This window comes from Electrona antarctica (genome assembly GCF_951216825.1).
Source record: "Electrona antarctica genome assembly, chromosome: 4".
Taxonomy (NCBI): domain Eukaryota; kingdom Metazoa; phylum Chordata; class Actinopteri; order Myctophiformes; family Myctophidae; genus Electrona; species Electrona antarctica.
This window is the reverse complement of record NC_136809.1, coordinates 21314598-21386686: the sequence shown is the minus strand read 5'-3', so window position 1 is coordinate 21386686 and position 72089 is coordinate 21314598. Positions and strand designations below refer to the sequence as shown.

At 41.9% G+C, this 72089-nt stretch overlaps 3 protein-coding genes across 5 annotated transcripts in view; all 3 read right to left on the bottom strand.

Annotated features, from left to right (window-relative positions):
• Positions 1-11246, bottom strand: part of card14 (caspase recruitment domain family, member 14) — a gene marked incomplete at its 5' end in the record, with an annotated part of 21109 nt that extends 9863 nt beyond the window's left edge. Inside the window, 9 exons of the mRNA XM_079498816.1 lie at positions 1697-1806; positions 2371-2472; positions 2840-2992; positions 3929-4054; positions 4747-4866; positions 5972-6130; positions 6520-6845; positions 6951-7088; positions 11024-11246. Coding sequence (XP_079354942.1) covers positions 1697-1806; positions 2371-2472; positions 2840-2992; positions 3929-4054; positions 4747-4866; positions 5972-6130; positions 6520-6845; positions 6951-7088; positions 11024-11246 — 1457 coding nt within the window. The remainder of the gene's footprint in view (positions 1-1696; positions 1807-2370; positions 2473-2839; positions 2993-3928; positions 4055-4746; positions 4867-5971; positions 6131-6519; positions 6846-6950; positions 7089-11023) is intronic.
• Positions 11247-15594: 4348 nt separating this feature from the next.
• Positions 15595-59157, bottom strand: LOC306922296 (testis-expressed protein 2-like). Of its 3 annotated transcripts, none has more exons than XM_079499783.1 (14): positions 59008-59157; positions 58517-58592; positions 34291-35860; positions 32088-32288; positions 30501-30834; positions 29495-29754; positions 29188-29238; positions 28799-28960; positions 28175-28274; positions 22521-22647; positions 20017-20130; positions 18965-19174; positions 18301-18421; positions 15595-18149 (listed from the first exon to the last, which is right to left on the bottom strand). In XM_079499783.1, the coding sequence occupies exons 3-14, from the start codon at positions 35833-35835 to the stop codon at positions 17997-17999; spliced, it is 3378 nt and encodes a 1125-aa protein (XP_079355909.1). In that variant the 5' UTR covers positions 35836-35860; positions 58517-58592; positions 59008-59157; the 3' UTR covers positions 15595-17996. The 3 variants fall into 3 exon arrangements, with proteins under 3 accessions (XP_079355909.1, XP_079355910.1, XP_079355911.1); XM_079499784.1 differs by having other exon boundaries at positions 20017-20124; XM_079499785.1 differs by lacking the exon at positions 29188-29238.
• A 3182-nt stretch (positions 59158-62339) lies between these two features.
• On the bottom strand, positions 62340-63290 carry LOC306921562 (myeloid-associated differentiation marker homolog; the record flags this gene model as incomplete). Its single annotated transcript, XM_079498740.1, has 1 exon — positions 62340-63290. One exon carries the CDS (start codon positions 63288-63290, stop codon positions 62340-62342), a length of 951 nt encoding a protein of 316 aa, XP_079354866.1.
• Positions 63291-72089: the final 8799 nt, after the last annotated feature.

Sequence of the window (72089 nt, the reverse complement as noted above, 5' to 3'; positions counted from 1 at the left end):
CGAACAAGAACGGTGCTCTTACTTTTGACCTCTGACCTCTAGATGACCCGCCATTTTGAATTATATGAAAATCTATTAAAATGCATCTCCTCCCAGGATCTTTGATCAAAATGCACGAAAACTTCTATACATGAACTTTGGACCTATACGGACATGGGAAAGTATAGTACGTTTTTTTAAGTGAAAGAATGAAGGTTTTATGAGCCAATGAAAATTGCCGTTTTGTGAAATTTTGTCTTTACTTTGTTCTGTTTTAGTGCCTGTGGCTTTGCTGACCTCTGTTGGTCTAAAGTGCCTCACCTGTCAATCACCTGAGAGTTCTGGCTGCCACACCCTGTGTCAGCTGTTCTTGATTAGTTGCAGGCTATATAAGAGGACTTGTGGCCAGCAGCTCATTGTCTCCCAAACACCCAAACTGAACAGTTGTGTTCCCTTTTTGTTGCTGTTATTAGTTAAGTTTCCGATGGGCTGGTCGTAAGTATTCTTGTCCATCAGTCCCTGTTTTGCAATGCAGGATTTTAAATAAATGTCTAATATCTTTGTAAACTTTTGATCTGACTTTGTGTCCTTTTATGTTAGCCCTTGGTTGAGCCAAGTTTAAAGGGCCGTAACAATGCTAGAAACTGATTTGTTTAGTGGGAAACATGTATAAAGAACTTGATCCTGATCAGATCAGGTTCTTTACTCATGAATTGATAGATTATTTGATGTTGTACAACAGTGATTTTGAGACAAAGACTGATTTGGACACCTGGCCTTTCAGTTCAGGTTTTTTTGTGTACTGAAAGGATTCCCTTGCATGGATGGTTCTGGTACCGGATTGTATGCAGACCTGGCGAGCCGACCCGGAACTCTGAACCCCCCTTCACCCACAAATGTGGTAATCTGGTTCTCCAAATTGGAGAAAGAGACTGCTTTCCCTGAACTGAATAGGAACTGAACTGGGACTTTTCAAGTCAACAACTTAAAGTGTTTGTTTTTCATGAATGTTCAAAGCTGTTTATTTTCTCTGAAGTTTAATAATAATTTTTCAGTTAACCTTTAATCCCTGTTTCAGACTCATTTCATTGGTTTTCACTCATTGAGCTCCTCATCCGAATCTGGTATATTTTCTGGTTTATATGCAGTCAATTCATAAATCTTTATACCCACCTTATCATTAGTTATCCTTGTGCAACTTGCTACAAAAACACTGAATGATTTTGCTTGTTAGCTCGGTAGGTAGAGCTCTTGCCTTTGCAACACAAGGTCATGGGTTCAAATCTGGGCACCGCCACCTCTGTGTATGAGTCTTCAAGAACCCGGGCCGTACCTGCCCCCCACTATAAAAAACCGACCCTGTCACAATTCCATGGTCTTTTTCTCAAGTTTAGTCTTCCATGTTTCTTGTGCATATTATTCTTATTGCCTTCCTGCTTGGTCCTGCCTTATCGCTGCTTGCAGCGATTTGTTTCTAGTTTTTTACTTATTTTCGTTGTATTAATTGCATTGTATTCAAATGTCCTTGTGTTTATTTTGCCCTTTGTGGTCTTAATGTTTTGTGTAAATCACTTTGAAATGTCTTGTCTTTGAAATGTGCTATACAAATAAACTTGTCTTGATTAAGTAATTGCTGAAAGCACGCAATAACATGCACACCTGCAATAACAACATGCACACCTGCTATCTTCATATAGTGTTTCAATAACATGCACACCTGCTATCTTCATATAGTGTTTCGTCTCGTCTGCGTAGCGACTCTGAACATGGAGGGTCTGCAGTGTATGAACGGAACGAATCAATTCTCTCTGGTGCAGCATCATCACACTGGAAAGACACACATACCCATGCACGCGCGCACACACACACACACACACACACACACCATGGCTTTAGCAAATGACAACAAGAAAGGAAGGTGTCAATCAGGTTCAGTTAAATAATATTATGTGTGGCGACATGAAATATTGTCAAATTAAAGTGCCTTACAACAAAAACATAGGGTACCAAAAAAATCCCACTTGTGTGAAGTGAGCGGCGCTCTTATCATCATACATGAACATGAATCGCATTCCGTGCTCAGCACATTCTGTGCTCATACAGACACACATACACACAAAGCTGTGCATAGGAGCGGCTAGCGCCACTCAAAAATCACTAACACACTCGAGGGAGTGCGGTGTGTGCCGTCGAGTAGATCGGATAACCAGTTGTCAATATGTCCAATTGTCCATAGATGGGCATTCTAATATATGGGCATATACTGATGACATCGGGGATCTCCATATATGGGCATAAAAGTGACACAGACAGATGTCAGCAATGGGTACCCTGACAAATCCCCATATTGGTTGGATGGACATTGCTATTGCTCTAGTTGTAGAAACGTACAGATGCAGGGTTGATTGCCGGCATGCGGCGCAGTCTGAGTCGAGGTGCAGTTGTACAGGGCGAGTCCTCACTGCTGGAGCTCTCCCAGCTGACTTCTCTCCCCTATATGCACGCACACACAGACAGAAGCACGCACGCACGCACGCACGCACGCACGCACGCACGCACGCACGCACGCACGCACGCACGCACACACACACACACACACACACACACACACAGATCCAGGGATAATGAAGAGTGAGGCATTATTGAGACACTGACAGGTTGATTCAGGTGGTCTTGGATTTCATCTCTGCCGGTAAAAAAATCTGTTAAGATTATGTAAATGAGGCCCGTCCAGCACTATACAGTCTGTGTGTGTGTGTTTGTGTGTTTGTGTTTGTGTGTGTGTGTGTGTGTGTGTGTGTGTGTGTGTGTGTGTGTGTGTGTGTGTGTGTGTGTGTGTGTTTGTGTCTGGGGGGATTACCCCAGAGGTGTCTCTGCGGTCCCTGCGGGTTCCCTGCTGGGATCGCAGGGTGAATATCCTCTCCTGGAGTTCTACCAGATGAGCCCTCAGCGTGTCCTTCTCAGCCAGGCTCCGGGCTATCTGGGCCTGGGCTTCATCTCTGGACACGTACGCCTGGACGCAACAACACAGGAACACACGCTCAGGCCTATCACCAGTTTTACAGAATCGCCTAATCATAATTATATGAGATAATCGCAATTCCTTTTTGCATAATCGTTGTTATGAATTTATCATAACCCAATGCATAAAGTGACTTCTCATAGTTACGTGACTAGGAACATGTTCTCGTTGTGCAGGGACTGACATGTGCATCTGCTAAACCTTAACCTTTCTGACCAACACCTACTGCTGATTAGAGGCTGACTCAGACTCTAGAGGGCAGTATTATGCGTGTCTTAAGTACCAGGTCTTATTACTTAACTTAAGACCTGGAGGCGTGATCAATGCCATTTGGCCACTCAGAATAGCCAAATGGCATTGACCACGCCTCCAGGTCTTAAGTTAAGTCATAAGACCTGGTACTTAAGACACGCATAATACTGCCTGAGTGTACAAACCACGTTGCAAATATCTGCAAATATACATGCTTATTTGTCTGCCTGTTAGGTGTCCTTGCACTGTTGTGTTTCTCTGGTACTGCAGGGCACTACAGGAAGCATCCATAGGAAACATCTTACCACGAAGAGGCCCCAGAAGACATGGTCCCTCCCCTCCTTCATCTCACACACAGCCAACGATCTCTAATAATCTAATCTTGATGAACTTGTAACCTTATGTATCTCATAATAATAATAATAATATTTTCATGCTCTCACAAATAGCCTCGCGTGACTAACACGTAGCTCCACATGTTCACACGAAGGGACGTGTTATGAGCTTGTAGATCTGCTTATTTGAATAGCCAAAGTAATTTTTTACTTTGGCTATTCAAATTAGCAGATCTACAAGCTCATGGTTAAAGTGGTTGATACAGATGCTTTCCGGTTTTAACGGGTTAATGGTTTAATGGTAACAGATCTAGCGATGACACTGTCATTAGTTCCTCACATGGTCTCTCTCTGCTTGCAACTCTCTCATCTGGCCCTGGATCACGGTACTCTTCTGCTTGTACATGGTACAGTCCAACGTCAGCTGCTCCACCTGTAGACTCACACGCTCCTTCTGCTCCAGGATCTAACAGAAAACCAAACAAAAAATGCCATTACAGCCTGATTTTTACTTTGTGACTTTGTAGATCGGCTATTTCAAGCATGCGGCAACGGTGTAAGACTAGGTAAACCTTGTCATCCAACAGGGAAATTCGGGCGGCCATGATGGCACACAGCCCGGATAAAAACACATGAAAAAGGATAAACAAACACAAAGAGCAGAACATCAGAACACACACACACACACACACACACACACACACACACACACACACACACACACACACACACACACACACACACACACACACACACACACACACACACACACACACACACACACACACACACACACACACACACACACACACACACACACACACACACACACACACACATGAAGGCGCAGATCAAAGCGACAAGCATTCGAGTATAGTCTCCTACTGTCCTGATAATTCCCCCTACGTTTTGTGAAAATCCGCTCAACCATTCTCTGATTAAAAAAATAAAATAAAGTTACACCTTGACCTTGATTGTGACTGACATTTGAACTTTGGGATGCAACATATTATAATCTTTTCCGACTTTCATGGAAACTCCACCCAGTCATTCTCGAGTGATCTAGCGATTCTAGCTAACAAACAGGACTGATTGTGACACCATGCACTGTAGCGTGTGTTTAATTCATATTACTAACTGATGTGTAAATACACACACCTCCTCTTTCTCTCTGAGCAGCTGTTCGCTCTCTTCCCTATAACACTTCAGCTGCTCTGCGAGCTCCATCCGGCCATCCAATGCCTCAGCAAGGTCCTGGACCAGGATGTCCTCACGAGCCTGAGGACAAACAGAGACGAGGAGATATATTAATATTATTAGTATTGATTTCGTTGACTAAAACTATGACGAAAAATATTCGTCGACTACCTTATTTCACTGACGAAAACTAAATAAAAACTAAGCTAAGATGACTAAAACTATGACTACATAGAGCACCGAAGTTTGGCGTCAATATCGGTAGAGGGCACAAGTACTGTGTATGTACATGTACTAAGTATGTTTTATTTGCATAAAATCCCCATAGGGGGATTTTAGATCGCCTCATATAAGAACTGTGTTTGAAAAATATACATGTCATCCAGGCCATTTCACTCATTATATGGATATGAAGAATCAACTGACTGAGAGAAAACGCTAATGTTACTGCTACTGAATTAGTTAAATTCATCTACAGCATGCAGCTGAAGTTAAAATCAGCCATTTCAATGGCATCAAGCCCTGTCAAAAATGTATGTTAGTAGAAACATAGTATATTTAGTCAACTAAAATCTTATGATATTTAGTCAACTAAAACTAGACAAAAAGTTAAACTTTTTCAGGTGACTAAAATATGACAAAAATGTGCTCTCAAATCAACACTGCAGTTATATATTGCTGTTTTTCTGCCTTTGCCCCCCCCTGATAAATTGATTCACTTTGGAAGCCACTTATAGCCAATCCCATATGGAATATCAAAAATACCTGTTCATCAACTGACTCCAGTGATAACTATTTGTGCGAGTTTTGGACAGAATCTGTAGGGGTAGTAGCAAAAACTGTGTTTTGAAGAAAATACAGGCAGAGAACTATTCATTGTTCCTGTTGAAAGAAGATATCCACTCAACGCCCCTTCACTGTCCCTGGCTTAAGTGGTGAGTCGTGATTGCATACAGTTCTTTTGTTTGACGTCAATGGGTATTGAATCTAGGCCAAAATGTTTGTGATGAACAGGGCCAAAGTATTATGATCTTTTTACTTTATACTGTCTGTATAAAGTAAAAAATGAAAGAGAAGACAATAGCTTTACACCCCCCACTTCCACGCCCACCAACACCACCCCACCCCACCCCTCTCTCCCCCCTCTCTCTCTCTCTCTCTCTCTCTCTCTCTCTCTCTCTCTCACCGGGGAGAATTTCTCAGCTTCCAGCAACTGGCGACGAAGTGCGCTGACTTCCTCCCGTAACTGTTGAGTCTCAGCAGGAGAGGCACATCTCAGTGAGCGTCGCTTCTGGAAGTTGCTTTCTGATTCGGCCTTTTGCAGCTCAGTTTGGAGCTGATACACCTGCCATCACATACAAAACAACTTGTCCATCTCAAAATGTCTCATATAGTATCTCAGTCACACAACCAAACATGCTATGTTGCATGACATAAACTTATCACAGAAACAAAATGGCTATTGTCACGAATATCACCATCATTCCTGCAACAAAGCCCTGCATGGCTGTATCACAAACAGAAGGCAACATCCTCGCTGCCTGATGTGATTAGCCACTATCCTTCCACTACAGGGTTTCTACTTTCTAGTGACGTAAGTGGAAATGAATGTGATGGAACTTCAACATTTGCTGCCTTCAGAATGGGAAAGACCTTGATGCCTTCCTTCTTTTCCTTCATATGCCACCTTCCACTTGGGACAAAGTCATAGTGAGCAACATCGTGAACTCTCACCTGCAGGCTGAGGTCACGGTTGCGGATGTTCACCGCCGACTTCTCCTCGATGGCAGACGTGTAGCGCACGTACACGTCACACTTCTCGTCTTTCAGCTTGGTGACCTCGCGGTGTGCAGCGGCCAGGTGTTTCCTCATGCGCTCATAGTCGGACTGGAGGTCTCTGCAATCCTTCTCCTGCTCCACCAGCTGGCTGAGCTCAGACTCGAGTGAGGCAGAGCGGGCGCCGAGTTGACCGGCCTCATTCCGAGCCTCCTGGAGCTCCTTCTGCATCCCTGTTACTGCCCTAATCAGATACTCTGTCAACTCAGAGTATTTTATTAGGCCTGGAACCACAATGTCACAGTTAAGACGTTAGTAAAAAAAATCATATCCAGCATAGACCAATTGCCAATAAAATTGGGGTATGGCGTTGATTTTAAGCCACCAACCACTGAATTGAGAGGGCTCTGTGTTGGGTGTACGTCCTGTGACCTGGGTGTAGATGGTTGGGTAGTGGATCATCAGGCCCTCCAATAGGGCCACAGCGCCATTCCTTCCCTGGGTACCAAGGAGGTCCAGCATGTAGCCTGGCAAAGAGAAGTGCAAAGTTGAACAAAGGTACATTGACTTACATAATGCATTCACTCATGCAGTAAGAAAAGTGGGCAAAGCATGAATCACACTATCATCATCTTCAAGCAGACTGTAGTAATATTCTTTAGAAATAGAATAGAATAGAATCACAACAGTGTCACCATTCAAAACCGCTACCGTGGATTAGACACAAAAAGGCCGAAGCTTGTTTCCATTTCCGTGATACAGAAACAACACGCAACATACTTTGCTGAGTAATGGCTGCGTAGAGGCTGTTGTGTTTTTAAATGCTTTTACACTACAGACTACACTCACACCTAACCTGCAGCGGTTGTGTCGCTGTACAGCATGTCGCCAAGTCACCGTATAGCGGTGACCTCAGTGGGCATTGCTTTCCATCCATTACGATTCAAACCAGAGGATCTGCATCCTTGGCTTGACTTTCAAATACCATATTAACGCCTATACCCTAACTGTTGAAATATGCATGAGGCTTGACCCACATCCCAGTATCATATTATTATAACTGTACTTAATCTCTCTTAATCTGTGTAATCATAGATATGGGTTTCTTTTTTCTCACATATCTGTGTGCCCAGCATACAATTTATAGCCTACCACTTCTCCGATTCATATCCTGTCTTATCTACTTCTGCATCTGTCATGACTCCAGTGACAGTCACATACCAATTGTGGTTCGTGCAAAATATTATCTGTGTTTGGCTAATGACGTAGGAAATGTTGTGAGAACAAGATGAACATGGTAGTGTCAGTGTAACTCATCTCTATAAACTCACACTTGTTTACAGATGACTAATTCAACTGAATTAAGTCACCACTTCTAATTTGTTTAGGATCACACAACAGATGATTCCATATCACAACACTTAATCAGAGATTGTATAACACATTTTTGATACCTCCATAAAAGTCACTTTACATTAGGGGATGTTAAGATGTAAACATTTGCTAAAGATAGATAGATAGATTTCTTTATTATTGTGTCATGAACCAAGGCGCCCAGCCCACATGGACTTATAGGACACACCACAAATCATTGCGTCAGTATTGCATTGTGTACAGGAAACAGTTCTTTCTTTTTTTGAGTGGTGTAAACCACTCCTACAACTGGCTTTTGTGTGCATAAAAAAATGAGCATGGTTGCTATGTTCAAAATAATTTCTGACGTAATTAAATCACACCCGGGTGAACTGGATGACCGTAGCAACCGTGGTCATTTTCTCTGCGCAAAAACAGCCAGTTGTGAAATCACATCCGGGTGTGATACATACATTTATCAAAAATGATAGCTTTTTTTACTTAACATATTTTGTGTGATTTCATTACGTCAGACATTACGTCAGACCACAGCTGATCATGCTATATAAAACCTTACACCACTCAGTTCACACGGGTGTGATTTTTTTTTTACACAAGCAAAACATTCTGCCTTTTTTCCCACGCTTTGCATAAAAAGTCTGCTAAAGCAAAAATACCTTTCCTAAAACAGAATTCCAACTTTTCGTAGTCCTCTAACCAGAAAAAGTTAACAAAGATGGTTGTCATTTTACAAAATAATACATGTCTTAGTTCTTCATATAATGGGCAGTAAAACAAAAAATGAATTTCATTTTCAATTTCTTTCAAATCACACAGTAAACATACTCTGTCCTCCTAAAGACACCCTATTGCATTAAAACAAATGTAGGCTCTCTAATCCAGACCTAGAATCTTAATCAATATCCACATTAGCTTTAGATGTCAGTGAACAAATATTTGGCATTTGACATGATGATAAACCCTCATGTTGACAAAGATATATATCATTTTTTATATAATAATAAAAAAAACGGAGGGCTTGTTTTCCATTGTCCTCCTGTAGAAAGAAGGTTGAAGAGGCACTGTTCCTCTTAGTTGTTGATTATGGAATTTCCAAGCATGCTTCGCCCTAAATTACTTCTGATATTTCCTCTTTATTACTATGGAAATCAAATTCCTGAGCAATGCAGTCACTTTCTAACCTGTGTAAGTCTGCTTTCAGATATAGTAGTTTATGCTTGGATTATCTGGAAACTGTTAATAATGTGGAACATTTTTAATATTTGGGCCCGACTGCATGTTTGCCTAAAGCTATTTTTTATAGTTTATAATGGTTTTCATGTAGGCCTATTCTATAAAGGTGGTGTACTGCAGTGATAGTTTATTTATGTAAAAACAAGAAAACAAATGCTATTATTAGTAGGCCTATTATAATCATTCATTGTTGCTATATGCCTAGTCATTTCTGAAAATACATTTTCAGGATGGGATACCAATTTCATTAACCAGGAGAGAGAACTCACACAGCATAAACTGCTGAAATTGGAAGTGATAAGGGAAATAATTGGAACTGGTCTGGAACAGTTTAGGCTATAGCATGGTTTCTCTCCCCTGAATAATAATAATAATAATAATAATAATAATAATAATAATAATAATAATAATAATAATAATAATAATAATAATAATAATAATAATAATAATGTAACGTTTTGTTTAAGAAAAAACATAATATAATATTTCTACCGTTTTCAGGCTGTTTTCTTTTTATTACCAGCTGAGTCATTCCACGAAACCGGTACGATTTGGCCTGGAAAATTTGACCGAAAGGTTTAACTTTTCTGAACACCCCACAATATTAAGGACATCTTTAGCTATCAGAAAAACATAATTTTCCATCTCAGGCATTCAATTAATATTTTGATATAGAATAATATAGTACCGGGGTTGAAAATGATAACAGGGTTGTGTCAACCCTGTTATTCACGGGGTTGTGATTTTTTTACTCAAGATGGCCACTACTCTACCTGTGATGATTAAGAGGAGACCACATGGCATGCATGAGATTAAGAAATCAGATATATTGTTGAAATAACAAACATAATTTTCACAAATAATTGTTTTCTATCTTTATTCCATGTAACGGAGTTGAGCTGTTATGCTTTACGACCACATGTGAGAGTATAAATTACTCTAAAACATTGTAAAATAAGGTGTGAGATTGCCTCTTTCTGTAGCATGTTGTTCAGAAGACTTGTAGAATGCCACTTCCTGTTGGTGATGACACTAAAGGCCAAGGGCCAGTTAATTATTGTTATGGAGGGGAGAATTACTTGTGTGACGGGGTTGAGTGCGATTGGGGGACAGAGCTATATAATGCTATTTTAATGATTAATCATCTATTTATTCAAAAACTAAACATGACCAGCAATAAAGCACTGATAGATTTATATGTGAATGGCAAATCGTACCGTTTTCGTGCAATGACTCACCTATAGTATAAATCAGAACCTACAAATGAGGGAGGCTGATATATATTGAGGATATTGAGGAAACTTCTTGTCAACACTACCATGAAAAGTCAATGTATAACAATCTGTGGGGTCAATTTGTGGAATGCTCTGGCTTTGGAACTCAAACAAAGCACCAATATTGTACAGTTTAAGATGATGTATAAAAATTACATACTTAACTATTACAGAGTGGAGGATGAGGCACATTGATTGTCTCTGGCTATGTATTACTTGCTTACTTAATTCGTTGCTTAATTCTTGTTCTCGCATGTATATATGTATGTATGTAGGTGTATATAGTATATGTATATTGAGTATATTGATGCAGTAACACTTGGATTATATGATTATTGTAATTACTTATAGAGATGGTGAATATTTAAGAAGGGGGTAGGAGTAAATAAGTCTTTACTTCTTCCTACTCCTTTTTGAACTTCAGGTGGAAGATCAATGATCACATTGTTGTCATAATTTTCTTATTTCATTCAAAAAATAAATATACATGCATTGTGGTTCTTTTTTATTATTATTTTATTTTACTGTTTTACCTGAAGGTTCAAAATAAAGATAATAAAACAAATAAAAATCATCCTTACTGGTTCTCATGGTGCGGTTGGTGAGGTTATGGCTGGAGAGAATCTCGTCCTCGTCCACCTCGGTCAGCACCCTGGCTTGCCTCAGGTAGGGCATCAGCCTGCACGGCCGCACGCTCAGCGAGATCCGGTGGCGGTTGTCGTTGATCAGCTGCCATAAGTCCTCCTCGGAGTAGTCGGACATCTCTTTCAGATCAGGACCATCTGGAACACACTCCCCTGACATTCTGTGTGTGTGTGTGTGTGTGTGTGTTGTTGGCCTCTCAGAGAATGTATCCTGTTGAAACTGCTATATAGTCGGAGGAAATGCTCAAATTCACCTGCGCGCTTTCCTGTCCTGTCTGAAGTTGAACATCATTGCTATGCTGTCCCGAGTCCGAGTCGACACAGCAACTCCCAGAGTCCCGACTGAACGTGATCAAGCTTCAGCAGCCCTGGCTGGGTCAAATTAATGTGCACAGGTATCATGGACACATAGATCTCCACGCCCTTCTGCGACAGCCGCGTCAAAAGCAAGCATGTGTGTCGAAACCTGAAATACAAGTGCAGTGCACGCAGGTCGCAGCAATGAATGTGACTAAACAAACAGGTCGTATTATTAGCCATACACTGTGTAATTACAATGATTATGCACTTTCTGTGTTTTCTCTCACTTCCACTACCTCCGCAGTCCGCAGACAGTCCGCACCCAAAAAGTAACCTGTTTATTTTGTTTAACTTTGGAAAAGCTGAATCAATGACAGTGACACTGACAGTAAACAAACCTCCGCTTCGCATTTCTGTTACCGCCTATAGTAGTGTCACTGTATGGCCACCATGCATACAAAGTGAACTAATAGTTTGCTAAGTGGGAGTCTGTCAAACCACAGCACAGCAAATGTATTTGGTAGCCTACTAATTATTATACACTTTTAAAGCTTATATAGCCGAGATAGTTCTCTCCCCTGGCTGTACCGGTCCGGCAGGTGATACGCGTGCATTTTAATCATGCAAGCAAACAGGGAGCAGCTATGGCAGCTATATTGAGCTTTGAAGTTCAAAGTCCACCGAACGAGCAGGAATTAATCACGCAGTCTAGGTCGGAGACTCGGAGTTGTCAGCTTGTTCAAGCAGCAATTGTGTGTAGCTAACATGATTTGTAGGAGTAGGACCTTAGAATATATTATATATACTCATATATACTCTAGAGTAGGACTCATAAAGACCATCAAAATGTCTGGCACACACATGCACACACACACACACACACACACACACACACACACACAACACACACACACACACACACACACACACACACACACACACACACACACACACACACACACACACACACACACACGCGCGCGCGCGCACGCGCACACGCACACACGTACAGTAATAATAGTAGGCTAGATGGGTGGTTATCTTTTTATTATTTGTAGAGGATGATCAGACATAGCCTTTCTTAGGCATTTTCCTGTTTATTACATGCAGTAGGCCTAAATATGATGGCAAATAATTTGCATAATGGAATGTTCTGGCATAATTTATTCTAAAACAATGGACTTAACAGCAAATGGTAGCACCACATGGCTATAATAATTGTTAAATGCAAGCATAATGTCATGCTCAACTGCTCAACTGCATGACTAACAAAATGGGACATAAAGGAGAATAAGAAGAAACAGAAGATCAGAAAGATAATAATAAATTGCAACAATGATCAGTGAAAGATGTAGGAACCATTGGTGTATAGATGGTGAAATTATTGAGGGTGTATAGGGGTATGAGTTGTTTTCTTTCTTTGTGATATAATTAATATCTGATGTATTCCTTGTATGATATTGATTGCATTAACCATGTGACTTAAGATACTCCTGGGCTTTTGTTTAAAACTGACAGTGTCTGGCCCAGGGCCCACAACTAATGTGTAGACATGCCTATATGATAGGATACGCGCATGCATGCTTGTGAAGTCAATACCGCAGGAATTAGGGGAATTTATCACATAGCTGTGAGTTCAGTGGTGGTTGAAAGGGTGTGTATTGAGGGCTCTGTCGTCTGTCCTTTTTTGGACATGTGGCTATAACCACACTGAGCTATAGGGTAGATATTAGGTATAAATAGAGGCTGCAGAAACAATAATGGAAAAACTAGTACAAGAGAGAAATGCTATAGAGCCTAGAGAGAATACATTGCTGAACACACATGAGCTTAGCAGAGTTTTGTAGCCTAATTTGGCAAGATAAAATATATAATGTATATTGAGATCCTGCAAAGGAATGAAAATCTGACCATATTGTACTCAACCCATTACTGTATTATTATTATTATTATTATTATTATTATTATTATTATTATTAGTCTCTCTGGCTGGTTGACCACTCTCTTTAGTTTCTGATTTCTTTTTTACAGGGTAAAACCTCCATTAGGCACCTGCAGAAATACTGTAAAAGTCTGTCCCGTTTCTCCCCTGTTCAGGTTTAAGGTTGTACTTTATTGTTACATATTGTGTGTACAGGTACATTTCTTCAGACAATGCAGCAGCATAGATAATAACAACAGCAGAATAATGATAAAAACCTAAAAGATATTTTATAAGAAAAGAAAGAGAGCGTAAAAAGTGCAAAGAGAGAATAAAATAGAGCATATAATGTTGGTATATATTGTTATAGTATAGTAGTATATATTATATACATACATATATATGTTATAGTGGGAGATATAGTCCAGATCTAAGACGACGTTATGTCATTATTAACAACTTTGCCTTAAACAGTCATTTATCACGGTTTTAAGGGACAATGCACCTGCTGAACCATACCTTGACAGGTGAGCACACCATAAATCATAAAGATATTCAGTTAGGCATATTGTCCAATGTCTTCAGTGTCTTAAACTTTAGCCCTGCTAAAAACTACAGTAGCCTAATACTGCAATAAAGGATGCAGGTTATATCAAATAGGATTGAGATCTAAGAAACATGATCCCTTCCTGCCTGCACGGTGCAGTGCTGCACACTGCGTGATAAAGGATTACAATATGCTGCTGGTAATCCATCAATGTGTAAACAGCATTAACTCTCCAGTTAATGCTATTTACACATTGATGTATTAACAGCATCATGGTTTGCCATTACTGTAATTGTTCTGTCCCCTGTACCATGTATATTTGTCTTTGTATTGAATTGTATTGTATATGTTTTTGTATGGAGTGTTATCACCACTCTTAAGAGCCTTCTCAGTGACTACAGATGGAAAAATTGATTCAGGCTAACTCTGGCTCATTTACATGGATTTGGAAAAATGATGTGTTGATTAATGTGCATTGTCCCTGTTAAAAGAACCTAACAAAAACAAAAAACATTGAAGTATCAAAGACGTCCTCCAAAAAGATGAGACATTTACAACCTTGTAGCATTTAATTTTAAAGGCAAATAATGGGACGGTCGGATGTCCGGAACATTCTTATTGCGTAGTGGATTATGCAAATCATTGTGGAATGAGGAAACTAAGGGTAAAAGTAGAATAACAGGCACCAGATTCCAGTCTATAGCGTGCCCGTAGGTGCAAGAGATTTAGTACAGGCAATCTATGGAGAAAAAGGAGTCAACCTCAAACTAATTGTAAAAAAAACCAAACTCAGCTGATTTTAGATATTAGACATATAGCCAGTTTACGTACTGTAGGTAAAACTACATTAATAAGACACAATATCAGGTTCAGCAGGAATCAACGCATGCTTTATTTCAACTTGGGGTCAAGAAATTCCCCCATAAAATGGAGTCCTGGTTTACAAAAAGTTGTTGACTAGGATCACTCTGCGGGGGCTTTCCTCTCCTTTTTGAGGGGCGCTAGGCGCTAGCCCCATCCTATATACAGCTTTTGTCCTCACACGTCTCAATATTTGCCATTGACAATGAAAGGAGAATGTCTGCCAAATATGACGTAAATCTGTGCCAACACAAACATTAAATGCCATTGACAATGAAGGGAAAATGTACGTCATACAGTATGTAGACGAGCAAATCGGCTAACCAATCACATAAATTCAGTTCAATGAAAGGGGAAATTACACGTCCACACACGTCTCATATTTGTCATTGACAATGAAAGGAGATATTAGGTCAAATGTCCGCCAAAATTGATGTAAATGGTGTCCCCATGCACGTTTCATATTTGCTATTGACAATGAAGGGAGAAATTAGGTCAAATGTCCGCCAAATATGACATAGATTTGTGGCAACACATTAAATGCCATTGACAATGAATGGAAAAATTACGTCATATGTAGACGAGCAAATCGGCTAACCAATCACATAAATTCAGTTGTTCATGAGATGATGTATGATGATAAGAGCGCCCCCTCACTTCACACGGGTGTGATTTCTTCCACTACACCTATCGCGAGACATGGCCAAAGCATTTCCAGGCAAAATCGTTGAGAACCCCTGCCCTAAAGCATGATATTTTCACGTATAAAAACACACATAAGGAGTGAGATGAAGATAATAAACAAGTAAATGAATGATTCAGATGCTATTGTTGAAGTGGCTGCTCATTCTCCTGGGTATGAACATCTGCACAAGAAAGTCTCATTAAAAAAATCTTTATTTAATTCCAGAGCAAATAATTACAAAGCAAGCCGTTTTTTCCCATTTGTACCACATATTTGCATTACAATTCACAATACAAAATTCAGAATTCAAAACAGAATTTTACCCCCGAATGAGAAAAAAATGGCCTGAAAATAAACATCTGTAATAGTATAAAGGGTTTAATTTACATAATTTTACTTTTCCATATTGACAAGAGGCAGATACCCACAATCACTCAATTTGGCCTTATACGTACATGCCAATATAACAAAACAGACACTTCAGAAAACACACATGATGGCATGGGTTTTATACATGAACTTCTTATTCCCGTTTACACTAGAGAAACAGACAAAAACAAAAACCTTACCCAACTCTGACATAGTTGAACACAACTAATACTTCGAACAGAAAAGAAAAGTTTGCATGGAAATAAATCAAGAGTTTGTTACAGTGCCTTTTAAGAAAACATGGATGAATCAACAAAAGGTAGGAATTCATGAAAACAAAACAAATCAAATATCACAAATGTAAGTAAAGTAAATGTAAGAGATAGATGTACTTTTTAGGCAAAAATAAATCCAGCCTGTGGTTAGGAATAGGATAACAAGTAACAATACAGTTATAAAGCTATTCTGAGAAACAACAAGGCTATGTTTTTGGCAATGAACATACTATACATTACTAAGTACTCTGTACTGTACCATATAGGGGGCGGGGCGGTTAAGTTTCATTAACGTATCATTCAGCTTAGTGGTGAATTTGGTCATTTAACTTCACGTTGTACATTATTCATAAGCAATGACACCAAGGCTCATAAATTAATGCACCACCACTCCATAAAGATACATTGCCCGCAGGCTTAAAGTGAATCACAAAACAAATCAATCAATCAATGACTGAACGGCACATCGGCATTTGATAGTGTTTTTCAAGGCCATGAACCTAATATGAAGCAAAAATAAATTCTCAAATTGCATTTGCATATCACAATGAAAAAATCTTATTGGTTAACAAAACGTTTTCATATTGTCTTTACACCCAGTTAGTGCACTGACCACATGCTCCTTTCTCTGCCATGTCTCCTCTCTCTGCCCTTGCCTTCTCGTCTCTGCACTTTCCTTTCTAAATAAAGCAATAAATCTTCCACACAAAAAAGGATTTCATAAAAAGATGAACCCCCACCCCCAAAAAATATACATCCATCCATATACATTCGATATACGTGTTAAGATTCCTTATACATATTTATTTTCAAACATAACTTTTGTCTTTACAAGATCAAACTGTATCATTGCACTTATTATGTCCATGTACTTATAATGGACCTTAATTATCATGGCATTTTTATACAGGCATCTGTGAATTCAAGAAGCTTTTAGCATTGGCTTTCTGAGATTTGGAGAGAGAAAAAGTGGACATTCTCTTGGAACTATTGTACAGATTCATGTAGAAACGGAGTCATATAAAATGGGGTCTTATTGGCTTGTCAGGGACTTGAGAGCATGTGGTCACAGCACAAATGAATACTTCTCTAGCTCACATCCCATCAAAGGCTGCACATACCAACATAAACACAAATTGTACTTGCAGGCATGAACACAAAATAACAATAATAATAATAATATCAAGTATCTGAGATGTCCACTCACTTCCATTACACTTAAAAAGGTAAACTAGCTCATTATAGACATACTGTAGTAAAAACCTTCACTATTCAATACCGCTAATTTCAACATGTTACCAGAACCTTCACTAATAGTTTTTCTATACTAAAATGGACTACAATATCCACACAGCATTCTGTAACCAGTGTATGGAATATCCATCCATCATTTAAGACTACTCATGTCAGTCTACGTGCCGTGTCATTTCCACTCCTCTCTTCTTATGCTCTATATGCAGAAATCACATCTGTAGCCTTATAAGGTATATCTGGTGAATGCTTTCATTAGTAATGTGATCAAAGGACACGACAATTCATAAATCGCCATACATTCCTCTCATAAGCCGCTCGTCACCGAAAATGGGGCTCCCCGCTCCACAAGCGAGTCCCTATTTAATAGGTTGTTACCGTTATATGAATCCTTCAAAGAGAAATCTCTTCATCTCCCAATTATATAAAAGTACAGAAGAGCGGGTCACAGGTTGTCTTTAGTGTTTCCTTGGGCAGCAGTACTCTGTCTGGCTCGTTCTAAATGTAGGTGGTCTTCTTTATGGCAGGTGAGATACCCCCTGCTATGGGAATGTGCTGTTATAGAGGAAGGCTGTTCTGTGTGTAGTAGTAGATCAGGCCCCCATGGATTACCCCCTGGTTGCTATTTTTAGACTTCAGGAGCACCGTGAAATACTGTAAACAACTCTTCATGGCTGACTGGTGGGGCCCGCCCTGTCATGTTAGAAAGGCTCCGATTCTGTGGGGGAGTGGGCCAGGGGTCCGCCAGCAGTACGAGGGTCCATGGCCAGGGGTCCGCCAGCGGTACGAGGGTCCATGGCAGAATGCATGACAGTCAGCCACACATCGTCCATGTTTGGCATCACAAAGATATTCTAACACAGCAGAGAGAGGACAAGGTTCGGTAAGGTGATTTGGTTTTCAACAAATGTGTAACTCCTGATAACATGCAGTACTTTGTTGTATTGACACAAAAGAGGGGGAAATGAAAACACACCGCGATAAAAGAAAAACATGGATCCATACCTGGAACTCCTCAAACAGCTTTTTCTCTATCCAGTCTGTAACGTGAGCCAGAGTGACCTCTCTTTCTCCCAGTTTAGGTCGGGCTTTCAGCACCAGGTGTGGTGGAGTTCTGAAGCCGTACCTGCAACAAAGACAGGGCTCAAGAGGGACTCAACGTTATGGGAATACCCCATTGTGGTGAATGAACAAAAAGGCCTAAAAACAATATGCTCAGTCACCAGCAGAGGGCAGAGCCGTGCAATACATATGGCACTCAAACCACAAATAGCAATTATTGCAGATTGTCGACTCTACACTATAGCACGATCCGTTTACTTGAAGCACTGCCCAGCAAAACACATCCTATTTAAATGTCATTCCTGGCTATTTTGTGTAGATTCAAACAAAAAACATCTTTGATACACTTGATTGTAACTAAAGGCTGCATTTGGGAATTCCACAAATCAATCTGCGGCAAAACATAGAATGCTGTAATGAAAATAAATATGACTGGGACACGGTGGCACAATCAGTAGCGCCCTCACAGCTAGAAGGTCCGGGGTTTGATTCCCGCCAGGGACGCTGTGGGCGTGTTCTCTCCACCTTTTTGGCTGGAGACCCCCAAAGATACTGGCCATGTCTTGCGAACAGTGCGAGAAAAAATAAAATAAATATGACATCATACCATATCCTGTCAGTGGGAGGAGGAGGGATGTTAACAGCTAGTGTTCCTTGGAGTTCCTGGACCTCCACGGTGAGCAGGAGGGGAGTGTTGGACACCTCCTCCATCTTCTTCTTGATGAACTCCGTCTCTGTGGCCTTCTGGAAGTACTTGGACTTTGTGATCTTGTCCACAAAGCGCATGATCTTGCCCTGTTTGTGTCCCCCTACCAAGCTACAGTACATAAAGAGAAACGTTAAGCACTTAGTTTCAACCTGGCATCTTTATTCTGGGAACGCTTTAAAAATTTGACAAAAATAGACAAATTATCAATGTATTTTAAAATATTTACAAAAATATGGAAATGTCACAATGAAGCAGGATAATAATATATTTTTTGTGAAGTTTAATAACTTTGTTATAATATATATGTATATGGAACTGTTGCCGGTCTTAAATATTTTCTTGTAAAGGTTTTTCTGTTTCATTTAGCTACATTTCTGTTAGTTGTTTTTTTTGCAGGATTGTATACCCAATGCTCTGACCTGATATATTGAATGAGTTCATAAACAAATTGATATACTGTCATGTGTCTGCCATATGAACTGTCATCTGCTCAAGAATCTGTTGGGAGTTTTACTGAAAACATATTTTGCACTAGTATGTACATTGTGGGGAAAGTCACCAAACCACTTTTGGGATAAACAACTTTAAGTGGAGGGTGTGAAATAATGAATGAATGACTAATTGTGCATGAGCCGGACCCATTGCACATGTTTTCCGTTTTCTCCAAACAACATTTTTTGATTAATTTGATGCTGCACGCTTGTAGGGAGATATAAAAGGGAGATATAAAAAGCATGCATGAGTACTGTTGACAAACTCTGCTAGCATGTGACCCTGACCTAACATTTATTCACTTCAGACGTACATATCTCATCTGATATATTTACAAATGACGTAACATGTGTAAATAGAACCAGAAAACAGCTGAAAAGATCAGACTCTCTCAATCACATCCCTACAATTTGGTACAATGTAGTGAAAGGATTTTGATCGAGCGCTCCCATTCTCACCCTTCTGTTCCCGAGGAGTCCGCGGTCAGCTCCAAGGTGTCCTCTTCGTCGGACGAACCCGCACTAGAAGACTCCTCGTCGCTGTCAGCCAGGCAGTAAGTCCGTGGCCTGTACCTGGAAGCACACGCACAGAACAATGTTACAGACCAGCAGGCAAGTCCGCCTACTCTACCCAGAGTTCTCAGAGTCCAGTCGAGACAACTGCCCTGTAGAGCAGTGGTTCTCAAACGGTGTGTCGAGGCACAGTGGTGAGTCCAGGTGTGTCGTTTTTAGATTTTAGTGATTCAACTTTTTATTTGACATTACTAAATAAGTTTACAGAGTGAAAAAGAGTTATACAATGTGTTACTGAGGCTATTCGGTATGGGGATAAATACAGGGTGTGCCTTGAGATTTTGACTTGCACCTTGGTGTGCCTTGGGGACCAAAGGTTTGAAAACCACTGCCGTTAACGTTCCACACGCAATGATAATGTATGGACAGACAGACACTCAGTGTGAAACACTCATGCACACACAGGCGTGCAGACACTCACATAGACATGCATGTGTCGCTCTATAAGAACTTTCATTGTTTTCACGAGAGTTCTTTCTCAGTCTACAAGAGCCACATGAGCAGAGCCACAGACAGAGACAGAGCACACACTAGACAGTCTTTTCTATGGATATAGCTCGTAGAAAGAAATGGAACACTGCAGACATACGAAGACGAGGCATAACTTTGACCTAATATTATTGTGATATCGGGTCATAAATATATTCATGCATGCGCGTACACAGTGTAAGACCATTTGATTGACCTACAGTATAGTACATTCCTGAACCCATAACCATGACGCTGACCTTTAATACCCTCCACTCGTTACTGAACTGAACTATAGTATTATAGGTCAGTCATTTTCAACGTAGGGGGTCACCATGAGAGCCAACTGGAAAGGAGAGGATGTTATTTTATTTTTATCATAACATTTAGCTATACAAGATTGGATTTAAATTCACAATGTCGTAATATGTGACATATATGGTATTTTCACAAATTGCATTTCTTATTTAATTCAATGGCCAGAGGCCATGCTATTCGGGGTCCTTGGCATGGAAAAAGGTTTGGGAACCCTTGATATACAGGTAGGTCACATGACACAAACTAATCTAAAGCGCCCTTCACACCGAGCAATAGAACCTAACGATAAGTATTAAAGATACAACAAAGACGATGGTGAACAATATATTTATTGTTATAGTATAATGCAAGGAGTGAACAGTGGATGTTGTTGATGTCAATCACACACACACACACACACACACACACACACACACACACACACACACACACACACACACACACACACACACACACACACACACACACACACACACACACACACACACACACACACACACACACACACACACACACACACACACACACACACACACACACACACACACACACACACACACACACACACACACACAGAGAGAGAGAGAGAGAGAGAGAGAGAGAGAGAGAGAGAGAGAGAGAGAGAGAGAGAGAACTGGATGCTGACCACATGCTGGTGCAAATGAACATCTGCAGTAATGCAGCCTGAAAATGAAAAGATGGGATAGATTGAAATGGAAAAGAAAGTGAATATGTGTGGTCAGGCACCACTTACCAATGACGGACATGAATCCAATTGACATCCATGTTAAGGTAGATTCCAGGGGGCATAGAGGAAGAGCACAGAAGACACACAGAGAGGGGGAGAGAGAGAGCGATAGAGGGAGACAGAGAGAGAGAGGTGAGAGAGAGAGAGAGAGAGAGGGTGAGAGAGGGTGAAAGAGAGAGAGTGATAGTGAGAGATGGAAAATACATCGAATAGGTGTTAACAGAGAACAACAGCTTAAAAAAAAGAATTAGGTAGTGATACAGTAGAGAATGATCTTCTCTGCACATATGATCCCGCTCTGGCATCAGCAAACACAGGGCATGTGTCCAGTGAGTCCCTCTTGTCCCTGTGACATCCCCCTCTGTCAGTCAGGACTGCAGGCCCACTCCCCGTCTTCCAGTGAAATCTCTCCTCTTCAGACTTCACCTCACCCCCTAGCACTTCTTATTTCATTGTATCAGTGCCTATTTTAATCAGATAGATGCTAGTTATGTTATCCAGATGTTTGTTGTTTACTTGTTCACAAATGCACTCTACGTTATTTGTATGTATGCATGCTGCCGTTGAGACAGATGCTGGTTTGATGTCGAGTTACTTTGTAGCAGTGCTTTCTCGGTGCTCCATTTAGATGAAAGCTTGCCCTGAATTGCTTAATTTATACTCTGTTGCAAGTCGGTGTCGTTCGCCGAAAATAGCATATCTACAAGCTTGATCTATGAGCTCCGATCTTGAAACTTGGCTAGTTTTAGAAACAGTGGTTTAGTTGAGTATGGTTCATGCCGTTTAGTCGGATCTTCCACTCGTTCTGGATAAGAGTGTCCGCTAAATGCCTTAAAAGTGTAAATCATCATCTTACCCGTCTTTGCCGATCTCTCCTATGCGCAGGCTCTCTCCCTCCTTGCCCAGGCGGATCAGGTTCATCTTGGTCTCCAACGTCATCAGGAAGGAGCCGCTGAAGGACATCTCCAGGTCAAACCACAGACCTGACCGATGCACGAGGAGAGAAAACACTCAGATTTAGTGTGTAATGTGTACACACATGCACGCATGCACCCATGCACAAAAGGCATGGGTGAATAACTTTTAGTATCAGCTTCGCACCATTTCCTGAAGGCAGCAATGTAAAATAAATTGCAACAATTCAATATAATTCAATTCTTTGATGACCAACATGCACACACATCCACTTACAATTAAGGATAACAGTCCAGAGCTGCAGTTCCATTGCAATAAATATACTAGTGTCCTTGGTTATGTTATGTAGCTGAGGAAATTAAGATAAAACCTTTTCTTAATAATTTAGTCAAGTAGACAAGGACGATGGGTAGGTGGAAATAAACCACTTCCAGAAGGAGAATAAGGGGATGGAGATCCTGTGTACTGAACGAATGGCCGAAGAGACAGGTGATTAGAGCTGGACACAGCTCATGTGCAGAAAATAGTAACTGTGTCGTATAGAATTATTGTTACTGTATGTTGAATATAGGCAGTGGCCGCATTCGAATGGAACTACAGTAAATGTAACAGCTTCGGACTGAGACTTCAGATCTCAAGCGTCAAGCTGAGATCGCCTTTGGCCATCGACAGAGCATTTTAGGTCGCCTGTCAATCTCTCGCTCTCTGTTTCCCTAGAGCGTCTAAGATAAAGGGCCACTGATAGATTTTACCTGGTTGATCCATCTGCTTATATCTTGGGGAAAAAAATAAAAGAGGGCCAAACCAGGGGGAAGGGGGGAGAGAGAGAGAGAGAGAGAGAGAGAGAGAGAGAGAGAGAGAGAGAGAGAGAGAGATCACACAGGCCTTAAAATGAAGGAGAAACAGGGGCTCTCTTTTGATATCAGCAGGGGAGACTGCATGCATAAACATGGTTTCTCTATCTACCAAACCTGCTTTAATGGTTTGCACTAATCCCACCAAAGAAGTCTTGTGTCAGTTGTTTGGAACTAGCCTCTCTGAGAATGGCCTCTCTCTCGCCCATATTATACTGTTACATGCAGCATGTTAGCACATGCTGCATGTCTCCCCGGGACCCAAACTTAGAACAATAAATATATTATGAATTAACCACTTAAGCCTAATTTAATAGTGAAAATAACCGATCTACAAGCTTAAAAGGTAGTATAGACAACATTTAGCTTTCTATATTCACAATTTCTTTGATTTATTTCTGAAATTACATTTCAGAGGTTTTTTGACTATTATTATTATTGTATATTTATTATACATTTTTGGAAAATCTTTTAAATAATAATAGCAATTGACGATATGCACACGGCTGCCATCTTGCCAGCAAGGTGCTAACTAGTTGCAACTTCCCATAGACAGCTCATTCATCCAAACAGATAAGTCCCATCTAATGAATGAATTATCCTATACTATCTGCAAAGTGTTTGTTTCATAAAAATCCACCGTAGACATGTTATAAGCTACTTCCTGTCAGCTAATTCCTTGCAGATGATTTTTTTTCAGAGTTTGGAAGCACTCATTATCAGTACAGCAACCTCCTGCTGCCTCCTGCATTATGTGCAAATTCAAAACAGGTACCACCTGTTTTGAATGGGCATGGGCTGTTGAGTGATAGTCAACGAGCACTTTCAAACTCCAGCACTTAGACAAAAATCAGCTGCAAGGAATTTCTTGACAGGGAGTAGCTCATAGTCATAACATGTCTACAGTTGATTATTAAACAAACACATTCAGATAGAAAGAGGATAATTCAAGCTTTCCCTACAGCTGCAATGTTGGTGAGTTTGACATTATTTAATACAATTAGATGGGACTTTTCTGTTTGGATGAATGGGCTGTCTATGGGAAGTTGCACCCAGTTGGCACTTAGCACCTTGCTGGCAAGATGGCAGCCGTGTGCATATCGTCAAATTATGCTAATTTCACTAGGCAAACGTCTAATGTCTTTTTTTGTGTCTCGACCTGAAAAGTTTGGGAACCACTGCTCTAAACCACTGGAGGGCAGTGAAGGCTGGCAGTTGGTGCAGGTCAGGACACTGTGCTGAATACACAGAGAGAAAGAAGGAAGGGCTGGTGGCAGTTTCCATCAGCACGCTTTCCGTTTGGCTCGGTTATAGCGCACATCTGTGCAGTATGCACGCACGCCGTGCACGCACGCACGCATGCTGGGTTGTGCTGTGTGTTGTCTCATGGATAATCAGAGCACAACTATTCTTTTTATGTTTTTTTTGTGGCTTTCGCCTTTTATTTTATATTTTTATGGAGGGACAGACAGTAGGCTGACAGGAAATGGGGGAGAGAGATGGGGGGGATGCAGTAAAGGCCGTCGGGATCGGGAGTCGAACCCGCGGCACACTGCCAGACTGGATTACCAGCCAAGGTGCCTGGAACGCTGAGCCACGGCCCAGGCCATCAGAGCACAACTATGACTATGAAGGTGCCTACTGTACAAATAAATGGCATACTGCAAATGAAACTTAACATAATTTGAAATAATACGAGCCATTATGAATAAAACTAAAATAAACATGAAGCGAGACAGTCACCAAGAAAAAAATATTTACATGACACACAACGTCTTTTTGACTGACTGCTATCAGAATGCTACTGATATAACCCCTGGACAAGTTGCTATGTTGCAAAATAACATAAAATGTCTACATTTTGACAGGCACGTCCAACTTATGTTCTTGTCTATGGGGTTGCATTACAGCGACATTTGACTGAAAAAACATTGTGAAGCTCAACTCATATTTGTCTGTGGAAAAGACTTGGGGCTATATCTTGCGCCACCCCTTAACCCTTATCCCTAAACTTATTTGCCATTTTTTTAATATTTTAAAAAACCTTTTAAAATAGTTCAAATAGCTGATCTACAAGCTCACAACGTGTAGATGTAGATCGGCTAGTTGAACTATTTTAAAGTGGTCGAGAACCACTGGAGTAAACCATAATTTATCGCAGTGTTGCACTAACCACTCTCCCTTGAAAACATTAAACTTTTCAAGGGGGAGTGGTTAACCAGGCTAATGTTGCATGCCAAATTAACTAATTTCACAGCTAACAGCGCACTCCGTTGTTAGGGATACTGCTGTGTGTGATTGAGTATATATAAATTAAGCCAAAGAGTGAAGATGCTGCATCTGTCTGGAACCCAACGGGTCATTTCCAGCCCTGCTGGGCCTGGAGGGAGTGGTGGATAATAAGGTTGTGTGTGGCTCAGCTGGGGTTTCTTGGAGGCCAAGGCACTCTGCTAGCGGGTGGAGAGGAAAGAGAGAGGAGTCCCCGTGTCCGATGGCGTATCAGGGCAGTGCTGCCTTAATTGGGGTGAAGGTGGTGAGGAGTCAGAGGAGTGCGCATGGTCAATTCTGGCAGAGCACTGAGGGCAGTGTGCTCCAAACAACAACACACGCAAAAGAATAAGCATGCGGACATAAATAAAATAAATAAAATAAACAACCATCCATGCAATCATGTACAAGCAATCATTTGCACACTTGTGCTCGCGAACACTCTCAGACCCAGCCAGAGAGGTTTATCGATCAGTGGTGCTCAGCCAACAGCAGCATCGTTCCGGGAAGGGGCGAGGCAGGGTGCAGCAGAGAACCTGAGCTGCCTGGAGGAGGACACAGGCCTGCGTTTGAAAGTATAATCACACTGATCCTGCTGGTGGAAGTTTCCTATAACAAAACCAACAAGACCCAAGCTCTTCTGCGAAGAGCTGGAATGAGGCTATGAAGCAATAGTAATGTAACCTGAGACTGCAGGGCAAAGTCATCTATAGCTATTCACTTTGGTTAGGTCAATCAAAATTTGTATCAGTGTCAGTTCCTGCTTACAGAAATCCAACTCTGTGACAGGCTCGATGGCAGGACAGACAACAGCCAAGGTTCTTGCACCAGAGTTCACAACACAACAGTTTCATCAAACACTGTGTGCTAATTAAAAATGTACAGGCTACATTTATTCAATATTCTGGAGCTATAAAGAAAGTGACATTCTGCAGTTGTTAACACGCTCTGAGATCTAAATATCACTAAAGCCAAGAACCATTACAATGCAAAATGACACACACCATGTGTCAGAATAGTTATTAACCTTCCCAACATGCACTGCTGTCCCGTTGTCAAGCTATGTTGTTTACTTTCAGCATTGTAGCCTGTTGTTAGCACTGTTAGCATCTACGTCTCGCACAATCCGTCACCGACGTTTCAATTGTATATTTCAATCTGCCATCACTAGTGCTAGTGTTCTCGATTATGAAGTTTAAGGAGCCAGCCAATACACAAGCACCGTCAGAATTGCAATCGTATTAGTCACAGCAAAGAGGCTCGCTAGGGAGAAAACAGTCATGAGACACCCTGCTACTTCCGTCACTGAGCAGCAGAACGGCAATGCACTTTGGACTTTTGTGCACATACGTGTACTGTATGTGTATGTAGTACGTGTGTATGTGTGCCTGGGTGTAGCCTAGCTACAGTAAACACTGTGTGTATGCATTGTATATGGGTCTATGTGTGAAACAGGATTCTTGAGCATGCAAATCTGTTTTAAAATGCACATGTTTAGAGGGATTGTGTGTGCGAGGGTGAGCCTTTTGAAACAGACGGATCAATGGTTTGACTTTCACTACCGTAGCTTAATTTGTCTGATAAGAGGCAAAGAAGCACTCCACACACACACACACACACACACACACACACACACAAGAAATCAACGAAGTGCATTAATGTCAATAGTGTGACGTCAGTGGCTATAGTTAAGAAATCTCCGTACAACAAACATCAGAGCAAATTACAAAAGCCAGAACCACAGGAAACGGCTGAAAAAGATAAGAGCTGTATTTATATTCATTACAGGGCCTCCTGTTGTCAATTCACTGATAACATTATAGTGTTCAGTCACAAATTGCTCTCCTACTTCAAGAACTCTAATACATTTGCCAAATCTATCCTTTTACATTTTACAACTCATTAACAACTTTAACAATGAAACACTTCAAGTCAATAAGTCCTGATAAGAGCAGGTTTGGAATGTTTGTTCTTTCTTTTTTTACACCTGTAAATCTTTGATGGGTCAATAAAGTTTCCTCTTCAGACTTTCTCACATTTAAAAAAACGTGACTTATACAATACATCGTTTCTCACCGACCTTGAACCCTGAAAGAGCTCTTGTTCAAAAAGGAGTAGGACTGTCACTAGTTCTTGTCATTCACTACAGTGTAAATACCCTCCACGTGTCACGTGGAGCATGCGCAACATGATTACACAGGCCATTACACACACATTTCTATCAGTAGTTAAAGCACACCTCTTGATTTATCATAGCATTTATTTATAGAAATCTAGTGATTATTGTATACGATGGTTTGATGTATGTTCCAGCTTCTAAATTAGCCATTGTATTTTGGCCCATCATCCAGTTGCCCAAGGCCAACTGACTTGCCGACTCCTGCTATAATGTCAATAGATAAGCGTCTTTCTTATGCAATATAATTGTGTGTGTGTGTGTGTGTGTGTGTGTGTGTGGGGGGGGGGGTCTTACCCTGGTGGTCTATAGAAGGTTTGGATGCTCCAAGGATCCTGGGAGTGGCCACACCCATGTCCAGCTCTGTTAGCTTCAGCTCATTCATAAAATAAGGCAGCTGGGAGAGATGAGAATACAAACACACAGCTTATCAACTATACTCCCCTTTTCTCCAGTTCTTTATTAAACACAAAATACATTTTCAGGTGGGACACCAATTTCATCCAATCAGGAGAGGGAACTTAGACAGGATGCAGGATTTGGAATGATTAGCGAAATTGGACCTGGAATTGAAGCTGATAAATAGATCCCTTTACTGATTTCCAGGTTTACCAAAAACCTGGAAAGACAGGGAGACCCCTGGTACCGAACAATCATGATCCAGCCCTGTTATTGAACAAACCTCTATACAGCAGTGATTATTATCACAATATAGAGCTATAACTCTTTTATAACAAAAGACGTTTTGGTTTTAAACCAGCAAATATCACTTTACACTACCGTTAACTTCTTCCTAAAAACCAACTAAGCTATTTCACGATGCAAAAAAAAAACACACAAAAAAACAATCGATCAAAGCAGTTCTGAGGTGAAAGGTCAGAGTTTGCCATAAGTCATCACTACCAAGAGAGATCCACTCACCCGGATCTTGCTGAGCTTCATCTGGATCTTCTTGGTGACCACCTCTGCCCAGTAGGGCTCTCCCAGGAAGTCCCACAGCACCCGGCCCAGCGCTGCGTTCACCCAGGCGACGGGGTCCACCTCTTCCTCCACCACGGGCCGTGCCACGGGGCTGCTGGGAAGCTGATGGTGGGAGGGAGCACAGCGAGGGGGAGCATAGGTCACGTTAAAAGCAAGTAAATGGAGTCTGCTGTGAATGTGTCTTAAGTATGGAGGGAATCTTGTGTGTGTGTGTGTATTATAGGATTCCCACACATTTTTTTAACAATGGATTTCCAGAATATTTAATTGAACCCAATTTCCAGGCCTATATAACAATCATTCAGCGCAATGATGAGTATCTTGCTTACAATGTGAGCTTGTAGATCTGTTAGTTTTGCCACGTACCGGTACACATTAGGCTGCAATCACAAAAAAACGACTTATGTTACATAATTATTTTGTGTTTTGGGAAAAGTTTTTCATTAACAAAATCAATAGCCACAAACGATGCATAGCCAACTATTTTTCCAGGACCCTTGATAAATTCCAAACCTTTTCCAGGACAGTTTTTGTTTTCTTTTTTTATATTTTCCAGGAATTTCATGACCGTGGGAATGTATGTATGTGAATGTATGTATGTGAATGTGTGTGCGTGCACACATTCACGTGCCCTACCTTCTTGCTAGTCACGGGGCTGCTCTGTGGACTCTGGAGGATGGGGCTGGAAGGAGGGATGGGGCTGGAAGCTTGCGTTGGCACTAGGGTCGCCATGTAGATGCTGTAGTCCAAACCCAGAGGTTTGGTGTTGGCACTACCTGCTGCAGCCGCTGTTGTTGTGGTTGTTGAGGAGAAGGAGGAGTCCTTGTTCCAGGGTAGAGATGCCAGAGCCTCGTCCAGACTTCCACGGCTGCTGCTGCGACTGTGGGAGCTAAAGGCTGTGTCACCACCAGACAGAAGGGACAGAAGAAAGACCCAAAGGTTCTTTTAATCCATTTAGACCTGAGGACGATTCCATAAATGTCTTTTCAGTGACAGTTTTCTGAAAAACCTATGTTTCTATGTCAGTGATTCTCAAATATATGTAATTGGCTGCCGACCCCTATCTGAAAATATGCTGTTCCAGGGACCCCCCAGAAGCAAATCTTGTTCGCTCTGAAAGAATATATATTCAAATATTTGCGACACATTTTCACGATTTAAAAAAATAGCAGTTCTACAAGGTTGTAGCGCTGCACTCGGTGCCACGCAATGAGCTTGTAGATCTGCTATTTTTCAATAGCTCAAGTATAACATAATGCTTAAAACACCAAAAGGGGTTCGCGTCCAGAATGGGTTAAAATGTTTTTTATTTTTTGCACACTCCTATTTTCCCTCTACACCAAAGCCCTTTGACGAAAACAGTCAATCTATAAGCTTGTGGATCCACTCATTCCGTTCATTTGGTTAACACTAAAGGCTTATTCAGTTTTAGGTGATAAGGTGACCACCAAAACTGTGGTCAGTAAAAACAGAGCGAAGTGGTGGGGTGAGCGGTGAGTCGCTTATCACTGCGGCGTGATGTCATGTTGTAGTTTTCGGTGATCACCTAAAACTGGAGTATGAACAGGCCTGTAATGAATGATAGAATGATTGGTGTATGGCAGCACTGCAGCTGTGCACACTAAACCGCTCTGGGGCTTACCGTTCTTACTCCCCACAATGCTAGCACTTCTTTTCACTTCCGCCTTGGGCTTGGAGGCCAGCAGAATCCTCCGGAACCAGTCCTCCTTCTCCCTGCCCGTCCTGCCGAACAGGTAGAGTGTCAGGTCCTTTCTGGAGGACGACGGCGGCGTCAGGGCTCCTCCCACTCCCTCCCCTCGGTCTTCGGTGCCGGGCCCCGCCCGCTCCTCGGCAGCTTCAGATCGTTCGCCCTCGGCCTTCGACATGAAGTTGTCCTGTTTCCCCAGTTCAATGCAAATGGGATATTTCTTGTTCCATACCCGCTTCCTGGCCAGGCTTTGAGGGACCAGGTATACCTGAGAGGAAAGGATTACAAGGCATGATCTTGAAATAACTAATTTGCATGTACAGTACCAGGGATAACATTAACCAGCTACTCAGAGGTTCTCAACCTTTTGTCTGTCTTGACAAGCTCCTGGAATTGTGGCATTACATTTTGTTTGACTCGGTTCCACAAATACATATGAGTTTGTAGATCGGCTATTTTTATTTTTTTGCTTAATTTTATTTCAACATTTGTTTTTATAGTATAGTTTGTTGATTACTTTTGATGTTGTATTTTGATATTGTAATTGTATTATTATTATTATTAAGTATTAGTGTAGTAAGACAATGTGACAACCAGGTATAGTCTGGTGACCACCGGAGAGACGGGTGACAGCCGGAATGTAGACGGCACCCGGGTGAGCAGTATGGGGTTAGCGCCCCAGCCTGTGTCCTCTGTGAGGAGGAAGCCCAACAAACCCTCGGTGAGGCCTTTAGGAGGGCCACTCAAGCCGCAAGCGGAGCCTGCAGCACCACCTTCCTGCTCAGGTGGAGTCTGCGGAACCATTGCGGCTTAGGAATCCACCACTCCTAAATGAAGTGTCTGGTGCTGGGACTCTGGTGCAACGCACAGGTCCTGGGCCTGGTGAGAGCAGGAGTGGACCTGGTGAGACGTAGGAGGGGCCCGGACAGGAGTCAACCCACAGAGCCTAGTCCTTCCATGTGCCAGAAGCGTACCTCCCAGCCCTGGCAGAGTAGTTCTGGAGTAGTTCCAACGGATTGTGTGTCCTTGGTCTTTCCCTAATGGGACTGATCGAGGGTAGCTACTGGGACGTAAGTCGGGACTTGATCACCCCGGCTGGGTTGCCTGAGTGAGGGGTATGATGTTCGAGAGACCCGAAACCCCGATGACCTTGGGATACATCACTGAGGATACGTCCCAGGTGCATCCATGCGATGTTATTTGTTACAGTATTAAAAAGGTCTTAAAAGTCCTTAAATTGTCACTTCACTCTCACTGGGGACACTCCCCAAAATAGAGTCATGACCCACAGGTTGAGAACCACTGCTCTAGAACAACATTGTTGTTGTGAATTCTGCAATCACTTGTAATTTTCTACTTTAGTTATTATTATTCATTTGATCTTGACTACTAGACGACTTGAAAGTAATCTATGCAAATGTTCATGCAATGCATGAAACGTTTTTGCTATCATTTTCTGTAACATTTCCATGCATGAAATGATGCTGAGCCGACCACAAACACCAACACATATGTACATACCTTACTGTCTACAAGGTCGTAGATCTTTTGGCTGATGTAGGTGACATCAGGCTTGCGTTCATTATGGGTGGCGCGGCGGGGGATGTTACGGTTGGGTTTGGACAGACGCAAGATGGAGCCTTCCAGACGGACATAGACGGAGTGGGTCAGGGAGGCGTGATAGGACTCCGGATCATAGTTCATAATCTCATTCATCCAGCCCTGCAGAAGGAGATGATGGGTACATTTTAACATGAGAAAATTCTATCCAATAAATATAACAAGCAGATTACTTAAAATGACTCTTAATTTAGTCCGCGTATCCTTTAATGACAGATTTTTCACTTTGTAAGAGTAAAGTACGCTCTTTCTTCAAATGGTTGACATGTCTATGGACTTCTAATGTTTGTTTAGGGCAGTAAATGACAACGCAAGAAGTCATCTTGCTGATATAAAAACATGTTGTAATACTTGCATTTCATTTAACATGCCCTCCAAAATCTGGGCATCCATCACTTCACATATGAGTGTGATTTTTAAATTCAATTTTAAATTCTTCATTAACCAGAACATTAAACAGAATATTAAACTGGATGACAGCATCATTGAGTTTCATTTGAACAGTTTTTGTAAGGAATGGTTTTCAGAAATCTTAAATAGGAGTCATAGTCAAATAAACAATGTTAATAGAATATTTTATGTTCAAAATTCAAGTGAAATCTTCCATGGCCATAGAGCAGATTATGTATGTTTCTACAGGGTCATCATTATTCTGTCTAGAGGGGCTAGCATTGGAGCTAGCCCTCTCCAAGTAAATCGTTTTCCAACCAAGTAAGTCTATGGACTTTAATGTTTGTTTAGAGCACTAAATGTCAATGTATAAATCTTGAAACAAATTTTGTTTCATACAAGAAACAAGCCAGGATGGATACAAAAGCAAAAAAGTGTGTGAAGTGAGGTGCCCCTCACTTCAAACTTTTGATGAGTTTGAGATTTTGCATTATTCAGCTAAAGGATCCCCTCAGCTTGGCCTGAAAAACATATTTCTTTTTTTGTATAGATATATGCACTGGCACATGCTATTTTCTCTCCTTCTTTCTTCTCTCTCTTTATTGGGGGTCTGTTGTTTCACATACTTAGAAGCCTGTATACTGTCATAGGCAGCTCATTTCAAACAGTAGCTATCCCTGTCCATGTAACTAGCAATCCCCATCCCTGCTCTCTCTCACGGATTTATCAGCATCTTTGAAAGATTGCCGAGAGGCATGGAGACAGTTTGCCTATTGTGGTAAGATCAAACAAGAGTTTGACAGCAAGAGTGCGAGAAAAAAAAATGGGACATGGTTAAGTCATATAACAGAGATAGAAAAAAAGATAGATAGACAGAAGTGTCATATATATTCTTATCCCTACGCTGAGTGCAGATCAGGTCCAAATACTGTGTACTCTGAGAGTAATACTAAGCCAGCAATCTGTCGAGCTGTAGTGCAAGGGGTCAAATGATACATCGGACCCATTCCATTATGTCTGCTGGCCTTTGCGTTCAATACAAAGGTGACATCATTTGGAAGGCGGCCATGGACTGTGTGGGGTGACCAGACTATATGGCGCAATGGCTGCCTTGGGGGTCACACTGGCAGGCTAATCCTTAGGATGAGCATTAGGAGTGGACAAAGAACAGGCTAACAGCCTTTGTTGCTAAACTACAACCCACAGAGGCTAGAAACCATTTGAACCATAATGCGTCTAAATGAGCCGACTGGCTGGTTTCCTCAGGTAATTTATTGGCCATTTATACTGACAGAGCAATCAACCATGACTATACCCTCTTATTTGTTCCACATCGATGCAGACAGATCGATGTAGGGACAAAGCAGAAGCAAGGATGATCACATTTGATGGTCCTTAATAGATTTTCTTCATGAAATTACATTTAGTTTACTAGCCACATTGTGGCATTTTATACTGGCCATTATAACAGCCCTTTGCACTGATGCCAATGTGAGAGGGCGGTGACTGTGATGTCACTGATGATAATGATGGGCACTTGAATCTATGTTGTAAGGAATGGGTCTAGTCTACTTTACTGTGTAGTCAAAGTTTTGAAAACATTAAACAGGTGACTCCTCCCCCATATAATGTATACTACATATTCTATTAATCCACCAGCATATTAGGAACAGAATGGATTTTAAAAAGTTAAGGGGGGAAAAAAACAAGTCACCTTAAAGATGTTTGGCTCCTTGATGTCCAACTGGGCCATGTTCCACAGCTCCGTATGATGTCTGGAATGTCTCGAACTGTGGCCAGAAGGCTTTGGTCCTGTCAGCCACACCACCCCAATGGCTAAAAGGAATCCCAGTCCAACCCCAAGCAGCATTCCACCAATGTAACTGGGCAAGGGTAGTACAAAGTAGCAATAGACTAATGCTGTTAGGGTGATAAGAGTGTAGCGTGGAACACTTGGTGCGGACTCTTCACTTTCGGATTCATCTTCACTGCACAGCTCAGTGGCAGTGCTGCCCCTGTGTGGCATTCTACTTCGATTTGGCATCCCAGTAACATCTTTCCTATGCCCTCTGTTGCCGTCTGCGTCTGTACATGTCTCAAAGTCCTCATTGTAGAGGATGCAGAATTCCTCATCTTCCTGCTTGGCGAGAGCAGACATTGAGCACTTGTCCAAAGACATGGACCCGAGACATGATTTGTTGGGGCTCTTGGCATCACCCACGTTTTGACTCGGCCATTCAACCTGACCGGATGCGGCACTGTTAGGGCCTTCCACCTGCCAGTCGTTGCCCTCTTCCTCCTTGATACAGTAGCTGTTGTTGTTGTTGCTCTCAATGTTGCTGTTGTTCAGACAAGCCATGTTAGAGAGTTCTGTGGGACCGGTCGAGAGAGCCTTAGGCCGATAGATCATGCTGCCACTCCCGACAGCGCTGCCGCTCTTCTCGTCTATCATCTTACTCAGGAGCTGGAGGGGTTCGTAGATGGCCTCAGACAGACGGCGCTTGGTGTCTTCAATTCGGGCTTCGACGTCAGAGACGTTGAAGAAGGAGCGACTATCCTGCGACGTTTGCTGAGGCGAAGGCACTGTTTTGGAATCGCCCGTCGACGACACGGCAACGGTTGGCATGCGCGACTGGGTGAACTGCTTGAAGCGTTGCAAGTTGAGGGAATCCCAAGAGGAGGACGAGGAGGAAGAGGAGGACTCCTGTGAGGTATCCGAGGATAAGGATTTGACAAGGTTCTTCATAAGCTGTCTGTGCCTTACCGTTGGAGGGGCGGGAGGAGGGAGCCCCTCACGAGGCTCAAGGTCAGAGGAGAGAGACTTCACCATGCTGAAGAAGGGTTTGTCACTGGGAAAGGGAAAGCTCAAAGATTTAGGCCGAGATGAGGTGGGAATTGAGCCTCTCCGTTCAGTGGGAGCGTTGGCATTCTGATGATCCAAAGCTCGACAAAGTGCAGATGAAGGTTCAGGAACAACTACAATTTTGGCCACAGAGTTCAATGGAATCCCTTCAAACATCTCTTCACTTGCCTCTAAGGCCGTGGCGATGTTCGAATCATCCTGATCGGGACAGATGAGGGAGACAGAAAGTTTTTCTTCCTCCTCCTCTTCCTCCTTCCCAAGAGCCGAGAAGTGGATGGTGATGGTCTCCATGTTGAGCGATCGCTGGACCTCGAGCTTTGGGGCAGCGGCGGGCAGCCGTGGATGTGGGTCAGTGGACTGAGCTCTGTCTCCATGGCTAGAATAGTGGGTTGTCATCGCAGTGTTCCCACCGAGTTACAGTCTGCCGAGAGAGAGAGGAGACAGAAGGGATTTAGACACTGATCTCAATACAATTAAATAAAGCAATCTTTGTTGTAGTTTCACATCATCCTAATGTCAAAATAATGTAAATTCATTACATTAACGTGTAAATTCATCAGAAGAAAGAAAGAAGAGATGCTGTAGGAGATTATACACATTATTTCCTGTAATACAATCATCTACCAACCGGTTGATTCAGCTGTGATGACTGCTTGCATGGAATGTGCATGTCTTCTATTCCTTTAGACATGTTTGTGTGTGTGTGTGTGTGTGTGTGTGTGTGTGTGTGTGTGTGTGTGTGTGTGTGTGCTGACAGAATGTCACAGTGTGTCTCTTACTCTCTTGCAGCTTGCTCCATGGCAGCTCACCCAGCAGGTCTGTCCTAATCGCCGATTTATACTTGGTTGTGCACATATAAATATGTCGCACATCAAAAATAGTAGATTTACAAGCAAGTCACAGCACAATGTGTTGTGACTCATGAGCTTGTAGATGAGCTTGTAAGTTCCTGTTCACCCATGTGTATAATAAATGGGAACGCAAAAATTAAACCAGATCGAGACGCTATACAGGCCTATGTGTGAATCCTATCTGCCTCTTGGAACTGGCTGTAGATTAGAAAAGGATGGCATTTGGCGAGGAACTTGAGATGTATCAGGAACACTCCTACTCTATAAAACACGGTGATCCTGTGACTGTGACTTGCATTCAAACCTTGACCTACAAACATACACGTCAAAGATTGCATGAATTTCCCCACCAGTCTTAACAGCTTATTTCTTATCACTTAAGGTTGTAAGGAGTTCAGGGAAAGCTGTGAAAAATACTGCATACTGATATATATGGACTTGTGCATTTATCCAATAGTTTTTTAATAGCCCGCTATGAAGACTAGACAATACGAATGAAAAATAATCATGCGTGATTGTGACAAAGTTCACTGGTAGGTATTGTATGCATGCTATGTAGGCTCATTGTCGTCTCCACCAGGCTGAAGGCATGGCCGAGACTATGTTTTCGCCCCGTCTGTCCGTCCGTGTGTTGTGTGTGTCCGTCCGTCTGGGTACAGATCATCTCTGGCACCGTTGGCCCGATCGATGTGAAACTGTGCACACACACTCCTTGGAGACCAGAGCAGAACCTCTGCCCCAAATATTTTACATCGGCCAGTTATAGCGTCACCAGGAAGCCGATATTTGCAAAACACATTATGGTGGTGCTACAACAGCCCATAATGGCCTATACTTCTTGAACCGTAGGTCTTACAATGAACATATTTTCCCTGGATAACTTGGATCATGACACAATGTAGGCCTATTGGCTCTTTCTGTGATGGATATAAATTTATGCCATTTTTTTCTACTACTCATAAAGACTTTTGGCCAAACTCACACACATCGGTAGGTACACATTCTCTCTGCTGTCATGTGATCAAGATGTATACGTTAGATTTTTCAGATTTTTCAGAAACCAAAGTTTGCCAGCCCTGGGTAGGCAACCTGGCCTGTTGGAGACATGTGCCTTTTCTAGTAGGCAAATGTACTGTATGTGCTATGATTCTACCATTGGAAAAATAACATACCTCTGCTTTGCTTAAAAATAGACCCATCTTTCTTCTATTTCTGTCGTGTTAAGTGCACAGAAGAACTGATCAGTCTCCCTACCTCCAACTGATTACTACTACATTCATAATGCATGATATCTGCAGAGACAGGGAGTTATGGATTTTCGCTGCTTGTGTGGAACAGTGTACTTCTGCGCAACAAGGTTCTCATGACAGAAAGAAATAATTAGGAATCCTACTATAAAATGAAGGAACCTCTGTCTGTTCATCAGTCCATCGTGCTGTGTAATCTGCATATTTCTCCTCTGTGGGTCGAGCAATTGATCTAACTCCCACAAGGCCATTAGCATATGAAGACAGTGACAAATTCCCCAAATTTAAGCTGTTTATTAGCTTTTTGTCATCTCTGTCATACAGTAAGCAGCGGAAATTCTGTGTTCCTCGGGCCGTGTTGTCACTTTTAATTTTTGGGTTGGTGGGTTGTTGATAGAGGACACCTCCGGATAGGACATTTCTTTCATTCGTTTGTTGAGGAAGATGGACACAGTGTCATGAAACTGTTGTCCTTCTGTTCGCCTGTGCAAGGAACCGAAGGAGAAAGACAATAGAAGTCATCATAATAGGTTGTTTACAGACATTTGGCAATGGCAGCCTTGTCCTGACAATCGAGGTGGCATCAGGCCCAGCCAGACTGGCTCACCCAAACACAGGCCCGACCTGACCACTCATTGTCACATGGTCACGAGTGTGGTACTTGCCCCATCGGGCAGTCAGCCAGCCGCCCACATCCCTGGCTGGTCAGCCCACAGGGTCAACAGCAGCACAATGACACCATTCTAGTGGGCTGCAAGCCGGAGAGATGGACCTTATTATAGCACAGTATAAAGAGAACATATTAGGCCTAGGCATTATTTCTTCTCGAGCAGTAGAATCCATACAGTAAGTCAGATGTGTCTTTCTCGTCACTGTGCTGATGTGCAGACTGGGCGACGGCCGGTGTTGAATGAACTAATGGCTCCATTGACACTGGTGCCACTAATTACAGAAGCCTCATTAGCCCCGGTGTTATTAGCTCATTATGGACATGGTTCACAAGTCTCTCCCACTGCATCTGCATCTGCATCCAACACTCTGTGTTAATGAGGAGACTTAAACAGCTATCACATACACACACGCACGCATGCACGCATGCACGCACGCACGCCACGTCTGTGTACATGAACAATCTGGTTATTTAAAGTAAGGGATGTTACAGTAGCAGGCAGTCACAGTTTTGGTTTGAGTCATCAGAGGAAGTTATTGGATGTCATGGGGCGTAAGAGTGGTATGACTGTCCAAGTATTCAATAACGTAGGTTGACAGCCTAATTTTCGGCCTTTTGTAACCTTTTAGGAGTCATGCGTGGTTAAAGTTCACATATTGTAACCTTTTCCAGAGTGATATATGGTTAATCTCAACTACAGAACTATAAATGGACATGAACACGCTTTCTTAAGCAGTGACAACACAAAACAGTAATTGTAGATTCTAGACTAGGGATGTACCAATATATCGTACTTACTCTAAAAAGCTCATTTTGTACCTGCATTTGTGCAGAAAATGTGGTATTGGGTGATATGGAAAGGAAGTAATCTGATATCGTCATCAGCCTCAAAAACATATATCAGTGTTAGTGTTATCTCTACTCTAATCAATAATGTTTTAACTGCAAACACTATAATAAGAGAAACACTGTGAAAGCCAGAAGTCCCAAGTGTGACGCAATAGGAAAGCACACTGACCGGACCTGCTGACCCACTGTTCCCTCATTCCAAGAGCTACTGACTTTTGACCACAATAATAATCTGAACCAAAGCTCATCAATACTAGTCACTCTGTCTAGTGCTTTTAACCAGTGATGTCTTACTTGTTTTGAAGTCAGGCCTTACTATTACAACAAGAATTAATATAAGATTTTATATTCTGGAGTCTGATACAATATCAATTCTTAATTTTCTATGTATTGCTATTATGTACAGCAAATGAATATTGATTCCGATTTCATTTAGGTGTTAATTCTGGACTATGAAAAACTGATGAATAATATACATTCAAAGATATTCTACAGTATTATCATAAGTACAATGTATTAATTGTTTGTTTACCCTCATCCTCCCTACATAGTTGAATCACCATCGTGCCTAGGCAAGCAGAATGTGCATTATCTAGATTAGAATAATCTGGTATCTGGTTGTCATGTCAACAACCTATGGCTACTAGTATCAACATAGATTGAATCACCTCGTCTTTAAGGACGGTGCCATGCTGTTTGGGACACGTTTGTTTATCTCTAGCATGCAAATAATCAGACTGATAAAGACATTAGCCAAAGCTACAAATGATCAGACTGATAAAGACATTAGCCAAAGCTACAAATAATCAGACTGATAAAGACATTAGCCAAAGCAACAAATAATCAGACTGATAAAGACATTAGCCAAAGCTACAAATGATCAGACTGATAAAGACATTAGCCAAAGCTACAAATAATCAGACTGATAAAGACATTAGCCAAAGCTACAAATGATCAGACTGATAAAGACATTAGCCAAAGCTACAAATAATCAGACTGATAAAGACATTAGCCAAAGCTACAAATGATCAGACTGATAAAGACATTAGCCAAAGCTACAAATAATCAGACTGATAAAGACATTAGCCAAAGCTACAAATGATCAGACTGATAAAGACATTAGCCAAAGCTACAAATAATCAGACTGATAAAGACATTAGCCAAAGCTACACATGTAGTAGTAATTGCATTCCCATTTCTCTGCATGCTTGTTTCATGAATTCTATTCTCAAGAGGAATTGTTTATTGGAGAGGCTTTAGCCTTCACTTCAGTGTATCCAAATTCGGCCAATATTTCAGACTAGGGCATCATATCTTAGGCGGTCGTAAATAGACTATATTTATGACAGGTGAGGTGAAAAGGAAAACTTTTCTTCTCTCGCATTCAAAATGCCAAATGTATGCTTCCGCAAGAAATAAGTTGCTCAATACAAAAATTATATATTTTCAACTGAATTGTTTGAAAACAATCTTGAAAGCGTATTTCGATTATGGTCCTTTGAGCATAATGTACATGCAAACTGATGTTTTTTTGGGGGGGGGGGTTGTGGTGGGCGTGTACCAGAGTTAATGCTACCATACTTCATGCGTGCGTTAACATAACACAAAGCATCAGCCCACTGCTCTTTTCACGGGTCACTTGGGAATCTCTTTGAATCATAACACACAAAGCTGTAATGGAAAATACCTTCAATGGTAGAGCCGATCTATGGGACACCACAATACTAACCCAGGCCATTACATCTTCAACAAGCAGATCTGATGTTTACATTAAGAGGAAAAAATTAAATGATGTTCATTTGTATAATTTGTGTACATTCATACATTAATTAATCACTAAACTATTGCAAGGCCTATCAATTTATTAAAGAAAATAATACTAAAACCTATTCTAATGAATATAATGGAAGGCCAGTGTTGTTATCTGGTCATTTGAATAGCTGCATTTGAATAATTAAAATTCCTTTCCATGTATAGGCTCTGTCCATTAACAGTAGTCTGTTTATAGGCTCTGTGCATTAACAGTAGTCCTGTGTTTCCAGAAGGTGGCGTACCTGTTTTCCTGTTCAAATCTGCTACGAGCCAATCAAATGAAGCTATGGGACAGTGTTGATTTTGACGGCAAATTTAGATAATAAAATTCCATTTAGTTTTAGAATATTTTAGTCACCTGAAATGTTTTAGGGTTAGTCTAGTTTTACGATTTTAGTCGACTAAATCTACAGTTGATTTTGTCGACAAAAATGCATTATGCAGGCCTTGATGGCGTCGTTGTAAAGGCTTATGCATTGTGAGCTTCTAGATCTGCTCTAGCGCAACAGCCGAGCACAACCAAACATAAAATGATCTCTTCTCCATCTCCACTAGTCCCTCCCTAACATTTTAGTCTATTTTTGTTTTGTTGACGGAATTGTCAGTATATTTAAATTAATTTAATGGTAAATTAATTTGTGTTCGTCAGCGAAAAACACACTTGACGAAATCAACACTGATGGGACAAGTAGCTGGAACAGGATTACGCACACAGACCCTATTGTGTCTGAGCTGGAAGGGGAAGGGCCAGAGAGACTGGACAACATCTGGGCCTGTGAACTCCCTACCAGGCTAAAACTGAAACAACACTCACAGCTGAGCAATTCAACAATATCGATACCAATATTTAATTATCTGGCTATATTGTTAACTTCAAGTCCTCCATGAAGAGCTATCTGGACCCAGGGTAATTACAACCATAGCTGAGTCGTAACGGTTCCACATACAGCCTACAGGACCCATGTTGTCTAATACAGGACCCACATACAGGACCCATGTTGTCTAGTTAATACACTGGACATTTTGAAAGAATACTTATCGATTATTTTTAAGGTTTCCGATACCAGCATTAATTAATTTCAGTCACTGACTACAGATAACTCAATTAGGAAGATGCAATATTTGTTTTGGTTGTCAGACAACAGCAGCAGCACACATCCAATTACCACATTTTGTTATATACTGCATGGGTGGGCAACTTTGAAGATGGAGAGGGCCACTCTATTTCCACACTCACTCCAGAGCCACATTGCATATTACTGTCGTAATGCGCCCTGCGACGCATTTTGAGCTTGTAGATCGGCTATTTTTGCTATTTTTGAATTGGAATCCTGAAATGTAACATTTTTATTTCATTTCAAATGCCTTTAATTATAGTTATGTTAACTTTATGAACTAAATTACAAATACATTGGACATAAAAAGGCAATACAATTCTAATACTAGTCATTCAGTCATGTTTGCATGTTTGGAATTGTAACAGCTGAATTGTAACAACTGAAATAAATAATGATGTTACCCTACAGTATGGGCCACATTAAGTGAAGGTGGGGGCCTGCATGTGGCCCCCGGGCCACCAGTTGCCCATGTATGATATACTGTATCGACCCAGGTATCTTGTGGGGCGATAACAACAGCAAAACAAACGAACAGAAACCATTTCTGAAGTATGCAGTAAAACTGGTGGAGCAAGCAAAGCGAGAAAGCTCTTTGCCAGGGAAACGAGATAACTTCTGTAAATTGAAAACAAAAATGTGGTTAGGTCATCAAGGAAATCATCATGTCTCAGGTCAGAGCTTTACGTTGCTCCAGTCACTTTTGTTTGTAGACCACTTAATTGCTTTTACATGTACGAGTCGCACTGCCATGACAATGTTGGCTAGATTTTGTTCCAAGGAGTTGTGAGTGCAACTAGTTGCATTGGGGCCTTAGTTGTAACGACCTAATCAGCCAGTCAGGGACACACATTGCTGGGCAAAACAAAATTATTGGTGAATGCACAAATACTATCTTTGCTGATACGGAAAAGGACATAAACAGTGATGTTACAAACTTTGAGACACTGCTGCTGGTGCCCATGGAGGCCTGGGTGACATGACATACTTGTTGTATCATGAAGACATATACCTTGACTTTGTGGATGTAACCTTGATACACTATTTTTGTCCTTGTATACATTTCCTTTTGAGTGGACATAAATTGTTAAAATGTGTGAGAGACACTAAATTACCTCAGTACATAGAAATACTGAATAAATTGCTGCAGTTTGTCGCAAATATACCAAGTGAATGCAAAACATTGAAATACTGCTGTCACCTTTCAAAAGTTTATACCAAGTTAACCTTTCCTATATGGATGTATAACGGTTTCTGACAATCTATAGTTTTGTGAAATAGTCTTCCCTCTAAGTTGCAATGTACAGTAACACAGCTGTGTTTACAGGCTTATTTATTCAAATTTATATTTAATAGTACATTGTTTTGTTCTGATTGTTTTGTTCCACTTTGTCAATGTAAAGGTATGTTTTCTCATGTCAATAAAGCTCCTTTGAATTGAATTGAGAGGGAGGGAGGGAGAGACAGACACATAGAGACAGACAGACACATAGAGAGACAGAGAGAGAGAGAGAAGGGAAAGAGACAACTGTGATATACTGTAAGTGCAAACAATAACACACAATACATCCTCTTCTTCCTCTGTGACTATTTTCAAAACACTTGATAGAAGACGTGTTTATGAACGCACTTATGTAAGGCTAAGTACCCTTTAATCCAAATCGGTTCAGTGACCCTGACGTCGCTCATGCTAAATAATGCATTCCTCACTTAACTACTTAAGTTCCTAAACAAGACCTCATTATATTTGAATGAGTTACATGGCTGAAACTGTGACCAGCTGTAGTTACAACCACCGAACCTCAGTGAGCCAAGTGTTAACGAGGATATCATGAAAAAAATAAAATAAAAATAGGGCTTAAGAGGAAAATTGTGACCCGCCACCCACTGGATCTCCAACAGGATGCAATCATTTAGGAAGGGTCAATCTTGTAAATATTTGATCCTACCTTTGATATGCTATTTCCACACCACATCACTGACCAGCTTGTAACAATAGGATGCGCTACAGAGCAACACTGTGTCTAGATTGGCCTGACATGATTTTAGCCAATTACAACACTGGGCAGGAGGCCTACTGTAATAGCCTCTAATTGACAAAGCATGGATACCACTTAACACATCTTGAACTTCCCAAGCCTACAGTACCAGCGCAAAAAACCTGCCTGTGCCAACATCTGAATGCAAAGCCAAGCTGCACTTAAGGGTAAAATTGATTCTGCCTATGTGGTGGATTCTAGCAATGCTTTTCAGGTTTTTTTCACAGATTTAAAAAAAAAAAAAAAAACTCCATTCCCATTGAAAAGCATTGGCAGAATCCACCAGCATAGGTGCGATCAAAGTTCAGTGTGACTGCACTCTAAGGGCACGGTCACGCCACACTTAAAGGGATATTTCACTTTGAAACGTGTTTGGGGTCATTTTAACATCTACTCAGTTTTTGATGTTGCTTGATTCAGTATTTAGATATGTCTCCTATATACAGTGACTCTATATAGTCACTGTAACTTAAACTCCACCATGTTAGATTTAAGCAATATTACACGAGAAGGTGTACTTTACTGTCATTAATGTCAGTCACCAAGACACCAATTAATCTAACATGGTTTTCATTTTCCCTCTGGGTTTTTATAGGAAAGGGGGCCTAAATGTCTCGTCTATGAATACGAATAACGCATATCTAAATATAGAAACAAGCTACTTAAAAAGCCAGAGTAGACATTAGAGTTACTCCAAACATGTTTGAAAGTGAAATATCGCTTTAAAAGGCAAGTCCACACCAATCCTACATGCAACTAATAGCAACTACTTTGGCCTTAAACGGTTTTGTTGCAAGGTGTTGTGATGACTAGTTGCTTTGGTGCGTTCTGACCTTAAAGAGATAGTTCAGCTTTTTATATTGAGGTTTGGTATCTCAGATCCCAATTATCTTCTCAAATAGTAATTCATCACTATGGTTACTATTAACATTTTGTAGCAATTTTAATGAAGACAAATTGGATTAGCAACTACAAGCTAGTTCTAGCCAGATTAGATACTGGCTTGCTGACTCATTGCCATTAGACATTTCTACTTGGTAGCAATAGTGCAGGTGTATATGCTGTTTCCAACAATGTGACAAAAACAATTTACATTAAAGCAGTTGCTCTTAATCCAGAGCGGTTTATAATAAGCAAAAACACCACAAGGTAAATATATAAAATGCATGGAAATAGTTATCTAGGATCATAAAGTTAACTAAACCTTGGTACACGTGTGATATTGTATTATTAAATATACTATCCATTTATTGGTAGTCAGTTACACCTGCTATAGCCACAAGGACCAGGGCCTGCTGCAATCTATATGGTCTGATCCACGTTTTTCAAATGAATCCCCATTACGATTCAAACTTCAATGCATTACAGTAAACAAAAGCATAGAAAAAAGCCCAAACAACACAGTGAAACAGGACAGGTAGTCCAGCAGATGCACAGACGTCACTGCTGTCACAACAACAGTGAACAGGCTACTGTATCCTACAGAGACTCCTTTTCCACTTGGCTGACAGTGACAACACATCCTTTGACTGGCTGCCTTATCCGTCTGGAATAATTAGATTTTCTTGCCACTCAACGCAGTTCCACAACAGCAGACTTCCAAGGCAACCCGTGGGACACAAAACATTGTTGAGGAGATACTGTAACTAGGTGGTGGTGGGATGTGTGGAAGAAGAAGACGGCTAGAACCTTGAACCTTCAATGTTATGGAATTCTATATGGCAAGAATGTAATGCTGTACCTTGCCGAAATCACTCAGATGACTACACTACTGAGCCATATTGTCATAACATTGTGTGTGTGTGCGCGAGCCTGTGTGTGTGTGTGTCTGTGTGCAAGACTGCTCGTCTGTGAAAAAGTGTGAGATTTACGGGTATACGAGAACGAAACGATACACCATAGAACAACAGACCATTGTAGCTCATGGTGTAGGCATGGCTGTAATCCAATTAAAGAAAGCTGTACAGCTTGTTATTCGCACTGATCAAGTTTCAACAACAGCAGTGATCTATTTGTAACACCTTTTTTGCCTCGCAACTTAAACATTGGCTAAATCGCTTGGTTTGACATTCTCAAAAGTAATAGACAGGCTATATTTATTCACCCTCTCTCTTCTCTTTCCATAACAGGTCATTATTATGACGTGGTGCTATGATGAATGGCGTGTTGGTGGCATTGCAGAGAAAGAAGATGGTAACTGAAAAAGGCCTGTAATTGGTGGTGACTGGCTGTTTGACATATTCTTCTGATGTCTCAGTATGGTCACTACTTCAGGGGTATTAACCCTTCAGGGGGATTAACCCATTAAGACATGAGGCCGATTCTACAAAATGTCTTCTAAATCCGTAGTCCTCAAACTTTCAAGATTACATTTTTTTTAATGTACAAGCTATATGAGCTTGTGTATCTTCTATTTTTGAATAGCCAGCGCTAAAATCTAAAATGAGACAGATGCTTTCCCGGTTTTAAAGAGGGTGCAGAGCGCACCAGTTTGCATTAACACTAATGTCTTCTGAAAGGATGAAGTATAGTATACAATAGATTCTCTAAATCAGGAGTGTGTACAAAGAACATAAATAGGGGAGAGAAAAAAAAAAGAAAACACGACATGACATTTGGTGTTACACAAAAACTGTAACAAAAAACTGTTTGGGAAGTGAGAAAACGTGTGGCTGTGTAACTGACATTATGGACATAATGCCTTTCTCACAAGGCAACGGTTATTTATCATCATAGCTGTAATATGAGTTCTAATGCCAGAAAGACACACCCCAAGATGGCCTTCTGGAATGATCACACATACCTCTGAAAACCCTGAACATAAAAAATGTACCTGTGACGACTACTGATCTTACGATGGCTGGTAGCAAGCCTAAATATTTGTGTAATTTAAAAAATATATTATTATTCAGAAAACTACATTTAGATTGGATCAGCCGTCATGAATAACCTAGTCCAGAATCTATCCTGTGTGTGAATTGTAACAAGTAACCATGTCTCAGCTATTGGCCCACTAACCTCTTATATTATTAAACCTGTACTTCCTGGGATAAAAACAAATCTGGAAATTAGGTTAGCAACAAAGTATTGCTATTATAAAGCTTATGCCTCCCACCAGTTTCTAGTAACGTGACAATAGAATAATGATAGCAGACTTTAACAGAGCATACAAGAACAGGAACTGGAATAGGCTGACTTCTACATTTCTCACCTCATTCACTTTTCAGATGTGAAAGGAGAACCTCTCTGGACAAACACATGTGTCATTGCTACTAGGCAATGTGAGCATGAAGTAGCCCATTTCTCCCAATTCAAATAAGGTAAATAATGCCTTGTGGTACACTGGGATTATCCTAGACAATAATCAGATTCATTTCAGGAGCCACTACACTCTTAAGTAAGTGCAATCAGACCAGATAGAATACTAGATAGATTGTACTTGACAATTTATTGGTCCTATCTGGTCAAAAACATCATATCAAAATAGGCAGTGTGAGAAGTTAGACAACCAAGAAGTGAGTCATGGCCAATAAACTGGTGTACAGTCGACTAATTATTTCCCGGAGCACAATACTGAACATGTGTTTCTAATCTTACTAGTAGTAGCTAGTTGAACACAAATTCACAATTCACAAACAATCACAATTTACTCAGATAAAAGAAAAAAGTGGGCAAGATGGGCAACAAAGGCATATTGGCTGTTAAAACCAACATTTCTTATTATTCTGCATTCAACTTTTTCCTCGTTAAGACTTTTCAACTTACTGTACACAAACGGGAGAGACCCACTTCAGACATCAACAATCGGTGGTTTCATGTGGCTACCAATCACCATACATACATTACACAGTCAAATCCTTATGTAACGCTTCTATACCTTGACCATAGGTAGCGCCCTGTGTTCATATTTAATTCCCAACTCCAAAATAAACCACAAAAGTATTTCCTCAAAATTGTCTGGCAATTTAATGAACTAGAGGAAAAATGAGAAATTGAGGGGTAATAACCATAAGCAAAATACAAAATTAAAGGTTGTAGAAATTAAAATGTAGCAATCAAAAATGTACTTCAAGGGCCTTTGACCTTTTAGGAAACAGAAATACCAAAGACAATATGCAAAAATAACATGTTCACACAAACAATACTAAATGTCCTTTTAAAGTTTAAACCTTTTAGAATAACCTTTTAGAATAACCTTTTAGATCTTTTAAAATAACCCTTTAAACCTTTTTACTTTGTGGGCCCACCACACACGCATACACACACGTCACACACACACCCCCGTTGCAGGCCTGGTCGATGCTGGGGAGCGTTGGAGTACTCACAATATCAGAGTTCAAGTCACAGTGTCTGTAGGTGTACCCCACAAGCTGGGTGGAGTGACTGGAGCTGGTGAAGAACTACTAGGGGGACTGGAAGGCCAAATATTCTTTCTCCCTCGTTGCCAGAGGAACTACCCGGTATCCTGGGAGCCGGGAGCGCTATCTGGGCCAGTTCTAGCAGGTCTGGGAGGTCTTGAAGATCTCTCTAGGCCAATTAGCCAAGCTGGCTAACTGGAGAAGCTATCTGTTTAGACTGAATGGCTAGGCTAACTGGAGAGGCTACTGTAGCTAACTTCATACACAATGTCAACAACTGTGTTGATAGCTGCCCTTCTCACAGTATCTGTGCACAGTCACATAAAGTCACTCACTTGAATTGTAGTCTTCCTTATACTCTAATATTGTACAGCATTCAAGACTTGTACATCACATTTCTTTTCACATGAGGTTTCTCTCCTTCTCCCTGCAGAACTCTCTTCCTTTTTTCCACTCTCTCAACTCCTTCTCCCCCTCTCTCCTTGTCCCGCCTCCCTCTCCTTCAACAGCAAATCACCATGCAGTAAAAATGACATGACTCTTAAACAACCAATTACATTTCACCAAAATACTCAACATAGGTTGTACTCTTATCTGCACAGTTCAGCACCTGTAGAAAACTTATTTAAAGTGACAGGACAATGTTGTATTGAAGTGAACAAGTTAATACATTCCTAAGTGCACTCTGAACAAAACAATATATATTCAATATATTTAGTGGCCTAGGGCTACACCCTCCCCCTTCTAAAAGTCTAGATGTCCTCATTAGACCCGTTAGGTTAGCAACTGTTTAAGCTACCTTCAAACACTAAGTGGCAATAGTGCACAATCATCTTTAGTTTCTGGTTCATAGCTAATCTGAATTACCATGCCTCTGTAAACTATAGTCACAGGTCTGTCAGTAGGCTCTCCAGGTTTGTCATAACTGAGGCGCAGGACAGGTTTCAATGTCCTCCTTGTTCTGAGTTCTTGGGGAGAGTCTGCACCCACAGCCGAAGTGCCAGAGGTTGAGGCCCCCACCTCTGCTAGCTCTGTGTCTGCCACAAAGTCTCTGTGAGGGTGTTGAGGTTCTCCAAACTGCTCGTCTGCTGCTGGCAGTTCCTCCGCTTGTCCTTCCTCTTCAGGGGAATCACAATCCTCTCCAGATGAGTCCTGATCCTCTCCAGGTGAGTCCTGATCCTCTCCAGGAGAGTCCTGATCCTCTTCAGGTGAGTCATGATCATTAGAATTAGCACCAACTGTTTCATATGAGACCAGGACATCTCCGGGCTCAGCTGCCGGACCTTCGTTTTCGTGACCGCCCCCAAAGTTTAAATGAGGCAAGTTATAATAACCTTCCTCTTCAGATTCGGAGGTCCAGTCTCCTTGGCTCCTGTGCTCTGGGCTTGGTCTCTGACTTTCCTTCCTTGCTTTCTGTGCCCTCGTCAGTGGCTTATTTGGGGGTGCTTTCCCGTCTGATGGTACAGGCATCCGCACCAAGTAACCGATAGGCAGCAAGTGGTCCCTATGTAGTGTTTTCACCACACCAGTTCCCCTCTCTGGTTTTACACGATACACCGGGAGATTGGGTAACTTGGCAACCACTTCATACGGTAGCGAATTCCATTTGTCCTGCAATTTGTGTTTCCCCGTGATGGCAAGATTGCGAACTAGTACTCGGTCACCTTCTCCCAGTTCCTGGTTCCTGACTCTTGCATCATACAGTCTTTTGTTCCGTGCATGATTCTTGGAAGCTGCATCAACTGCTAGCTGGTAGGCTTTCTGTAGCTCTTTTTTCATGTTGGCCACATACTGGTGATGCTTTAGGCCATCCTCCTCATCTGATCCAATGCCGAAACACAGATCCACTGGAAGCCGCGCCTCCCTGCCAAACATTAGCAGATATGGCGAGTACCCTGTGGCGTCGTTTCTTGTGCTATTGTAAGCATGCACTAGCTGACTTATATGCTGGCTCCATTTTGGCTTTTGGGCAGGATCGAGAGTACCAAGCATGGACAGAAGGGTGCGATTGAATCGCTCCGGTTGTGGGTCACCCTGAGGGTGGTATGGGGTAGTCCTTGATTTGCGAATGCCAAGCATATTCAGGAGCTCTTTTATGATCTTGCTCTCAAAATCACGTCCCTGATCCGAGTGGATGCGGGCTGGCAGCCCGTAATGTACAAAGAACTTCTCAAAGAGGACTTTGGCGACAGTCAGGGCTTTCTGATCTTTAGTTGGGTATGCTTGAGCATACCTGGTAAAATGATCTGTAACAATCAGTACATTGGCTATGCCTTTGGAGTCAGGTTCAATGGAAAGAAAATCTATGCACACTAAGTCCAGAGGACCATTACTTGTGATCTGTCGTAATGGGGCAGCTCTTTGTGGGAGCGTCTTCCTTGCTATGCACCTTCCACAGTTCTGAATGTACCTCACAATTTCAGGGGCCATTCTGGGCCAGTAAAACCGGTCCTTGATGAGGTCTGTTGTTCGTTCTATGCCAAGGTGGCCAGTATCATCATGCAATGATTTCAATACCATTGGCCGGTATTGAGCAGGTAACACAAGCTGACTCACGTCTCTCCCAGAGGGTCTTCTGGTGACTCTGTGCAGGAGGCCATGCTTTATTGTAAGTTTGGAGCTCTCTCGCTGGAGCAGTCTAACATCAGGATTTGCATGCTTATGAGCCGCGACACTTTGACCCATCTTAACTTGCTGCAGCACCAGTCCGATGACTGGGTCTGACTTTTGAGCTGCTATTAACTCTTTAGGACTCAGTTGCTCCAGTGGACTCACACCTATCTGGGTGAAGTAGGCATAGACATCAGGAACGGCATCAGGAGGAACACCCAGTTGGTCAACCAATCGGGTAATGACTTTGTAGGAGCCAATTGCAGTAATCTTACTACAAAGAGCTTTTACCCCAGAGGGTGGAACATCCATCCATCCCTCTTCTGTCTCCGGCAGATTTCTGGACAGCAGATCAGCATCAATGTTTTCCCGGCCGGGCTTATACTGAATGCTGAACTCATAAGTGGAGAGTGCAGCTAGCCACCTGTGGCCTACAGCATTAAGCTTGGCCGTTGTCAAGACATAGGTGAGTGGGTTATTATCCGTTCTCACCGTGAACCTGGCGCCATATAAGTAGTCGTGGAACTTATCCACTACCGCCCATTTTAACGCTAGAAATTCCAGCTGGTGGATATGATAGTTTCGCTCTGCCTGGTTTAACTTGCGGCTGGCAAAAGCAACTGGACGTAACCCCTCAGGATATTCTTGATTCAGTACAGCTCCCAATCCGTTCAGACTTGCATCGACATGCAGGATGTAAGGCCTTGTAGGGTCAGCAAAAGCCAATACTGGTGCATGTGTGAGCTTGTAGATGATGTGATGGAAGGCGTCGTCACAAGCTGAAGTCCAACGCTCGCCGAAAGGTTCTGATACCTTATAATAGCTCTCTTTTTTTTCTTTTATGATGTCTTTCTGTTTGCACTGAGCAGGGGGGTACCCCTTAGTTAGTTCTGTCAAAGGGCGAACAATAGCAGAATAGTTCTCAATGAAACGCCTGTAGTATCCACTAAATCCCAGAAACGACCTCAGGGACTTCAGATCAGCAGGTTTCTTCCAGTAGTTTACTGCACTCACTTTCTCAGGATCAGTGGCGACACCAGATGCAGAGACTATGTGCCCCAAGAACTTCACTTGTGATTGGCAAAGTTGGCATTTGTCGATGGATACTTTGAGACCACATTCTTCCAGTCGGTCCAAAACCTTTAGGAGACGGTCCTCATGCTCCTCTAGTGTCTTTCCAAACACTATAACATCATCAAGGTACACAAGGACCTGCATCAGATTCATGTCCCCGATGGCTTTCTCCATTAACCTTTGAAAGGTTGCAGGAGCACCAGTGATCCCTTGAGGCATCCTCTCGAACTGGAAAAACCCGAGGGGACAAATGAAGGCAGTCTTTTCCTTGTCTGTCTCAGACATTTCCACTTGGTAGTACCCACTTCTCAGATCCAGCACAGAAAACCATCTGCTCCCTGCCAGACTGTCAAGCACATCGTCTATGCGCGGCATGGTGTACTGGTCTGGAATAGTTCGAGAATTCAGTAAACGATAGTCAATACACATCCTTACCTTGCCATTTTTCTTCCTCACTATGACAATTGGGGATGCATAGGGACTACGGGACTCTTTGATTATTCCAGCTGCCAAGAGTTCTTGGATGTGGCGCCGAACATCCTCAATGTCGGCTGGTGCAATTCTGCGAGATCTCTCTCTGAAAGGTCTAGAGTCTCTTAGTCTTATTTGATGTGTCACGCCTCTTGCTAGGCCGACATCCCATTCTTCCAATGAGAACACATTCGTTCTCTGTGCTAACTTTGTAGCTAGCCTGGATTTCCACTCTTCAGGGATGGATGAATCCCCAAACTTGAACAGACTGGGGTCAATGGACTTTGTTGGGGCATAGCTTTTTCTTAACTCGGTAACAGTGTCCACAGGATATAATTGGGCCACCACTGTGCCAGGAGGGAGCGCAGTCTCTTTTTGGGTTTCATTTCTCAACAGAACTGTGAGACTATTGGCATCCATGGCCGAAGGTGGTAGAACAACTGGTGGAACCAGTATGCCGGCAGGGAGGTTGGTATCTCCATCAGCCTCCAATATCAGGATACTTTGGTGCGCATGCTGCTGCTGTTCCACTTGGCAGGTAGCGTAGTGTGCACTCCCTGGTGAGATCGTGAGAAGCCCAGGGCCTTGCCACTTCACTTGGCCTATGGCATCCATTTGGGGGCTGAACTGTACTGGAGACTGTTTTGGAAAAAGGGTAGAGATTCTTAGAGCATGAATGTCATTGTCACTTTCAAGGTCCTCACAGTGTTTTAGCAGGGACCGCAGTTTCTTTGAGTTTGTGCCGATAATGGCAGGAACTGGGTCAGGGCTCTTTGAATCGGGGCATACTAGAGCCAACACAGAGACTGTCTCTTCCACTCCTTTGTTGTTAGCGGGAAGCCCCAACTCAATGGCTACATATCCCTTATAGGGGTAGTTGGAGTCACTCAAGCCCCAAATGGCAAGGTCTGTGAGTGGGAGAATAGGCACATGGGAGAGGAAACGGGAGTACCAGCTCTCAAATATGATGGTGACTCTGGAGCCGCTGTCTAAAAGGACTCTACAAGGTTGTCCTTCTAGTTTAACAGTGGACATCATGGAGGGACCAATCAGCCCTTCTGGCAAACCACATGGCTTAGGGGTGTGGACTGAACCTTGCCTACAGCCAACATTGGATTCCGACTCAGCTGAGCTTCTAGGTACCCCTTGCTCCTCCTTACTCTTGCGAAGAGCACCAAGTAACTTCTGGATCACTTTTCCAGGGTTTTCAGGAGCCATGCAGCGTGTGGCAATGTGGCCATTTTCTCCACATCTGTAACAGAAATAGCTTTCAGAGTCTTTTGCAATATTGGGATTTGCAGTTCTGCTGGGTCTGGCTTTCGCATCTCTCTTTTTAGGCTCTGCCATGGCTGAGCTGTGTGATATGGCCATTACGGTTAGCTGTTGTTGTAACTGTTGCACCTGCTGCCTTAAGTTCTGGATCTCACCTTCTGTCGCTGTATCCGTGTTTCTCTTGGTTGATTTTGCCTCTGGCTCGGTGTGGGCATCTTGCCGCTTGTTCATTAATTCAGTAAGTTCAGTGCGCAATTCTTGGATTTCTGCTTTAAGCTCTTGAACTTCTGTAGTCTTGGCTTTGGTTTCTTCACTGACTTTTACTTGTCTTACTGTGGTGTTTAATTTGCGCCGTGCTGTCTCGTATTCTTCTTCCTCACGTATCTCATTTAGTAGTTTTAAGAATGTGGGAGGTTTATCTCTTCTTTCTCTCAGCCTCAAGTGTAACAACATCATATCAGACTGAGTAGCACCTCTTATGAGTTGATCGATTCGCGCACGATCGGCTCTGTGGCTAGGGAGGCCCCCCTTTTTCACTGCTTTTGTCAGGGAGCGCTCTAACCTTCTCAAGAAGTCAGACAGCTTTTCACCTGTCTGTTGGTGTAAACTCCTGAAGGCAAAATACAAGTCTTCACCAGATTCAGGGGTTCCAAAGGCACTTTCCAGGGCCTCAATATAGCAATCAGGTGTAGCATCTGGGTCATTAAGCCGTACAGCCTGAGCTATTTCCAATGCAGGGCCCTTTAGACTCTCTACTATTCTCTTTCGCTTCTCTCGCCCAGAGCAGTCACACTCTTCAATCATTAGGCAGGCTTGCTCCAGCCATTGTTCAAGGCTCTCCTCACCTGCAGGAGTGGGCATATTACCAGAGAATATCCGTAGGCGTCGAAAGGCGTTGTTCTCATTGGTAGGTCTCATGGTTTGTCCTAACAGGTCACCGACTGCTCTGATGATCGACTCAGGTGAGGTCCCCTGGGGAACGGTTGTAGGTAGCAGGGAATGAACATCCTTTGCTGTTTTTCCTGCTTCTGACATTAATTTGTTGAGCTTGGTTAAGAAGTCATCAGCAGAATTTGCAGGTTCATCACAGAGAGATATTTTCCATGCTGGGTCTCCATTCAGTGGATGCAGGTAGAGAGGGAAATTGTCTGTGTCTACCTTTTCAGTGCATTCACAAAACACTGTGCTCTTGCCGGTCTGAGAGTCACTTTGAACTTCTCTCACTTTTATTCTTCCAAATGCCTTCACTGCATGAGCAGCCTCCTCAATGATTGAATTGTCAATGTCAGCGGGAACGTCAGTCAGTGCAAAGGCATGTTTTGGATCTATTATTTCTAAATTGCACCAGCTATGTAGCTCTGCTGCTATCTGAGAAACGTTCTGAGTAGACATACTGTCACAGCTGCTATGATGCTCGTTTCTTTTTTTTTTTTTTTTTTTTTACGGGTCAAACATTAAAGGATAGAGTGGGAATGATTCATCTCAGCAGTGCCTCCATTTTATGTAACGCTTCTATACCTTGACCATAGGTAGCGCCCTGTGTTCATATTTAATTCCCAACTCCAAAATAAACCACAAAAGTATTTCCTCAAAATTGTCTGGCAATTTAATGAACTAGAGGAAAAATGAGAAATTGAGGGGTAATAACCATAAGCAAAATACAAAATTAAAGGTTGTAGAAATTAAAATGTAGCAATCAAAAATGTACTTCAAGGGCCTTTGACCTTTTAGGAAACAGAAATACCAAAGACAATATGCAAAAATAACATGTTCACACAAACAATACTAAATGTCCTTTTAAAGTTTAAACCTTTTAGAATAACCTTTTAGAATAACCTTTTAGATCTTTTAAAATAACCCTTTAAACCTTTTTACTTTGTGGGCCCACCACACACGCATACACACACGTCACACACACACCCCCGTTGCAGGCCTGGTCGATGCTGGGGAGCGTTGGAGTACTCACAATATCAGAGTTCAAGTCACAGTGTCTGTAGGTGTACCCCACAAGCTGGGTGGAGTGACTGGAGCTGGTGAAGAACTACTAGGGGGACTGGAAGGCCAAATATTCTTTCTCCCTCGTTGCCAGAGGAACTACCCGGTATCCTGGGAGCCGGGAGCGCTATCTGGGCCAGTTCTAGCAGGTCTGGGAGGTCTTGAAGATCTCTCTAGGCCAATTAGCCAAGCTGGCTAACTGGAGAAGCTATCTGTTTAGACTGAATGGCTAGGCTAACTGGAGAGGCTACTGTAGCTAACTTCATACACAATGTCAACAACTGTGTTGATAGCTGCCCTTCTCACAGTATCTGTGCACAGTCACATAAAGTCACTCACTTGAATTGTAGTCTTCCTTATACTCTAATATTGTACAGCATTCAAGACTTGTACATCACATTTCTTTTCACATGAGGTTTCTCTCCTTCTCCCTGCAGAACTCTCTTCCTTTTTTCCACTCTCTCAACTCCTTCTCCCCCTCTCTCCTTGTCCCGCCTCCCTCTCCTTCAACAGCAAATCACCATGCAGTAAAAATGACATGACTCTTAAACAACCAATTACATTTCACCAAAATACTCAACATAGGTTGTACTCTTATCTGCACAGTTCAGCACCTGTAGAAAACTTATTTAAAGTGACAGGACAATGTTGTATTGAAGTGAACAAGTTAATACATTCCTAAGTGCACTCTGAACAAAACAATATATATTCAATATATTTAGTGGCCTAGGGCTACACTTACATAATTAACTCTCAAAACAGTGTACAAATGAAACCAAATAGTAATGGATTTTACTACCGCAGTGCATGTAGCACTGAGAGGAAATCTGCTATTGTTTCCGCTGTGTGCAGACACAGCGGAAACAGGATTTCTCACTAAATCATTTTGAGATAACCCTCAGCTGTACTCACTGATGCAAAAGTGTGACATTTCCCTTACCTGCACCTGCTACCCAAAGCTTACTGAGACTCACTTTCACTCACTCTCTTTCTTCTTGTTTCATTCTGTCTGACACCTGAGAGCACAAGACCTCACCTTGAGTAAGACTGTGCAATTGCCAAAAAACAAATCCAATACTGAAATAAGAATGGTCAAATATAGCGTTTGGGCATTTGGGAACAGCTTACTATCTCCCTGGCCCACTGAAATGAGTTGTGTTGTATGCAAATCCAAAAATGGATGTGCCATTAACTGTAAATCATTCACTTATCCTATTCTGTTTCCAGGAGGAGGTTATTACCAACCATTAAAATAAATTAACTTCCTTAAGGAGCTAACCAGCTGATTCTGTGAAAATAATATGAAGTGCAATAACCTCATAATTATGCCCTACATTATTATTTAGTGTGGTTGAGCACAGGGCAACCAGACTATAATTATTGTAATTTATTATATTCTAACTCTATGGGGTCTATGGAGTTTTCCAATCCATTATTGTGGAGGGATGTATGACATCAGCATCTCCACTTATTATAAACCCTTGTGATATAGTGAATATTTAAAGAGGCAACCACACTTGACTTGCAATTGCTAATTGCATTATTCTCGTTTCATTTTTGCTGTTCACTGAAATGCACCAAGTCAAATTACTTCTAGTAAGTATATGTGAAACTAAAAACAAAACAAAACAAAACTTTTTTGAACAATGGTGTTGAAGAGAGTGCATAATCAAAGATAAATATGTTGGCATGTGATTAGATAGATGCTAGTCATGTTGTTCAGATGTATAGGTTTTAGTACTTTGCTTGTACAGAGATGCAAAGTATACATTTATATAGTAGTTTATTTGGACATATGCTAGGCTTGATGTTTATCTACTGTCCTAGTTACTTTGTAGAATATACTTGTTTGCTTAACACTCTCGTTATCAGACGGTTCCGACCTCTTACCCTGATGCCGATTGACCAACCACAGTACATGATGTTCACTCCAACCCTAACACTTTGTTACTTACACTGGATAAAAGAGGCTGGGTGGGTGGTTGGGTGACTTGGCATGTTGACAAATGTTCTTATAAGTAGGACACAGACAGGACAACCCACTCTGCAGGTTACTGAGAGCTTCAAAACATGCATTGAGTAAATTAATAATAACAATTAAGAGACAACTAAAAACGCGTCTGACAACTTAATTACAGACACAACATAAATCCTGATGGCTGCCATGCTACCTCGAGGTCAATTTGTTCAGATAAACCTGTGAAACAACTTTTTCCTCTTGACAAGCAACACCCACACTTCAGGGGATAGCTTCAGTCTGTATTAGCCTATCAATAGGCTCACTTCAGGGGATAGCTTCAGTCTGTATTAGCCTATCAATAGGCTCACTTCAGGGGATAGCTTCAGTCTGTATTAGCCTATCAATAGGCTCACTTCAGGGGATAGCTTCAGTCTGTATTGAATTCAACACACTGAGCACTACAGTCGACAAGTAAACAAAAATCTTGTTTAGCGTACACACATATACATATATATATATATATATATGCACACACACACACTGTATAATGGTGAGTTGACAGACTGAGACTTTTTATGGGAAGACTTTCCCATTACATTTGAGCAATTGTACCTTTATCTTTCACTTTATCTCTCTCCTTTGCCCTCATCAAGGTGTGTGTGTGTGTGTGTGTCCTCCAGTCCTCACCCAAGTCATTTGTATCAACAGGGAACAGATCGATAATCAGTTCAAATGTACTGGCAAAATTGCTTACCTCGTATTCTCAAGTCAAGGCCATTCAATCCATCCTGGGAATTGCATCTGCCGTACCGCAGCTTCTCACATGTCGACTGTACTCGAGTACATGCAGGGAGGGATGATGATAATAAAAACATAAAAGCAAAGGCCATTCAAATACACACCAAACACAGACAGATGCTCTGCCATGTCATCATCCTTTATTAGAAGGCCTACTGAATGTGGTGAGTAGTTACATTAGTCGTAAAAAATGTCATGGAATATTCGCACTACGGCGTTGTTAATCGTTATAATAAATAATTATGTCTATGAGCAAAAGCCAGATTTTTCAACACATGACATTGTGAAGAAAGTAACTTTTTAGACCATCTGGTACGACAACTAAACTAAACCTACAACTTGTACTGTAGTAGCTACTTTATTATCCATCCAACTCGATACACGATAAAGAACGTCAACATAAAGTGGAAAAAACTAAACTTCAAACGCAGCCGCAATGAATCTTACCGTGACGTGTCCCGAAGAGTTCATGTGTTGTTGTGTCTCCGGACTGGGGAACAACAACACTAATAACCCAGTAATGAAAACAGGAAAGTTGTGTTTCTCGGCCTGACTGTTGACAGTTGTCTTTAAGCTGAGTCTGATTATCTGGACTCAGTTCAGTTCCTGAATGAGGAAAAAAGAAAAACCAAACAAAAAAAAACCCAGCGGAGTCTCCCAAGGCTAGAGCAATCGAAGTCGGAAAAACGGCACAATTGGATGAAAAGCCTTGACGATCGATTTATTAAAAACAATCTACTTTTAGCAGCAGCGTATTTTGCCAACGAGGAGATCAGATAAGAGATAGGCTTCTTTATTATTATTATTATTATTATTATTATTATTATTATTTTAATAAAGTGGCTGGCTTCTGTGTGCTTCTCAATGTCTCACAGTTCCTGTTAAATCCTTGAATAGTTACGACATTATGGCTAATATGAATGGGATTCTCACAGTTATAATTAAAACTCACCACAGTCTCATTGTCATTAGTGGAAGAGAAGTTTTAGGCCTACAGACTAGCCTACAGTAGTTCTCAAAGTACGTCCACGGTCCAGGGGACCCCATAGAGTATATAAAGGGGGACCCCCACTGAGGGTACGTTCCACAACTTCCATGGGGTTCCACGGTCCACCGTTCCAGGCCAGACCCCAGCAATATGATTGATATAGGACCATTAGGTTCCATTTATTTTATAGCTTGTGATGATGTGAAGTTAAGTTAAATTAACACTGCAGGGAGTCCGTGGCCTAATTAATATGAATATCAAACTGCCGGTCTTTGAAATATGAAAAAGTTTGGCACAGTAGTCTACTTTTAGGCTGGACTAGTCTCTCTCTCTCTCTCTCTCTGGGTTGAAATCCACATACCGGTGCATGGTAATGAACATGTCGCCATCTAGTGGAAATATATGGTACGTGTTTATTATGCTCTGCAGTGCTCATCTCCAGATAGACTCTGTTGCATCCTCTATGGTTGCATCTCCATCTATAACCCACGTAACGTACACTGTATCATTTGAAAACTACTTTTTGGTTGGGATTTTTTGCCTTTATTGATAGTATGACAGGAAAGGTGGTGAGAGATGGGGGGAAGACATGCAGCAAAGGTCGTCAAGATCAGGACTCGAACCCGCAACACTGTCAGGATTGTCTAGGCTGGATTACCAGCCTAGGTGCCTGGACCACTCGGCCGGCCCAGGCTACTTTCAAATAATTATGAAATTATGAATTAATTCCGAGCCCACTCAATCATTGTTTATACATTTGTATCACACTGCTTTCAATATAGCGGCAAGACACGTAGACAATTTCAGAGACAATAATGTATAAGCATTAATCAGACTCTCTTTTCCAGAGTGACATACAAAGTACAAGATCAGAGCTAGTAAACGGCATGAACCCTAGTCAACTAACGACAGGGGTCGGTTAATGGTTATGTGGCGTGAGTAGAAACAAGTGCTGCAAAGTAACTATACCAGATAAACATCTAGCATCTTTCTAAATGCTATTTAAATAACATAGCATCTGTGCAAGCAAGCAGTCCTGTATGTTCATGTTCATCTATTAGATGATTATATCCATTTAAAATGGATATAATATAGAATAAATTGGTACAGCATAGTCATCTTAAACCAGTGGTTTTCTACCTTTTTCATATTTATTATATATTACATTATTTATTCTTGCATTACATTATTTGTTCAGCATTTGAGCCACAGACCACCATTTGCAGAGATTTAGCCTCTCAGACCTAAAACGTGGGATATTTTGTGCACAATTCCATATTGTATTGATACCATAAGAGACAAAAGTCAAAAGTTGATCAAATTCAAAATTCTTTACATTCACATATGGTAATTGTGTAGACTTCTTGTAAATAAAGTAATGAAGGTGTTTAACAATAATTTAACACTTTAGAGCGTAAAATGAAAACTGAATCCATTTGGTTTCATTTTACACTCTCAAGAGTTAAAGATCTACCAGGATCCATTTAGCTAGGGACCACCTTGTGGCAGCGGTGGCCGAACGGATAGCGGCGCGGTCTAGATACCGGAAGGTTCCCAGTTCGAATCAGCCGTCCGACACGTTAAAATTACCACCGCTGAAATGCCCTTGAACAAGGCATCAACCACTACGATGAAATGTGTTCTATGAGCAGGGCCTGGCTGGAAACAAGTTCTTGAGCTTAGCCCAGATACCCTGGGTAAATATAGATTTCATTTCATTTCATTTCATTTCACCTGGTCTTCTGCTAAGTGTGGATTTAGCAGAAGACTGATCTAGACATGGTTGAGTGCCGGTGTCCTGAAACCAAGTAGATATTGGTTTTGCATATCTCATATTGAAATCTGTGTACTAAGAAAGGAAGCTACAGCAACACAGTATTATCCAAGACCAAGGCGCAGTTGGAGGAAACACATCGACTCACTGGCCTTGGAACGTCTCGGAATCCCCCAGGAGGAAGTCACTAATGTTGCTCTGGAGAGGGAAGTCTGGAGCACTCTGGTGGAGCTGTTGCCCCCGCGACCTGACTATGGATAAGCGGTTGAAGATGGATGGATGGATGAACAGTGGACTATCACAGCTCTTTTCATCACCTCGTCAGTTTGCACAATTCTGGGGTTGTAAACAGATAACTTCATTGTATTCTGAAACATTTCCTCAATCTTATCAACAAGAAATCATTTGCACTTGTTTGCTCCCACTGTTATTGTTGCTACCAATGTGTTAAAACACCACTCACTATATATCCTGTGTTTCAAGGGATCCAGTTTGCCACTTGAATGAAATAGTCTCTCTCTCTCTCTCTCTCTCTCTCTCTCTGTGTGTGTGTGTGTGTGTGTGTGTGTGTGTGTGTGTGTGTGTGTGTGTGTGTGTGTGTATATATATATATATATATATAAATGCATGAATATGAAAAAAATATATACATATACACATTGTACCAGTTGTGAATTAGAAAAATAAAATACAATGTTTTTTTTTTTGTTTTTTTTTGCCAAGGTGCCCTCCTTGCCAAGTGCCACTGTGCAGCTGCACATAGCCGATGGGATTGCTCAATCGGCAAATAGTCATAATAATATGATATATCTTACAGCCTTTAGTATAATGTATAATTTAGTCTTTTCTGACCGCTGCTATTTAAGAGAAGAAACATTTAGCAAAATATTTGTACCAACATTACAGAGTTAAATTACTACATAAACATCCATAGGCATACAATTCTATAATTCACTTCACACTCAATTTCGGTAGCCATGTTGAGTTTGATCATATTAAAATGTCCATGTGTTTTTACTACGCATGGCTTCTGTCACACAATAGTTTAATGGAGAAGGCAAGATCCACTGTATAAGCTAATAATGTAATACTGGCCACCACCGTTTCCATGACAACCAATTTTGAAGTGTAGTTCCAGAAGTCATGCCCAGGTTTCCGAAACTCCAGTACTTTGGAAAAACAAATCACTGTGGAAACCATATAGAGCAACACCCCAAACACACTGAAGGCAGCCAGCACTCGATCGAAGCGAAGGGGACACCGTGCAGTGCAATCACCTAATATTACCGCCAATGTGCCAAGGGACATGAGGAGACAGACATTGTACGACACCCCTGATAGCCAGAGTTGCCACCAATGAGGGACTCCTCCTCCATTTCCTCCTAATGAAGCTCCATAGACCCCCTCCCAAAGGAGAGGGATCATCTGACAACCTCCCCAGAACTGGAGTACCTTGAGGAGGCCGGGCGCACTGGCCATGTAGCCCCTCTGCTCCTGGGTGCGGATCACGTAGGCCTCGGAGCTGTATGCCAGGAAGGTGAGACAGGAGAACACTGCGGCGGCGACAGAGCGCGAGATGTGCTGGCGGTCCATGACGAGCCAGGGAAAAAACACGCAGGCACTGAGACACATGAGTGCACCGAGAGCTGCCACTGTCACAGTCAGGTTCTTCCAGGAGACCGGGACGAGGCTGTGGAACTGGATTACGTAGAGAACGTGGATGAGGAAAGTAAGGACGAAGAAGAAACACCAGGTGAACATGCAGGACACCTTGAAGGTTGGGAGACGGTGTGGTTGAGGTGATGTCGATGTGTTGGCGTGGCCATGATGATGATGATGATGATGCAGCTCTGAGGACTCCATAGAGGCCACCAGACTGAAGGTGACACAGCCAGACAGGAGAGACAATGTCCGTACACAAAACAGGGGATTGGTGAAATCTCTGGCCTCCAACACGATCACAGGCATTGTGGCAACTCTGAAACTGCTGCTGCTTCGTCAAAATTCGTCTTATTCATTGAGGACGATTCTGGTGGTTCAAAAGCTTGCGATCAAGTCAAGTTTTGAAGAGAGTAGTCTCTTTCATTCCTGCTAAAGGAAAAAAAATATATCTTCTCATCTGTTCCGAATATATCTCACAGATTGTCTGAAAATCTCGCTCTTTTAGTCCTTAGTTGCATCCCACTGTCAAAACAGGTCGCGTCTACTTCCTTTTTGAGGTTACAGCAGTTGAGTTTCAGCTATAGAGAGGTAGCTGCAGGTGACCACAATAAAAGATCTGTGCAAACATAGTTATCTTCCTCCCACGGTTGATTCTCGTGAAATGTTGTTCCCTTTCTTGGGGTAACCAACGACTTCCTGTCAGCTGTTTGGTTTCATGGCATGAGATAATGGGCACGGGGAGTTATTTTAATACGTACTTCTTCCACTTGTTCTTCTAGAGTTCCTTTAATACTTTTACATGGCGTTGGAAGTCATCTGTGGTGCAAATATACGAGGGCAAGATGTGTCGACATGTGAGCGTTGTAGATCATCTGATTCAAGTGTTGTTCACAAGAGCTCTGGATGTGGAGCATAGATCTTGTCTTTCCCTCAGGGGAGACATATTTTATATTGGGAAGAACATCTTGCCTTGTCCCTTCTGAATTGACAACACTTGGAAATCTGCTCGAGATGCCAGCATGCATGGAAACAAGCATTTGTGTATGTGTTTATCTTGGTGCCAACAGCAAGCAATAAATCTTCTATTCTTCTATTCCACATTACGTGCGTGCATCCAAGTGCAAGTGCAAAAGTGCATTAGTGTATGTATGTCTTTGTTTGTGCATGTGGTGTGTGTGTGTATGTGAGTGCACAGACTTGAAAGCTTCTCTACATGGGCACACTATATGGGATTTATGTTCTCGTGGATGTTTTCTGTGTGCCTCCAATGCTTCCTATGCCTCCCATATATATATGTGTGTGTGTGTGTGTGTGTGTGTGTGTGTGTGTGTGTGTGTGTGTGTGTGTGTGTGTGTGTGTGTGTGTGTGTGTGTGTGTGTGTGTGTGTGTGCGCGCGTGCACGTGCGTGAGTGCGTACGTGTGAAGCATGAGTGTGTGTGATTTGAAGCGTACGCGTGCATGTGTGTGTTTACACAAGCAGAAAGAGCTCTCTGAAGATCCCATACAATCACTTTGCCTCTGTGTATTGGCTCACCTGCTCCTTGTGTTATATTTAGACACAGAACACATAAATTCCCCTGTGTCACACACACACACACACACACACACACACACACACACACACACACACACACACACACACACACACACACACACACACACACACACACACACACACACACACAGCTCAAGTTCAAAAACCCTTCTTCTGACAACAGAGGAGAGAAGGCACACTTCACAAAGACAGACAATAGCTGTTAAACAATATAGGAACCTTCCAATGCAGATCAGGGTTTATGGTTGTTATGAATTCAGCTCCAAATGGTTAATACGAATCTAATTGTAACCTCACCAATTCAATATTCATTTCAACTTCTAGGGAGATCAATGCATTACTTTTAAATAAATATAAAATCTAATGATCTCCACCATAAGTACAGTATGGCATTATTTTAATAGGATTTTCTTTTTTTTAAAGGCTGGATTCAATGATGGGTTTTAGATTTGAACTATAATTATTTCTCTAAATGATTTCTGCAATCAATTATTGTATTGTGACATTAAATTTAGCAAGTTGGAAATTAGTATTGTAAACACTGCCATCTTGTGGTGGAAGACTAAATTACACATTTTCGGAGGGACCCTGAGTTCTTCATTGTAGGTCGATGATGCTACAGGTGCTTTTGAAATGCACCCACTCTATTCCATGTGGTTGTATGAAGCCAGCTCATCACACTTGTATAATTAGAATAGATAGCCTACCAAATAACTTCAGTGACCTTAACATAATATACAACAACTATCTGCAATTTATGACAATTTCAATGGCATTTTTCACCTCTCTGCAAAGCACCTGGCTGGGACAAAACTTCAAATGTGTTTGCTTTCCCCCCTCCTTCATACTGTATGTATACTGTATGTGATTGTGACCCTGCTAGGAAAACCTACTCCCCTGACCCTATAGTTCTGTGTGTGTGTGTGTGTGTGTGTGTGTGTGTGTGTGTGTGTGTGTGTGTGTGTGTGTGTGTGTGTGTGTGTGTGTGTGTGTGTGTGTGTGTGCGTGCGGTATGCGTGCGTGCGTGCGTGCGTGTGTGTGCGTGCGTGTGTGCGACGTGCGTGCTTGCGTGTGTGCGTGTGCATGTGCCATGTGTGCATGTGATTGTCTGAGGTTACATTAGATTAGACCCTCATCAGCTCCAACTGTTTCATAATGTAGCCCTCATTACTAAGTTTATATTGATAATACTAATTATAATGAGGGGTCACAGGAGGAACCTTGAGTGCTCTGAATTATGCATGAAATGTTGTGACCCTCTCTCTGACAGAACTAGTCCGTCCATCTGTCCGTCCACCCTTCTCTCAGAAGTTCTTTGCAACTATAGTGATTGAAAAGGAACAAAATGGTTAATTATTTGTAAATTCATACCTTATATCTTAATATTGGACTTGATTTTAATCTGTAAAAGGGTTTGCCATGACTGATCTTCTGTCTTTTCAATGGTGTGCTTGTTTGTCTATCTATGGAGTTGGTAAGACTTGGACAACTCCAAGCCCTGTGCTGCTGGGCCTGTTGCCACCTGACCCCTGTGTCTACTGAACAAGAATGTCTTGGGAAACCATCACAGTGTACAAAGGCTAAACGAGTCCCCCAGTCACCAACTGATTTGACATAGTGAAGATGGATGCATGCATGCTATCAGTGGTGGAAAAAGTTAAAGTATCAATACCTCAAGTTTTCAAATGTATAAAAATATTTTGAAAATAGCAGGCTATTTACAAAACAGACAAGTATATATAGGGCTGCTGTGGTTAATTAATGTTTTTTGTTTAATAATAATCTAAATCTAGAAAGTGACTAGTAGTAGCCTAACTAAAGTTTGCAAATAACAAACTATCTTTACACCTGGGAAAAACTGAATCCATTCTCTTTGGATCAAATAGTAATCTCAGCAAGGCAGACGGCTTCTTGGTTAGAGTGCGTGACAATATTATCACACGTAAAGATGAAATTACCTACCTAGGTTCCATCTTTCCGGTGATAAAATGGCAACTAACGTAATCAAAAAAGTCAACCAAAGAACAAGATTCCTTACAGGATCTCCTCACTGGTAGACAAAAACACCTTGAAGACCTTAACAGGAGCCCTCGTACAAGGTTTCTTTGACTATTATGCATGCACCTCTTAAAACAAGGCTCCAGACTTCCCAAAACAAACTGGTCAGGCTCCTACTTGGCCTCACCCCCCGAACCCACCTCACCCCTGCCCACTTTGACAGGCTGGATGGAATGGCTTAGGGTCGACGACAGAGTACAGCATCTTGCAATGGTTCTGGTCCGGACGGCTGCAATTCGAAACTGGCCCCCGTAAAATCTGAATCCCCCCCACCACCCACCCCTTTTCCCCTCACTGTACATGTTTCTTTTCCCTTTTACCTACTTTATGATGAATTCCTGTTCTGTTCTCTGGCTATATAGAAGTGTCTATTGCGTCTCTAAATGTTTTGATGAATTGAACAAGGTGGACACTCTTGTAAACAAGTGTAATTTGTTTATTTATTGGGTCGTCCACTCACAGTTAACAGTCTTTGTATTGAGTTTTGCTTGAAATGTACTGTAATTCTGCAAACTGTTAAATATAATAAATATTTCAATCAATCAATCTTCAAAATGCCACTGAGCAACTTCCATTGAAATGAATAGCAGGGGGCGGGGCAGTCCGCCCTCTATCCTTTATAACTCTAAAGTCACAATATTGTGTGGACTTGGCGAAAGGGCCTTTCTGTGTGGAGTTTGCATGTTCTCCCCGTGTCCCCTAGGGTAGGTACCCTCACAAAAAACATGCAGTAATCCTGGTCTCTAAATTGCCTCCCCCTGGCCAGCCGGGGCGCCTGATGGAGGGGAAAGGAACTGGTTGGAATAACGTGTTCTTTCCACGCGCTACGTCCAGGGAAATGCATGAAGGAAGCATGAGTTCAAGTCTGTTGCTCTCCCCAGGTTGGCGGAGGGTGTGTAGAGCCCAGGATCACATTAATTGACACAGGGGTGAAGTTGGAAATGCCCCACCCAGTTATTATATGGAGCCCATATGGAGTTCTTTGTCGGGCATGCCCAAATATGGAGTCTATGCAGATGTCAGAACACATTGGGTGAGTTCGGAAATGCGCACCGGGAGCGCACTCTCCTATTAGTTTGCATTGCACAGTGCGCTCAGTGCGCTATTTCCGAATGCGCCCATTGTGATGTCAGAACAAGCCAGCTATATGGAGATCTAGGGGTGATCAGGTGTGACCAATTGGCTAATTGTGGCCCTGTCCAGAGCCTGGGCAGAGGCCTTTTGTGGAGATTCTGGACAACCGTGGGTCCGGCCGACTCAAGGCCGGGCACTGCACTCCCTGTGGTGTGGAATGTGTGTGTCGAATTTGACGTGGTTTACAGACGTAAATACGTACGTACATACACACGTACAGAGACTGTACAGAGGTGCATTTATTGATATAGATAGAAGATGAGAGATCAAGTTGTTGCAAACAATTGTTTTATCGAATAGCCAACAAAGTTTGTCAATTAGATGTCATTAACATTTAAAATAAGATCATTAGTACGAGCTTTCAATAGGGGAGAGAACCCCCGATGGAGTGCCGCTGGTGGCAGCAGTGGAAAAAATGAGGTGGAGTTGGGGATGGAGGTGCGTTGATGTCGCTTGCTGAAAAGAGAACGATCAGAGGCAGTAACATTTAAAGACGGAGCCCAATCGCCTGATTGGCTGACTGTACATGGGCAAATTCCAATTGCTGTAGTACCCAGTGCTCACACCTCAAGCTGTGAATGAAAGGATATTAGTAGAGAATTCCCATCAATAAACCAAAATGCAAATACCGTATGAAACTGTGAGAGAAGAGGTCTTCGTTATTGAACCTATACACTTAGAGCTACATTCCCACTCAAACCAGGATGATCACTATATCACCAGAGATATGGAGGTAGCTCAAAGTGAACTTTACTCAGGTATATAGTTTGTTGCCGTCCGACCTTCCTAGCACGTGTTATTAAAGAAAAATAGGCGATAATGGCCAAAACTCAATCCAAAATCAGCAAAGGTTTTCAAGATCTTTTGGCCATTATCTCTGGAACGGAAAGTCCAATCTGCTCAGTTCAAAGCTTGTTGGATGCATGCATGACTTTTACGACATGTTCGGGTGAGGACTCTAGCAACTCACGTGGCCCTAGGCGGTCACGTAGTTCGCGTATACAGCGGGTCTCCAGTTTGATCCTGGTCTCCACCAGAGTTACTGTCGAAGTGTCTTTGAGCAAGACTCTGAACCCCTAATTGCTCCCGATGTGCAGGTTTCCTCCACCTTCAGTGGGGCGAATGTTATGCACAATCTATGTAAAGCGCTATATAAATGCACCATTTACCATTTTCTGGTGCTAATCGGAGAGCCCACCAACAGAGCTCTCTGTTGGTTCCTCTCTCATGGGGTTAGGGGGTGATTTGGGAAGTGTTGAGAAGAACACCACTGAGACGTGATCATACCTAGCCATCTAAAACTAAGCTATGCAGAGCCATGAGCATGTCACATGAAAACATAGCAGAAGATTTGTACTTATTGCTTTTGAGGAGAATGGAGGCTATTTTCTTAATTGCTATTTCAACACTTTTCACCACAGCAGTGCTTTAATTTGAAACTATAAAGAGCCATTTGGGACAGGAATAATCTGTCTTGTACTGATGAATTTGATGTCTGCGAGTGCGAGTGGCTAGTCCCGGTACATCCCATATGCTGGTAACCTTGTTACCAGTCTTTTCCCATCAATCATAGGAATTTGTTGGACAACCGCTGATCCAACTAACTTCCCACACGGCACATTACTCCCCTGGTTCCTCAGTGATACGCAGTCAGTGCGAGTTCAAAGACGATCGGTCATGAGATTCTCGAGATACGTGGACACACACATGCCCGTACGTTGTATTGCCAAAAGACAAATTAACCAAACCAACACAGTTACTTCTCATTGCCGTTTGACGTAACTGTGTTCATATGTGGTTTTTTTGTGTTGTGTTGTTTCTTTTTGTGAAGGCATATACCAACAAAAATACCAGCAGATCAAACTTTATTACTTTTAACTTTCTGTAAGTTGTAATTTGCTAAACATTTCCATTCTAATTATTAACAAACAGCCATGACACTGTACCAAACGACAAGCAGATGATATGAGGACTCAGTTCACAAAACAGACAACTTCATGTTGATTTTACTATTTGAATTTAATGAATTATGAAGAAGACCTGTACTCCATCCATGGATCTTGATCTTCAAATAGTAAAATCAACAGGAAGTTGACCTGCTTCATTTGAGTTTGTTTACGTGCTAAAAGAGTGACTTTGAGAGAAGTTTGCAATGAGGAAATAATTTTGAATCCACCGAGCAACTACTGACAAAATGTGGAGTTTCACCATGGCAAGGTACTACACAACCACAATTTATATACCAAAGTGTCATTGTACTTTAAGTGGTTATTATAAATCAGAATTATGCTAGAGAAAAGCAGTTAAAAAAGGAGGGACATTTTGAAATACTAAATACATAAATATAGACAGAAAGAAAAGGGATAGGGGTCACGAGAGGAAGCAGCAGAGAGTAAATAATTGATGTGTGGCTCTGGTTCTGACACTGGCACCAGCGACTCCCACTATTTCACGAAGACATTTAGTGGTATTTCACATCAAAGTGGAACAGACTCCCACTGCTTAGCTGAAAGGCAAAGCCTGGCAATTGCGTTCTCTCCCCAACACTAATAACATCCGCTATATGCAGTTTATATGCCGCCATGCGTTGTCTCATTACAGGCCCTACATAGGGCGCTAATCATTTAAAAGACAGATAGTCCTCTGTTCTTCTGACTTTGAACCATACGGCATTCAGTTCCATGCACAGGGGTTAGAGGGGGAATAGGGTGTTTTTTGTGTTTGTATGTGTGGGAGTACAGTGTGTGTGTGTGTGTGGGAGTACAGTGTGTGTGTGCGTGCGTGCGTGCGTGCGTGCGTGCGTGCGTGCAACTTCATCATGTCAGATAGCACATCAAAGCTTTGTCACAGTGTACAGTAACAGCTTGCAGCAGACTTGCAAACATTGTGTTGTCCTTTGGCTTTGGTTGATAGAGTCATACAAGAAAGCTAATCTATTGAAAGTGTGATGCTGTATTTGGACACAGAGGACCAAGTGTCAACATAAGCTCCAGTTTCCTCTGGAATACCAGTATAGTGCTGGGTGACAAATCTCAGGATAAATTGCTGCAGAGAATTCATTTAACTAATACCACCTCTGGAGAAGTCGTGGGCGGCATAGCTAACCTATCGTTAATTTTGTGATAAAAGCACCAAATGTGGCAGATGTGTTGTTAGATATATACAATACATACATATATACAAAACTGACTATACTGGTACCATGCCATCAGTCCAATGGCCTATTGTTCCAACGGCACGCACGCACACACACACACACACACACACACACACACACACACACACACACACACACACACACACACACACACACACACACACACACACACACACACACACACACACACACACACACACGCACAATATTTATATATAAAGGGTGAATCTTCAAAGCAACAACCTCTGTTTTTGTAATGTTTCATTTCATGAAATCAAAGGTTTAGTGTATCTGAATGTGTGTGTGTGTGTGTGTGTGTGTGTGTGTGTGTGTGTGTGTGTGTGTGTGTGTGTGTGTGTGTGTGTGTGTGTGTGTGTGTGTGTGTGTGTGTGTGTGTGTGTGTGTGTGTGTGTGTGTATCATGTACATGCGTGCGTCCATGTGTGCAAAGGACGTTTGCAGGACACACTATTGTCAAATTGAAAGTCAACACTGTTTACATTTGCATATCATCATTATGTCTTTCACTTTTAGATGGAAAGCAAAGCATGAAACAAAGTATTGTTAGGAGCAAAGCTGTAAAAGACAACAAAAAGAATAGGGAAAGTAATTGCACTTGTGTATATAAAAAAAACATCATCCTCGTCCTCCAGCCAAATCTGTGCCTCCACTTTTATAGCAATAGTTAAATCAGATTTCTCTGTTCAGTTGATGTTCCGGTAATAATTCACATGAATACAATTCTTCATCTAGCAAGGACAATGCTATACTTTGAAGAACTACACAAAGGAAGAGAACGAGAAGAGCCTCATTTATAAGCAAGCGTGGCTGTGTGTGCGTGTGCGTGCGTGCGTGTGTGCGTTGCGTGCGTGCGTGTGTGCGTGTGTGTGTGTGTGTGTGTGTGTGTGTGCGCGCGTGTGTGCATGTGTTTCAGACAAAGGAGCTGGTGTGTTGATTTGTTTAAGGTCACCATGTTGGATTACAATTGGGCTTTGTTCGATGGATCGGATGACAAGTCAGCTCATCACCTTGAATAAACACCTGGACATAATACTTTATATGTTTGTGTGTGTGCCCGCGTGCACCCACCTACCCACACCCACTCCTACACAGACCCCACACACACACTCATGCAGAGGGTCACTCAGTCACAGGTGTGAGGTCAGCAGCCAGGAGGGTATAGCTAGCCAGGTGGAAGCCCA

Bases quoted from the DNA above. Each gene is read 5' to 3' on its own strand.
- LOC306922296 (XM_079499783.1), bottom strand. From the start codon at position 35,835: ATGACAACCCACTATTCTAGCCATGGAGACAGAGCTCAGTCCACTGAC. The intron at 29,239-29,494 runs GTAGGGCACGTG...TTGTGATTGCAG, and splicing joins GCCCCGTGACTAGCAAGAAG to CCTAATGTGTACCGGTACGT. The intron at 18,150-18,300 runs GTATGGATCCAT...CTGCTGTGTTAG, and splicing joins AGCTGTTTGAGGAGTTCCAG to AATATCTTTGTGATGCCAAA.